Below are 72,089 nucleotides of genomic sequence, written 5' to 3' on the forward strand. Positions count from 1 at the left end.
GTCCGAGTCATCATGTGGTTGACATATCCCACAAGGACACTGATAACACCACACAGCCAAAACAAACACTGCTCATGGACACTATCCTGACTGAGCCCTGTCCACAGAGCTCCTCACAGACTGACTGTGATGTATCAAAACAGCTACAAGATTCAGCACCCAGGGATTACTTTCTGGAAAACAGCCAGGGAAGCCAGGACAACATATCACAGCCACCGGAAACACCAGAGACACAGCCCATCTCACCAGACACATTATCACTTTCTCCAGCATCTCCACTTCTGTGCTTCTCACAGAAAATGGAGGAATTGGTGTATGCTGGGACTAAACTCTCCCACTCATTTGCTGCAAGCCCGCAGATATCACAAAAAAAACGGCAGGCCCCAAAACCACCAAAGCCCTGTGGTCCCTGCTCCTGCAAGAGCTCTTCGACCACTGCCACAACACCAGGGCCCAAACCCTCTATCTGCTGAAGGTGAACCAAAAACAACTGATAGCAGCTCTCAGTGATATGTGTCGGGTCCCCGCTATAATAACAGCAACATTCACAAATGCCTACTGAACAAGCGGGAACCCAGTGTGCCTGTAGCTTTCTCTATTTCAGTTTTATCACGTGATAGAAAGTCTGAGGCCATCTCAAGCCGAAGGGCAAACTCATCTAATCTGCGGCCTATTATGCATCAAACTAAAATTGATGTAAAGACACAAAGCACAGCCATCAAGTTAGCATCTTTAAACATTCGCTCACTAAAAAATAAATCATTTCTAATCAATGACTTTATAACCACAAACAATCTGGATTTTATGTTTCTAAATGAAACATGGCTAGAAGACAGCTGCAATGCAACAGTCCTAAATGAAGCAGCCCCTCCCAACTTCACTTACATGAGTGTCTGCAGGACTGTTAGGAGAGGTGGGGGTGTAGCTGCTCTATTTAAAGATGTCTATCAATGCAAGTAAGTGTCATTTGGTCAGTACTTGTCTTTTGAATATCTAGGGATTGTGCTGAAAGGTGCTCCACACATTCTGTTTATTATTATTTACAGGTCTCCAAAATACTCTCACACACAAAGGTGGACACACTCTAGACTTAATCATCAGTAGGGGTCTAAACATTTCATCCATTGTTATTAAGGACATAGCACTATCTGATCATTTCTGTATTTTCTTTGAAATTTTGTTGTCTGCTACAACTGAATCTAGATCGGTCTCTGTCAGAAGGAGATGTATTAACGAGAACACAAGTGTACTATTTATGGAGGCTATATCTTTAACACCAAGCATTTCTGCAGACTCTGTTGATACTCTCCTTGATTCCTTTAACTCAAAAGTTAAGAATGTTATTGATGATATTGCTCCAATAATAATCAGTAAGAAAACAAACAGACAGAAATCAGTTTGGAGAAGATCAACAGCAGTTCAGACTATGAAAAGACAATGCAGAAAAGCAGAGCGGATGTGGCAGAAGACAAAACTTGAAATTCACTATAGCATCTACAAAGACAGCCTTCATGCTTTTAATGTGAAACTAGCCACAGCTAGACAGAATTTCTTCTCAAACCTTATAAACAGTAACTTAAATAACACTCGTACTCTTTTTGCCACTGTTGAGAGACTGACAAACCCCCCAAGTCAGATTCCCAGTGAAATGCTATCAGACAGCAAATGCAATGAGTTTGCATCCTTCTTTTCTGAGAATATCATCAATATCAGGAAGGCGATTAGCACACCCTCAAGTAATGCAGAGGTCAGACAGATTAGGCCACAATATAAAAAAGATACTATGTCGATTTTTGAAGCAATTGATAGCAAAATTCTGGAAGACATAGTGCAGCACCTAAAATCGTCAACCTGCTATCTTGACACACTTCCCACATCTTTTTTCAAAAATGTGTTTAACTGCTTAGAAGCAGATCTTTTAGAAGTGGTGAACGCCTCACTTCTTTCTGGGACATTTCCAAACTCCTTAAAAAATGCAGTTGTTAAGCCCCTCCTGAAAAAGAGCAATCTTGATAACACCATTTTGAGCAATTTTAGACCAATATCTAATCTTCCTTTTATAGGTAAAATTATAGAAAAGGTAGTTTTTAATCAGCTGAACAAATACTTACACTCAAATGGATACCTGGACAATTTTCAATCTGGTTTTCGACTGCATCACAGCACAGAGACAGCACTCATTAAGATAATAAATGATATTCGCTTAAATTGTGACTCTGGCAAAATATCGGTGCTGGTATTGCTAGATCTCAGTGCTGCGTTTGACACTGTCGATCATAACATACTACTAGAGAGACTGGAAAACTGGGTCGGGCTTTCTGGGATGGTACTCAAATGGTTCAGGTCATACTTAGAAGGGAGAGGTTATTATGTGAGTCTAGGAGAGCATAAGTCTAAGTGGACGTCCATGACATGCGGAGTCCCACAAGGGTCAATTCTTGCACCGCTCTTGTTTAGCCTGTATATGCTTCCCCTAAGTCAAATAATGAGAAAGAACCAAATTGCCTATCACATCTATGCTGATGATACCCAGATTTACCTAGCCTTATCTCCAAATGACTACAGCCCAATTGACTCCCTCTGCCAATGCATTGATGAAATTAATAGTTGGATGTGCCAGAACGTTCTTCAGTTAAACAAGGAAAAAACTGAAGTCATTGCATTTGGAAACAAAGATGAAGTGTTCAAGGTGAATGCATACCTTAACTCTAGGGGTCAAACAACTAAAAATCAAGTCAGGAATCTTGGTGTGATTCTGGAGACAGACCTTAGTTTCAATAGTCATGTCAAAGCAGTAACTAAATCAGCATACTATCATTTAAAAAACATTGCAAGAATTAGATCTTTTGTTTCCAGCCAGGACTTGGAGAAACTTGTTCATGCCTTCATCACCAGCAGGGTGGACTATTGTAATGGGCTCCTCACCGGCCTTCCCAAAAAGACCATTAGACAGCTGCAGCTCATCCAGAACACTGCTGCCAGGATTCTGACTAGAACCAGAAAATCTGAGCATATCACACCAGTCCTCAGGTCCTTACACTGGCTTCCAGTTACATTTAGGATTGATTTTAAAGTACTTTTACTCGTATATAAGTCACTAAATGACCTAGGACCGAAATATATTGCAGATATGCTCACTGAATATAAACCTAACAGAGCACTCAGATCATTAGGATCGAGTCAGTTCGAAATACCAAGGGTTCACACAAAACAAGGGGAGTCCTCCTTTAGTTACTATGCTGCCCGCAGTTGGAATCAGCTTCCAGAAGAGATCAGATGTGCTAAAACACTGGTCACATTTAAATCTAGACGTAAAACTCATCTGTTTAGCTGTGCATTTATTGAATGAGCACTGTGCAATGTCCGAACTGATTGCAATATATATTTTCACTGTTTTTTTTTTATTTAATTTTATGTAAAATCATTTTCTTACTGTTTTAAATTAATTTTAAATAAGAACAGTTTTAATAATTTTAAAAGTTTTAAAATTGCTTGTTTTATTCTTGTTATTATTTTTCTTCATTACTATTTTACTTTCTTTTATGTAAAGCACTTTGAATTACCATTGTGTACGAAATGTGCTATATAAATAAACTTGCCTTGCCTTGCCTTATCAAGACGATAGAGGGGATTTTGTTGGCCAACATGATACAGGGTATCAAAAGTGTCTGCCAGCACACGGTAGACAGTGGTTTTGACACTTCCAGTGTGCCCCACGAGCATTACTCCATGGCGGACCAGCACGGTCTCACAGAGTTGGATAACCTTGCTTATGGTGCTTGGGAAATGCTGAAGGGAACGCTAGCACAGGGATGAGTGAATAGTGGACTGCAGGACACTGTAGTCATGTTCTGGGATGGTGATGGGATGGAAAGAGGTCTGACATGATGCCACTTAGGGAAGAAAAAGAGGGAGCCAGGGATTCACATATATATATATATTAAATTAAATTAATGCATTTAGCAGACGCTTTTATACAAAGCAACTTACATTGCATTCAGGCCAACAATTGTTTCCTAACATGTGTTCCCTGGGATTCAACCTTGTGCTTGCTATGGCAATGCTCTACCATTTGAGCTACAGGAACACATATTTATGTACATACAGTATTTGGACTTGAACTGAATTTAACTGAATTAGCTCTTATAATATAAATTTTTCGATAGTAAAAACACCCGTCCAGATCTTTATAGCTAAATAAATGAATGATACTTTAAGAAATATGCATAAAAAAATGCATGCACACATGTGATGGCTAAAGTTATTTTACATAATGATGGCTCCCCCTCATGGTGGAGATCATAGATCATGTGAAATGACTACGTACACTACTTAGAAAAATGTAATACATACATACATACATACATACATATATATATATTACACACACATCTAAATGGGTATATTTCAGAGACATCAGGGTTATTATGGTTAACCACTTAAAAAAAAAAACAAAGCCATAAAAACATTTTTGTTATTTGAAATAAATGTGAACTAGATTAAAATGAAAAATATACTTTTTTATTTTAGTTAGTTGACAAGGTAACACTTCTCATTTTCATTTAGTTAATTTTGATGCAGTAAAACTGCTACAACTAAAATTGAATTTGAAATAGATTTTTGCAAAAACTGCATACCCCCCCCCCCAAAAAAAAAAGAATCTGTGCAATGTTTTCAATATTGATAATACAAATAAATGTGTCTTGAGCATCGAATGTAGTAGAATGGTTTCTGAGCAATCACCTGACACTGAAGAATTTGCATGACATGAATAAATTACATTGTTAAATATATTAAAATGGAAAGCAGCTGTTTCAGATATTTCACAGTAATACTGTTTTTACTGTATTTTTTATTAAAAATAAATGCAACCTTGGTATGCATAAAATACTTCTTCCAAAAACATTTAAAAAGCTGTATGTGTTGTAAACACAGGGAGTGCTCACCTGAAAAGCACTGCATCATCTTTGAGGAACTTGGGCAGGTTTGAGTCTCGCAGAGCTCTGATCAGCACAACATCCTCGCTCAAGTGAGGGCTTTCTCTTTTTAATGACCTGAACACACACACACATGTTAACTTAGCTCCACACAGACTTCTATTGTTTTCATATACCAATAGTTATACACTTTTTACCCTAAACCCACCCCAACCCTTAACTCTACACCTCAGAAAACATTCTGCATTTTTTATAATTTCAAAAAAATGTTGTTTCTTTTTTATACCAGTTATACAAATTTACACAGAATATGGATCTCACATTTACTCTCTATATTAAACACACTTGCCTACAGTTGTTCATATATTGTTGTCAATAGTTTAGTAGCCTAAATCACATTGATTTAAAGACAGACAATTTGGATCACTGAAGGACACGATGAAATAAAGAGACACTAAAGAAAATTTATGCTGCATATAAAACTTGAGAACTAATAAAATGTGCCAGTGACACACGCACACACTTGAGAAAATACAAATGAGGTCCAGATGTACAGCCACTGATCTGAGACCAGGGCTAATGAAGACTTTGCTGTTGGCCATGACAGTCGTGCCAGATTATGTGCTTAGAAAGGCTGTATTTTATTGGCCTTTGTGCCAACTGGCTTATTCCTGACAGTGACTGAGCATGTGCAAATCAACTCTCAATCAAAGACTGACTTGTTTATAAAACAAAGACAATAAAACACGTTTGAAAAAAAATGTGGCAAATGTTTAATGGCGATTAATCGCATCCAGAATAAAAGTTTTTGTTTACATACTGTATGTGTGAATACTGTTTATATTTAATTTGTATATGTAAGAACATACACATGCATGTATATATTAAATGTAAATATTTAAATGTATATATTTATGTGCATATAATTGATATTATATATAAATATATTTAATATATAAACATGGCATATGTTTCTGAAATATATGCATGCATGTGTGTGTATTTGTGTATACCTAATAAATATACACAGTGTACAAACATATATTATGTAAGCAAAAACTTTTATTTTGGATGCAATTAATCGCGATTAATCTTTTGACAGCACTAATAAAAATAAATAAATAAAACACCTAAATAAACACACCCCAAACCTGTGGGACTGTTTTATGTCATTTATACACTACCACTCAAAGGTTTGGCATCATCAACATTAAAAACAAAAATAACATTAATTTATTAATTCAGTAGGATGCATTTAATTGATTAAAAGTTAAAATAAAGACATTTTATAATGCTACAAAGGATTTTTATTTCAAATAAATGCAAAATATGAAGCAGCACAACTGTTTTCTATATTGATAATAATCAGAAATTATTCTTGAGCAGGAAATCATTTTTAAAGGATCATTTGACACTGAAGACTGGAGTAATGATGCTGAAAATTCAGCTTTGTCACCACAGGAATAAATACAATTTTAAATTACACTATTTTCAACTGTAATTGTATATCACAATATGAATACTGTTGTTTTTGACTGAATAAATACAGTCTTGGTGATACTTGTTTCAAAATATTTAAATGGTAGTGTATGTTAGACGGACAGAAATCATTAAGTAATGTGAAAATGTGTTTGTCCAGTAGAAACATAGCAGAGATCTGCCTTACTCAGCCATGTACAGCACAGATTGGACAGCTCTCAGGCTAAAGTCACAGTGATCCTGCTGAGAGAGCTGCTCACTGCAGAGCTTGTACATCTGAGTCATCTTTCTCACAAGAGTCTTACTAGACTCAAAGCCCTCAGAGTACAAGATCACCTTCAGGGAGAGAGAGAGGTTTTAAAGATAATGACATTGGAGAACTGCCAGATAAGACAAGCTAATATTGACTCATATTACTCTTCTTTCCAAACCACTTGTTGTTTATTGTGTATTGTTTGAGGAATACAGAGCACTTACCTAGTTCCCTAAAATTGTTTTGTTGCTGTAAAAGTGTTTGTTTGCATTGAACAAAAAAATATATTTTTTATATATTTTTTTGCATTATTTAATTTTAATATATATATATATATATATATATATATATATATATATATATATATATATATATATATATATATATATATATATATATATATATATATATATTGTTTCATTAAAATGTAGAGAATATAAATTCATTTTATTTATGTACCCCTGCCTTCGAAAATCGAACAAACAAACAAAAAAACACTGAGAATACAGAAACTAAAAAAACAGGAAAAATACTATTAACTGGATATAATGCATTATTTACTTTCTACCAAGTAACTTGTATTTTTGGCACTTTGTAGTTAATGGTTTTGGCACCTCTGCTCTAAATGAGCCAAATTATTCAATAATTCTGTATTTTGTTAGTATGCGTAAAAAGTAAAAAGTAGATTTTCCAAATAGCATATCACAGTAGTAGGACACCAGTTTCCACTGCATTGCATTTCCAGTGTTTTTCTATGTGCGTTAGCATGTACTAAACAGACATACAGTTGCATTTAATTCAATATTTACTTTCGGCCCTTCATTGTAAAAGGTTTGGGCACCTCTGCTCTACATGTCTACCTCTGCTCTGCTCTACTTCTAATTATTCAATCATTTCATAATTTCACACATTTTAAAATGAATTTTTACAACCAATCAATTATGGAAATTCACAAACTCGTAATCTCACAGATAGGACACCAGTTTCCTCTCAGTAACACACACACATGAACAAACAAAAGCATTTAATGAGTACACATCACATTAGATGAGCAGCGGCATCTCTGACCCCTCTACTTCTCACCTGGTGTGATTTATCATCATTACTGGGATCAGACCAGGTAGTTTAATCACACACCTCAGCGATAAGAGCGTAGTTGGGCACCATCATGGCTATGGGTCGGAAGAGGGCTTTCAGGTTGTCAGGGAGTTCAGTTCTGCCAGTGTAACAGGGGTTCATAGTAATGAAAGCAGCACACTTCATCACCAATTTTATCTCTCTCCCCTCAAACATGAACCGAGGTAGCTGCAGAACACAAACACAATCTAAACACATGCAGCTGCACATTTCCTGTATAACTGATGATAATGCATGTGTGTGTGTGTGTGTGTGTGTGTGTGTGTGCAATACCCTGGCTGCCTTGCTGTTTCTGATAGTGATGAGTTGTTGAGAGATGACTGACAGCGCCTCGACGTTGGTGAGATTGAACTCAACAAAGCAGCACCAGACTGAGCCAAACCACTGAGGAATGTCCCCATCATCTAAACACACAAGTGCAATTTAACACTTGCAGCAAACTGAATATTGAACCCTCTTAACATAAAATTACTTTACAACATAAAGGTAATGCATAAGAGGTAGGGACTGGTAACACAGAATGCATTTTTGCATTCCATTGTGCAGTATTTTCTTTTGTGTTTCCTTTTGCAGTGTCTCATGCATAACACAGTGTTCTGAAAACATGGCACTCAAGTTTGATAGATAGATATAAGATATATACTTTATTGTCAGATAATGCCTGAAATGCTTCTTGCATAACAGTGTTTCTTACACACTAAATCTTTTAGAATACTGACAAATCTGACCAATTCCACTGCCCTGTGCCTCAAATTTTTAAACACAAAAATGTGTCCTGCTTGAACCCCTTAAACCACCATGTGTAATTGTCTTTTGCACAATGATAAAGGATGATAAATCAACTACAGTGATAAATTAGTCAGGCTGATAAATCTGACTTTACAAGTTTATTTGTTTAAAGCCTCTTTCCCCCCAGAGGGGATTTATTTTTATTTTTTAATAGTTTCAAATGTACTATAACATGACTGAAAATTCCAATAAACTTCAAATATTTTGAAGTAAACTTTTCAGTACATATTTCATTATACAAGTGTGCATACCCCCCATGTACAGCTCCAAAGCAAACTCGTAGGAAAAGGAAGGATATGCAGAAGGCGCTATATAGTAAAATAATGTTCCGGTGATAGAATAAAAAATACAAACAGTTAACAATGACTATGAGTGTTTTAAGGCCTAGTCAGAATCTTTCTGACATATGACTCCTCCAGGAAACACTAAACACTGTTCTGTACAGAGAGCTCCATTGAGGCTCTGCTGCCCCCTAGTGACAGATACGATGAATTACATATATTTAAAATAAAAAAACAAAACACCAAATTCAAAGAAAGGAGACAATATAGACTCCGATCTTTCAGATGTTGTGCATCAGATAAGGCTTTGCAGGTCGCAGCAGCACTAATTATAAACATTATAGACATTTCTGCTTCATATGGCATTTTTAGTTAACAGTAGCCTATTTGTTTTGCAACAATATTTTATTAAAGTACAATGACATTGGCAGTGTCACATCAACTCTTTATGAATTAATGCTTTACAGAAGATGGGGCGGTTCAGTGGTGCCCAAACATACAAACGAAATATTGAAGCCATTAACTGATTTGTACATAATAAAGGAAAACTAAAAATCTAATGCAAAAAAAAAAAAAAAAGTCATATTATTCCTTTCTTAATATGAAATTAAATGGTCAGAATGTTCACTGAACACAAGAAGGGTCTAGATTTTATTTATTTATTTTTAATACAAAAATGAGTAAACAAATGGTAACAAAGGGAGCACATATTCACTTTTATCTAAGAGTTTTCCCTGAACAAACTCTTAATTTGCTGCTTATTAATAGTTAGTAAGATAGTTGGTAAGTTTAGGTTTTGGGTAGGATTAACATATACTAATACAGAATAAGGCATTAACACGAGCGTTATTATTACTTACAAAATGCAAGCAATGTGCATGCTAATAAGCATCAAGTTAATAGTGAGAAGTCCTTAAAATAAAGTGTTACCAAACAAAGTAGCCATAGGTACACTGACCCAATTCACCTTATCTCCTTCAGGCGACACCATGGTTAACATGTCATTAGTGTATTGTATTTTTTCACCGGTCTCGCCCTCTCCAGGGGTAAGCAGGATATTGCATCAAAACACTTTCTCAGATGAAGCTGCACAGCCTGAGGGTTCTGCGCCTGAGCAAAAATCTCCAACAGTTCATCATTAGACAAGAAGTAGAACCTGAGCCACCCTGAGAAGTGTGTGAAGTCAAGGCAAGGCCCGAGAAATATCAGCATTCTGATGAGGAACTGCTGTGAGTGTGTGTGTGTGTGTGTGTGTGTGTGTGTGTGTGCGTGCATAGGAAACTTGGAAAGATAACTCTTCTGGACTCAAGGTAAGCCTCCAGGCATTTCTGTATCCACTCCAGGAGTGCGTTATTATTTTGGAAAATATCCAGAAGCTCTGAGGAGACAGAGTAGAGGGCAACACTGATGAAAGTCATTTACAATTTGCATTATTGTATGCATTGTTGCATTTTACCTTCAGCTTTCATTTTTATGATGCACTAAATTCTTTTGGCACTAAACCTGAATTTTATTTTTAAATATAAATGTGCTCATCTAATGCAAAAATTTAATTGCTTATGTTTTATGTGCATTTCCTGAGTTACAAACTAGTAGACAGGTGAGCGAGAGTCCGTTGCCTTTCTATTTCTTTAAAGGTTTTTAAACTAAACTATGTTCTGTTGAATGTTAAACTCATCAACGAATCCTTTAGAAATCAATCACATGACAAGAAATGTTACCTGTATGATTTTTGAAGGATCATGTGACACTGAAAACTAATTGAAAATCCAGCTTGAAATCACAGAAATAAATTACAAAAAAAAAAAAAAAAACAGTTCATACAGTGAAATACAAGTAAAACTGATTGAAATTTGGAACAAAAAATTATTCACACTCACTGTATTTTTGATCAAATAAATGCAGCCTGGGTGAGTATAAAATCTTTTTTTTTTATTTTTTTTTATCATTTACCAACCCTAAACTTTTAATGGAAGTGTATTCCTGGTAGTGTACTTCTAATACTACACTATGTCATGGGGTTCATTTTTCCACAATGCAAAACAAGGAGACTGTTGAAGAGCAATGACACACTGGCCAACCTCACCAGATCATGCAAGATCATCCAAACAAATATATATATATATATATGACTATATATAAAATAAAAACCTATCCTATTTATATTGTGATCTTTATTCAGTAAATTTGCATAAATCTATATCAGCTATGCAAGTAAAAAATAAAGTGTAAAGCATTTCATCAACTGAAAACAAAGGCACAGATCATAAAGCAATCTCTTTAATCTTTTCAACAGCTGTAAGCATCACATAGAAAAGGAAGAATAAATAAAACGATCAAGATTTAAAGTAAAAGGTGACATGTGCTTTGCTGGACATCAGTAGCAACTTTTTTTTATTTGGCATTTATACCATTTTAAGCTTAATGCTAATAGCGTCAGTGACTAAGAATGGTGCACAAGACGAATCATTTACAAAACAAGCATGCAGATTAAATTAGTCTCAGCAGTGTTGGGGAGGAAATTACAAGATTGCGATGCTACAGAATATCATATGAGGCTAGAAAAACCTCTGAAATATAACAGGAAAATCTTCTAATTTAGAAAAAACATTCTTGTCCCTGACATACGAGACCACATTATTTCTGTCACTTTTAAAAATCATGATCTCACTGATGTACAACCCCCTTTTATACTTAAGAGCTCTGCATTCCTCCATTAGTTTGCTTTACTGCGTGTCTCTGGGATCCTGGCAAAGGTTCGAGGGCTAATATGGGCGATATAATCCGTCTGGAAGCGAGAATTCGGTGTGCGTCGCCTTTTCCTTTCACCTTGTGTGGTGAAGAACGCATCCTGGAAACGCATGCTGGACGCCGTGGACTGCAAAGCACACATATACAAGACAACACTCTTGAAGAAAAGCACAGAAGGTCAAGTATTTGCAGACTACAGATTTGCATTCAACCAACATAAAAATAATTCAAAATATGTAAATCAATCAAATCAAATATGTGCATCTCCTCATTTTTGTTCATCCAATTTTCAAGATTCAAAAAGTTGCACAATTCTTTTTTTAAAAGAGTCTTTTTGATTCGTAATTATTTAAGAGTGAATAAATGATGACAAGAGTTTTCATTTCTTGATGAATGAGCCTTTTAAAGAAAGTTCGGGAAGGGAGAACTCACCAGACGACCTTTGACCTTTTTGGGCAGGTCTTCATCCAGTGTGTAAATGTCCTCTCTCTTTGCCAACACTTGGGATCCATCTTCAAATTCCACCTCCAAACAAGAGCGCAGGACAAACCATGACTGATTATTAGGGTAGTACTTGAGAGATTATGATTATGAGTGTGTGTTTACCTGGTACATATATGAAGTGTTCGAGCCAAGGTACTTTGCTCCATAAAAAAGTCCATCGGGCCACTTCACCTGAACAGCTTCCCCCACTTCAGGAGGCCCAAGCTGGGCACAATCTCTGCTCTGCGAGGTAAAAAAAGAACAGATTGTTCTCAGATGTCCGAATGGCAGACTAAAAACATAGTGCTTATATACACCGAACTTTATGGAAATAAAAGGCTGACAACTTTGTAAGCATTTACTGTATTTTTGTATGACATTTTCATGCTTCAGTTTTCTTCAAACATGCCACTGGATATTCATTAGAAGAACTAATGGCTAGCAGTGATAGAAACACTCACCACAATGTCTTCAGGGAATGTATCGTTGCTGAATGAGCCATCATCGAACATAACCTCATAGAATGTGTGGGCCGTGACCTGGGTCACGCGTGAGCTGTAGTAACGAAGATTTTTGTGTTTGGAGATCACCGTCTGGCCCACTTCTAATTCACTTTTGCTAACTTTCGATTTCTGGGAGGAGACATGTTTTTTTTTGATGATAATGGGTTAATTGTTTTCTACATTTTCTCTCTCTGGGATTTTATGAATTGAAAAACAAAATTACACGCAATTCATATGGTCACTGACAGGCCAAAGTTTTCTGGTTTTATTAAAGTCAAAAAGTTGTGCTTACACTACTGTTCAAAAGTTTAGTTTTAAGTGACTGTGAAGACTTTCTATTCAGTAAATAATCCTGAAAAAATATATATAATTAATTGCAATTTCCACAAAAATATTATGTTTTAAACAAATGATTCCTGAGCAGCAAATCAGCATATTATAATGATTTTAAAACATATTCAAATAGAAAAGTTATTTTAAACTGCAATAATATTTCACTATATATATATATAGTATATAGTGTTCCTGTAGCTCAATTGGTAGAGCACTGCTTTATCAAGCGCAGGGTTGGGGGTTTGAATCCCTGGGAACACATGATAGATAAAAATTGATAGCCTGAATGCACTTTAAGTTGTTTTGGATAAAAGCGTCTGCTAAATGCATAAATATAGTAAGTAAATGCAACCTTGATGAGCATTAGATAATTCTTTCAGAAAACATTTACAAAGTCTTACCTACCTCAAACTTTTGACAGGTAGTGCAAGTAGTTAAGTATCATTCTTATAATTTAGGTCCGTATGTCACGTGACAAGACCATCATAAAACAGAAATGCATAGCAAAGTCAGAACCAATGTAGAATCCCATGACTGTAGTCTTTATCAAGGTTAGTAAGTGTCTTTATGAGACTTTTATGAGATGGCAAGGTTTTCAAATGTCAAATGGTATAACCCTGAAAAAAACTAAACAAATCAAAAACTATTTTAATAAACAAGACAAAAAAAACAAGTCTTTTTTTTTTTAAATATCTATTCATAGTGTATGATAAGGTTTTTTTTTTTCCTTTTTTTTTTTGATAGTTAAACACAACTTATTAAAATATACGCACAGCACTGGAGCTCCGTGACTGGTGCCTGTGACAGGTGATGAAAACCACATACGGCCAATCATCAGGCTCCATGGGAACTCCAGCTGCGTGTGCACAGGTGACATGAAAAGAGGTCGGGCAACGACCACATGAGCACTGAATACACGCGCCAGACAGCTTCTTTATCCTGTTCCGGCAATATATACACTTCTACAGAGAGAGAGAGAGAGAGAGAGAACGATAGAGTACACAGATGATAACACATAACAGAATGTCAAAAATTTGTCTAAACATTGAAACAGCAGTGTAAGAAACTTTCATTTTAGTTTTAGTACTTCACTGGTGTGCCAAAACACATAAAATTGGCCCACTAAAAACTTTTGCATTTTCTACTATCTACAAATGTGTGTGTGTGTGTGTGTGTTTATTACTGACCAGTTTATATCTCTGCACAGGTATGGCACTGATGTCAATAGGAGCTCTCTTCACCACATCAATGAACTTGACCTCAGGGAGACCCACAGCACACATCACATGGGCCCATCTATAATATATGAGCCACTCGCAGCATTCACTATTACTAAGAACACCAGCCTGAGCAAACTCTTTTTCGGTATTTGAAATACCGGAGAATGTCTATTAAAAAAACATACTCAGTTAGGAGATTACCTGTCATCAGAGGTTCTTTTTAATGCACCTCCCCTCAGGTTACACAAACAGCATCCCTGGTATATAACACACAAACAGACAGGCAAGCAGGAATGTAACTAGGCCATTAATAATGCTGATGCAGAAAACGGTGAATGTTTTAATTATCACGTACAGCTGCCAGGTCTGCGCTCACACATCGGTCACATGTCCACTCTGGGCCGACATCATGAGCAGCAACACCGTAGCAACCTGTCGACCAATCAAATCAAACGGTTACATTCTCTAATATGCCAAGTAGTTTTTTTTGTGTGTGTTTACTTAAGATATTCATTTTTAAATGTATCAAAAATTAATCAATTAGGCTTTCTAAAAGTTCAGAAATCATGTGATTAGTTGCAACTATTTTATTATATTAACAGCCCTTTTTTAAATTGATTTGTGACAATATTTATTGTAAAAAGCATGATACAAAAAAAAAAGAAAAAAAAAGAAATAGAAATGTTTCCCTTCCAGCTTATACATCTAACATGGTAAGTGAGCAGAAAGAGATTATCAGCTTTTCAGATAATACTATAATAACTTGTACTTAAGTACAATGGCAATTCAAAAGCCAATTATTTAAATTAGCAATTAATTTAGGTTAAAATCATAGTCAAACTACAAAAGAAGAAAAAGTAAATGAATGACCAATATTTTTGTCAGATAGTACAAATGGTTATTTATACAGGAATCTAATATTTTATAATTATTAAATGATTAATTATTAAATTACAGAATATTTATGTTTTGAATCATTTCTGTTCTTTTGAACTTTTAGAATTTTAAGAATCTTGAGAAAATAAATAAATATAAATATATATATACACGCATACAAACAAAAATAGAAAAAGACTCCTAAAAAAGGGGGTCCACTGCCAACCAATCCTCATTTTTTTATGTGTTATGTGCATCGTTGAGTGATCTCAGTGACGTACTGGCATGAACTTGAACACAGCAGCTATCGCAGGCCACAAGAGGACTGGATCCATCCTCCTCCAACAGTGTGTTCAAGGGACATGGGCCCTCCTGGTACGCAAAGCAGATTTCAGGGATCAGAGGTCGTGATCTAAAGCTCGTCTCCTGAGAACATGACCCCTGAGACTCTGTAGCAGCCCTCGTCAAGACATCATGCCTTCGCTCCTCTAAATTATCAGGCTGTGAGAGCAAAAACAAGAGTCTGAATTATGTGTGTCACAAAGCGCATATGCACAAATCAGTACATAGTATCACAGTACATACCTGACAGTATGGCAGGAAAAGGGTGCAGACAGCACAGTGTGGAGCGGTTTGAGCTGCAGTCATATTATACTCTCGTTCGTACTGAAGATGAGCTTTTCTGTGTTGCCACAGATGCACTAAAGGCTTTGCCCATTCCTCAGTTTCCGGGTCCTCTTCTTCAGTCGCACCTTCCTCTACAGTCTCTGAGACACACACACAAATAAATATTTACTCTAATGCTGTTATAACTTGACGTAGCTTCTTAAAAGTGCATGTGTGCACGGTTTGAGACACAAGTGCCAACGATGTCAGTCTGCATGTGTACATACTTCTTGTAATACCTATTCCTAACTGTAAAAATAAAAGCGGTTAAACATTCACCATCATCGCTGGCAGCCTGCTGTTTCACAGCACTTGGCACTGCTCTTGCTGTGGGCTTTCTGAGGGGGTGACGCCAGCTCTTCGTTGTCTTCTTAACAGTTTGCATTTGATACTGTGAGAGCAAAAATAAGAGAGACAAAGGGGCGGTCAGTGAGAGAGATGCACTTAATATAAAATACTGTTGCTACTTTTATTGCAATGCATTGCATGTGTGTGTATATATAGTATGTGAACATTTATTAATGCTTTAACGAGGTGTGAACAGCAAAATGAGTGCATGAATGCTCTGATTTATGTGTACAGAAATCTTCACCGGATTCGCAACAGGTGTGAGTTAATATACATTACCATTGAAAAGTTTGTGGTCAGTAAGCTTGAAAAAAAAAAATGTATTGATACTTTTATTCAGCAAGGATGCATTAAACTGATCAAGTCACAGTAAAGCCTCACATTGTTACAAAATAAATCGCATTTCAAACAAATGCTGTTCTGTTTGAACTTTCTATAGATTAAATATAAATAAACATATTGTAAATAATAAAATATAGATAAACAGTAAAACAATAAATATGAAAATCATATGAACAAAAAACCCATGTTTTTAAGCCCACCAGTTGTATATATGATTTGAGTTGCTTAAATCTTTTATACAAAATTTAATTTAAGTGTAGTTAAGCCTAGAAAAACAGAAAAACAAAACAAAAGGCCAATCAGAACACATTAGTTATTTAACATTCAGGTCAAATCTTTGACCATAGAGATTTTACCGCAGGCAAGAACATCCAGAATCAGATGATTAAAAATGGAAACCGAGTGATCTGCAAAATGTCTTGTCACCCCGGTCAAATGTTGATTATGTCGGAAGTTCAGAACTGTATAGAATAGGATGTACTGCTTGTCATGGTGAAGCACCAGAACTCACTGTACAGACTTCCCCAGGCTCCAGACCCGTCTCCACATACTCAGGGTCACTCGTGGCATTCTCCTCACTGGATTCACTGCTGCTGTCAGCACCTTTATCTCCTGATTCACACGAATCCGAGTCGCTCACAGACCCATCATGCTCTGACTTGGCACCTTCGTAATACTCCTGACCTTTGAACTCTTCCTCCTGAGGTTCCTGAGAGCCTGCCTGCTGACCGAGCACACACGCTTCAGCTGGTTCCAACTCCACGTTCTGCTGCCTCAGATCTGGGGGTGCGTTTGGATCCACGTCTGCACCTGAGCACTGCATAGGGATGGGCTCCAGGTTGGTCCAGGTTTGAGTGCATGAAGAAGAGTTTGGAGAGTCAGGGAACTTTTCTTGTTGGCACCCTGATTCGGACCACATGGTGTAAGGCAGCGATTCATGAGCATAGTCTGTGAGACTGCTTCCACCTGTGGTAAGACCCATTACCAGCTCGGGCTGCAGGCTCTCAATGAGCACCGCGGGATTCTGGGAGCTGAGGTTTTTCCAAATAGTGAAGGTTTTGGACTCCATGAAGGATGTTTGAGAGCTTGACTGCTCTTCGAGATTTCTTCCGACTGAGTTATCGGTCATTTCAGAGTCCCGAGTGTCTATTAAATCCATGTTTGCTATGGTAGAACATTGCAAGATACTATGATTGGTCATTTTAAACTGCGAAACGGACTCATTTGGAGTGTTTTGGTCTGTAGATGGGCATGTGTGTTCATGTCTGGACTCCTCTGGTGGCCCCCATTCCGGAACCAAGGAAGGACATGATGGTTTTGTTATAAAGCTGTCTGTGATTGTGTTTTGTGATTGGTTTACGCATTCTTGGGGTGCAACGAAGGGCCAGTCGTGACAAGCTGTTTCAGACCAAGTCGCCGCATCCTCTGTTATAACAGGAGGCGAGTGTGATTTTTCCAGATGGAGAACGGGTGCACTGTCGTTCGGATTGTGATTTGTAGTGTCGGGTCGGACGGCGAGAGTCAGCGAGGGCATTTCAGGTGCGAGGGATTGAGGATCGACTCTCTCTTCTGAGAGCTCGGGCATTAAAAGAGGCATCTCACAAAACTGAGTAGTCTGGATTTCAGGGTTCGTTCGGTTCTCTGAGGTTTCTGAATCCTGAGCCGAGTCTAGACGGATCGAGCTTTGCTCCTTGTAAAGTGCTGATGTGCCGCAATCGATGCTGCTTTCGGTGACTGCCTCTTCTGTTTCAATTTTAGCTTGTTGGGAATCAGCTTCCAAAAATAAAACCACATCACCAGTGGAGTTAGGTCTCGACCCATGTGTCACAGGAATAGAAGAAGCACTTGTTTCTGGGGCAGATTCACAGTTTGATGTTTGATAAGGGCTTTCAGTAGTTCTTTCTGAGTCCAGAGTCACATCCACAGTGACGTCACTCTCTGAGGTCGGTTCAGGTCCAGGCTGTGCGGTAGAGCTTGTGTTTGAGGATACTTGATCTTCATCGAAATCTGAAGACGTCTGGGAGCTTGAGTGACCTGGATCGGATGTGGCAGGGGTCGAGAGTCGCTCAGGGGAAGCATCTTTGACTTGTCTAGAGGAGTGGGCTAGCAAGTCATTCTCCACTCTTGTTACTTTAACAACACACATTTGTCGACATGGACCGGTGAGCCCTAATGAAACAAAACAAGAAACAATAAAACAGGCTTTCTGAGATATAAACACATTTAGGTTTTGCACATTCATTTCTGATTTTTAATGCTTATGCACCCCAAGGATATGTGACTAAAAATACAGTTAAACAGTAATACTGTGAAATATTATTGTGTTTTGCTATTTAACATAATTTAAAAAGTTATTTATTCTAGCGTTGGAAAAGCTTAATTTTCAGCAACCATAAATCATTGTAAAAAGTGGATTTTTTTCCTCTTGAAACGTATTATCAGTGATGAAAACATTTGCGCCGCTGCTTAATATTTTTTGGTGTGAACCATGATACTTTCAGGATTCTTTCAAAATGCATTTTAAATATAAATCTTTTGTAAAATTATAAATGTGTTTACGGTCACTCAATCAAATCAAATAAATCAATTTCTGCTTAATAATAGTTTTAATTTCCTTAAAAATATATTATACTGGCTATAACGGTAGTGTGCATTTTATTTTAATTTATGCATATAATTATTTTACTGACTGGCCAGACAAAAATGATATCAGAATTGAAATATATCAAGTGTTTATTTGCATTCAGCAAGAATCTAGTGCTTTGATGAACTAGGACTTATTTAAAACAAAATGCGGTCTGATATTGATATGGCTTAACATAAATGGTATCTGTCCTTAATGTGAGTGTGTTATCAAATTACAGATTACATTTGAGAATTGATGCCACATAAAATAAAAATGAAAATGCATTTACATGTATTTCTGAATCAGAAAACAAATACAAATGTTTATTTGCAGCAGTGCTTATGTGTGGAATGTATTGTGAGCTTACAAAAATAACACAGATACTAGCCTTTTAATTGGCCTGAGTTCTGCGATTCTTTCTGGTGTTTCACTGGATCTTCTTTATCCTTGTCTTTTGATGTTAAAGCTGCCCCTCTACTCCTCCGACTGCCCCCCTTCACTGGTGCAGTGTCCTCAGTCTTCAGTCGTTTGGAGGATCTGCGTGGATAATGGACACTGTAGACACAAAAAGATGAATCACACACTGTCCAAGATTGTGAATTAAGCCTGTCAGTAAACTATGGAAGCCTGTTCTGATATATAAAAAAAAAATCTTGCATTTGTGAGTTAACATCTCACAATTCTGAGAATTGTTATTAAAATCCAGTTCAGACAAAAGATGTTTTGCGAGCTTATATCTCACATTTATAATTAATCGTATCACATTTAATTAAGTCATAATGGTAAGTTTACATTCTCTTTTTACACAATTCTTAGAAACATTTAGAGAAAAATACAAGACTTCTGAGAAAAGAAAAAAAAATTCTGAATTGTGAGATGAGTCACAAATACCCTTTTTTATTTTTTTTTATTTACTGGCAGAAATGGGTTTCCACAGTAAACAGCATTTTTTCCTCCTAATGATCTCTTATAGCAATTGACAATTCACAATTTTTTTTTTTAATTAAAAATAAAACATTTATGCTTATAGAGAAGACATTTGGATATTTGGCATAGGGATGCGTCGGTACTAGTATCGGTACCGAACGGTACTCGGGCAAATTAAATTTGGAAGTGATCATCCTTATCCCCTTGAAGTGGGGACTTTGGAGTGAGTAGGGCATGTGCGTGCCATTAAGTAGTCGTTAGGAATGCACTTTGGAAAAGGAGCAATATAATTTCCTCATTATCTCCAGCTGGGATGTTCCCGTGACAGCAGATTCACTGATGGACATCGACATAAAAAACAATATACATTTAATGATATATATTTCAATAAACATTTATAACAGTAAAACAGTGACATCTGCTGACGGACACATGCTGCGCTGTCACGGGAACATCCCAGCTGAAGATGAGGAAATTATGTCGCTCCTTTTGCAAAGTGCATTCCTAATGACTACTTAATGGCACGCACATGCCCTACTCACTCCAAAGTCCCCACTTTAAGGGGATAAGGATGATCACTTCCAAATTTAATTTGCCCGGGTACCGTTTGGTACCGATACTAGTACTGGCGCATCCCTAATTTGGCATCACATGGCTCTCTATGTATCAAACTCTAATGTAAAGGTCTGATAAGTTTGAAGTATTTTGTAATATTTTGCTCAGATGCAGGCTACTTACATTACTGTGACAATAAAAATGTCTGTACCAGTGTTATTATAGTATTATTAACATGCTATTATAACTTTAATATATTTAATTAGCTTTTGTATAGCTTGCATTTAAATTTTCGCTTAAATTTTAGTAATTTTGTTGTGGTTTTGAAATTCTTTTAAATATTTCTATTTAGCATTATTTTAAGTTTTAGTAACTTCAAGGTACTATATTTCAGTTAGTTTCCAAGGCAATTAAAAACAAAAAAAAAATAGTTTTTAAGCTTTTTTTTATGTATATTTTATTTCAATTTTATTCCAATTAACAAATTTTTTTTTTATAGTTTTAGTAAACAATAACAACCTTGGTCAGTACTTCAAGTGGCGATAAGAGTCAGTCTCCAAACATCTGTCTCTGGCTGAACGGTCCCAAATAGACTTAAATGTCAAGATGCACAGCAAATTTCACTTCACACTGTTGCTCCTCCCTGACAGCAGCTGATCTAAAAGAGGAAATCGTCTTGTTAAAGCGTGCTAACACCTTGTGGTGGCGGGAGCTTTCCTGCGCCGCCTCTGAAGCCAGCTCTGCAGCTCTGGTGTGGTGCTCGGTGTGGCCAGGGTGTGATCCAATGGACATGAGTCTTTTCCTTGTGTCCAGGCCTGATAGCGATCCGGCTGGAATCGTCTGACAAACGGATCCATGGAGATCTTCACCATGTCCTTGCTGCATGTACACTGCAAGAGGACAGATTTCACACACACACAAAAAAAAACTGTGTCAAATGTTCACCAGCTGTAGTTGACGGAGACGTGAAGGCGCCAGATTTACAGCTTAATACCTGCGTAGCAACTTTTCCATAATCGATCCACCGGATGCTTGCGAAATTGGTGGATTCGGCACAGTTGAAGCCGTGGTTGAAGCCAGCGTGGTAACCATACGGAAATGTGATCATAAACTCCCCCGCTTCCTGCGTTATCTGTAATAATATATATCAGTTTATTGTAAATATACATACAAGAGAACTGAGACCTCACAGCACTATACTCAAAACTTGAAGAGTTTAGTAAATTGATTTATTGAAGTCTGTGGATTGCCTTGTCAAATGGTATGCTGTATTTCTTCAGTACAGAGGGGGATATCAGTGTCATCTTGTGTCTTAGGAAGGCCTCGCAGCTTTTAAAGCTGTTAGGAAAGAAACCTAAAGACAAAGACACATTTAACACACCCAGTACAACACAAAGGAAAAATTGATATGTAGATTAACTAGATATATTTAGGGTGACCATATGCCCTATCTTTCCCGGACATGTTCTGGACTATATTTTTAAGTTGTCCAAAATGTTTTTTTAAATTGCGTAATTTTTTTTAATTGCCCCAAAATTGAATTTTTACATGCCCTCGCTCCAAAATAAAGAGTGTATGTATTGTCATCCTAGATATACTGGATACAAGCATGCAAAAAATATATATAAAAAAAGATTTAATTTTAAGAAGTAAAAAATACTGCAAATTCCTTTAATATTCTACTGTAAGTTTTTACCTATAGCAAGACGCTCCAATCTCTTCCCATGTTCTGGAGGGATGGCATACCTGTAAAATTGGTATATTTATTCATTTATTTTTTTAAATGGCATAAAAATTCCAGGTCCTCTGAGGTAGATCTATGCATACTAAAGATATACAGGAAATCACAGCAAACCCTACCAGGATTTGGGCTCCCCAAAGTGCAGGTAATTAATGCTGTAGAGGTCCATGTCCTCCGTGTGCCAGGAGAAGCTGGTCTTCCACATTCCAAAGTACAGATAGGGTGTGTTTACGCCCTGAATGGACACTCCACAATCCTCCTCAATCACATCCAAGATTGAGTTCAAGTGCCCGATGTTCCACTCTTCAATGTCCTGAAATAAGAGGCAAACATGATCTTATGGTCACGATCTTAAGACAGAGCCGTGCTCCGCCTGCATCCTCACCTCATCATAGAGCGTGCCGCTCACATCAGCACCATAGATGGGCGAGACGAAGGTCAGATTCTTCCAGTACTTCCTCTCCAGATCTTCATAGTTCAGGTAGCGAGGTGTGCAGTACCTGAGTAGGTAAATCACACATCTCCAGATGGCCTTAACGAATATAGGTCAATCCATCATTCAAAGGAATCTTAATACAGCGTGCAATAGAAGTCTAGAATGTAACATGTTAACAAATATCTTGTCCTTTATGCACTGCTTTGATTTCTGGGTAATATGAAATAATAACCTAGACTGTAGGTTATGGCGGAGTACTGTAAAAAGAAGAACAGGATATATACTGCATGCACACACTGCGTTTAAATGCCATTAGAGTAGATTAAAAGCCTGCTACTTTGAACCCAGATATCTGCACTTCTGTATGTCGTCACTTACATGTCACTGTTGGCCAGTCTGCGGAAGTCTTGCACAGTAAGCGGTTTCTTCTGGATGTTGTACTGGGTGAAGAGTCCTGATTGGCCAGCGACCATCTGCTGAATAGGAGCTTGGATGATGAAATCGTCAATGTCATCGTAATTACGCCGTGGCTTCCAGTCCTTAGGTGGAATGACCTGTAGAAACAATTAAAGTCTGTTTTAAGCCACTCTCTCATTGCATTTGCACTATATAGTCTACAACTGGCATACAAAGTTAGAGGACTAAATATTATTTTTACATTTTATATATTAGACTTGTGAGCTTATGAATTTATATTGTTCTCACTGACTGAACACAAAAACAAGCATCCAATAGACTCATATTTAGATTTTAGACTTTTATTATTGTATGTACAACATACACTTTTCCTACCAATCACATGCATGAACGTATGCATACAGATATACCAACCTTGGCCAGTCCTGCACGATGAGCTCCCTGAGACTCCATATAAACCAGGTACTGGTTGAAGTCTTTAAACTCCTCCATGGTAGGTCTGAAGGTCATGATCTTACAGGCAGGGTTAGCCGTGGCACTTGACCCAATGCCTGCCATCCTGACCTCTCCCTCCTGTAGAGCACACCTTGTGCAATCAGACCATAATGATTAACACAACTTTCTCTTCCATGCATTTGACTGACAGTCTAGCTATTGTGATTGTTTTTGATTTGAATATACAGTCCACTAGGATTTGACCAGTGTGCTCACTAACACTCAAGTGCGTTTATTTATACCATCTACAATTCTAAAAAAAACTCGCCTTGATACATATTTGTAAAATAAATGGCCCCTTTTGTATCGTAATTCACAACGCACGCACAATGCATTGAGTATGAATGTGTTATATACAAACGTCTCGTTGCATGAGTTTTCAACGCAGGCCCTCTCCCATAATCTGCTGATAAAACAACGATACACAAACATAAAATCCGAACTAGATATAACTGAAAAATGTATATATATAGTGTAAACTCCCTTCGTTATTTGCATCTTTCATATTATACTGTTTACTCTACTCGGATAGGTTTATTTACAGTTAGCTCATTAGCTGCTAGGGTGACTATATTAAATGTTCACTTCTAGTTTCGTTGTCAAAGTTCTTCTCTGAGTTCATAATAGCAAGATGAAGCTGTTGGCGTGCGCACAACACGCTTTTTTTCTCTGTCATATGTGTTGATTAGACATACCTCAGTGTAGTGTGATCGTGGGCACGCAGTCCAGTCCGGTCCAGTCCCTTTAAAAGCCCAGCTGTTCTACTTCATGACAGCTCTCTGCTCTCACACGATTTCAGTTCTACTTCTCTTCATCTCGCTCTGGGCTTGAAGAGAGCACAGCGCCATCTGGTGGACTGTATGATATACAAAGGCATGCAAGAAACAATGCGGTACAATACAGTACAACTTTATAAATCGCATGCAGCACAGGAATATTCAAGATTGTTTGTCTCAAAATAAATACATAAATACAAAAGAAACTATTTTTTTGCTCACTATTATTATTTATTTTTATTTTTTTTGTATAGCGCTTTATACAATACTGGTCGTGTCAAAGCAGCTTCATAAGGTATCAAACAGGAAAATATTTTCTCAGTGATGCTAGAAGACAATGACAGAGCCATTGAGTCAGTTCATTGATGATTTAGTTATGTCATCATCCAGTTCAGCTCTATTTCAATAGCGTCTGTGCAATGTGTCAAGCGTCCCCAACTAAGCAAGCCAAATGAAACAATGGCAAGGAACCAAAACTCTCTCCATCTGTGACAGAAATTGAGAAGAAGAAAAAAAAACTTGGGAGAAACCAGGCTCAGTCAGGGGCCAAACGAAACCAGCGTGGTGTGGTTTATTTCCAGGCTGCAACACAGGTCAGATTGTGCAGAGGACTCGTCTGGTTCCCGTGGTCTTGTGATGATGGTTGTTTACGTGGTTATGAGGCCCTCGCAAGATATAAATGCCTGGTATAAATTGACTAAATAATATGTTTTGTTTAAATACGTTCACTGTCCTTTCACAAACTAAATTGGTTTTATAAAAACATTACAGACCATTATTTCTTACTGCATATTTCTCAAACAGGTCCAAACACTTGGAAAGATAAGTTTTTGTAGCTTTGCGATTATTATTTAATTAATGCAAACATACCAAAAAAAGGCATGATATTAAATTAGTGTGATAGGCTTACTATGCATTGTATTATAGGCCTAAAATGCAACACCTAGTTTTAAACATTAGGCTCTGTCTCTCCATCCACCAAGGGATCCTTGACCTGCAAAAAAGTTGAAGACCCCTGACATAAAGTTTTGTTTTGAACTGACTGTCACTCAAGGTCATAAGCACATTAGAATATCAAATATTTTGACTATTCATGACAAGGCAATGATAGTTTGGATTGTAAAATGTCATGTGGTGTGACTACTCAAAACGTATAATGATATAAATGAATTCATTATTCATGGTATTTGTAATACGTTTTAACTTGAAAAAAATATACATTTTTGAAACTTTTTGATTATGTGTAACTGATTAAGATGTGTAAAATGTTATTAATTTCTGTTTGATGGCTTGACCACATGGCATTTTTGTTATTATATAATGTATGCAAACATACCAAAAAAGGCAGATATCTTCTTCTTCCCTTTTTACTGTGATATATATATATACATAGGCCTACATACATATATATATATATATATATATATAAATTGCATGTGCTACTCATCATCATGTTCATAATGTAGTATGTCACTTTAATGTCTCATAATATTAATAATACTTTTTTAAATAATACACAATTTAAACCAATCACATAAATGAAACATACTTATATCATTATTTTTATTTTTGTCAATTGATACTGTACTTTGACAATAATGTCAAACAACGTGTGTAAAAGAGCAGTGCTTATAAACCTTCAAGCAGTGGAAATATGCGTGCATTTCTGGTGTTTATTGACGCTTTGGCAGCAGAGAGAGAGAGAGAGAGAGAGAGAGAGAGAGAGAGAGAGAGAGAGAGAGAGAGAGAGAGAGAGAGAGAGTCGGACTGATCAGACGCTGAAAGCAGATTAAACGGTTAAAGTGTCTCTGTGAAACTCCCGTCGGACTAAACCGCCTTCACTTTATTTATTTACCTTCCCAATGACTCTTCTGTCGTCGCAAGGCGATGGATAGTCCATGAAAATGTTACTCTTCGTGTGAGGTGAGTGATATAGAGCATGCAAATGTTGTTCATTAACGCTATGAAGGTGAAGGCGCGTCTCTGACGGGACGAGGTGAATTTGACAGATTAAAGGGAACTGAGTCAGTGTCACTACGCTTTATCAGTTTTTCACAGATGTAGTTTAGATTGCAATCAGGTGATAGATAGTGGATATTCATTAGACAGAGCCACAACTGAACAAAAATATGTTTTTATTATTATTATTATTTTATTTTTTTTAATAAGCTGTTTTGTAGACGCTCATTTCATGGCTAATGTCTGTAAAAAAAAAAAAAAACTGTTAAAACTGTAATAATAGCGCTTCTCTATGATAGAGAGACTCTACCCACAGGCAGTCTTATTATATTATCTTCTTACAGCATTTCAGGGAATGCCAGATAACCTTGTTTATGTGAGTGAGAGATTAATTCATTGTTTCCTTTAAGAGATGGAGCTTCTACAAAAATGCATATTAATATAAAGCCATTCATTAGTAAGCTCAAAAGGTTCACGGTTCATTTAGTGTAGCCTGGATGATTCATAAGGGAAGTTGGGTATTAGTGCATTTAGTACAAATATGGCTATTGTGCAAGATCCGCAGCACTTTTTCTTAAAATTCATACATTTGATTGATTCAGGTGCAAACATTACAAAACATGCCAGTTTTTATAATAATTAGTATATGTAGTAAAAACCAAAGGGGCAGACATCAGGCAGGCTTCGGAAAGGGCCATAATTCATTTATGCTGTTATTTTTAGGAGCAGCTGAATACTGTGAATTCTTGATGCCTTGTATTCGTAAACTTATCAAAACAAGAAGGTGCTCATATATCTGCCCCGTTTAAAACCTGATAATCTAGTGATGATATGCTCAATACGACTAAAAAATTGTTACAAGCACTAATGCTTTAAACATGTGACTGTGCTCTTGCATGCCTTACACGATAACACAGACAGTTTTATCATAGCACATCTAGCTTTCAGGCATGGAGCAGCATTTTACAAGCTGCTAACAGCTGAAATTGGGCAATTTGTGGCAATATTCATTTAAGTGGCTTTTGGAGAGGGAGATCTCCAACAGGAACAGATCTGATTATGCTCTCTATATGAGAGGTAGTGAAGCCCCCAGGGCAAATGACAGCTCCAATTACAGACACATAAATTCAGCACATGCATTTGTACATTAAAAAAAGTAGGCTACACATATATCCAAAAAAAGTAATATGGCATTAAATTGCTGTGGAGAGGTAGAGACTGAGCATTCAATAATATACATACATATATTTAGCATGTTTTTATTCAGTACTGATTTCATGAACTCATGCATGCAGACATATGCAACCATTAAATAAGTCTAACTAAAATTGTCAAGTAAGTCATATATACACACTACCATTGCGTTTTTTAATTTTTTTAAAAAGAAATGAATACTTTTATGCAGCAAGGATGTATTAAATTAATCAAAAGTGACAGTGAAGACAAACATTTTTTTACAGAATATTTATATTTCAAATTGATGCTCTTTTGAACTTTCATTAAAGAATCCTGAAAATCATCACAGTTTCCTCAAAAATATTAAGCAGTGCATATGAGCATATCAGTTTGGTTTCTGAACGATCATGTGACACTGAAGATCGGAGAAGATTTTCTGCTTAAAATTCAGGTTTAATATCACAAGAATAAATTACATTTTAAAATTAGCTAAAACAGATAATGGTATACTGTAATAATATTTCACAATCTTACTGTTTTTTTTCTATCATTTTGATCAAATTTAAAAGTGTATTCATTTGTATATATATGTGACCAATTAAAGGAAAAACCAGTATGTTGAGAAACCATGTGATGCCAGAGCAACAAAGTCTGAAAGATGAAACACCATTCTTGCAAAAGATATTCCCTCCTTTAGTGTTTTGATGATGGTGGTAGAGATTGCTGTCTAAGACGTCAGCCTATAGGCCACGCTTTAAACGCAACATTTAAACATTATATATGCTCTGTCTCTTCATCCACCAAGGGGTCCTTGACCTGCAAAAAGGTTGAAGACCCCTGACATAAAGTTTAGTCAGGCCGTTATGCTGATGTCAATATAGTGATCTGACTGTCTGTCAAGGTCAGTAAGCATCTTAGTATATCAAATAATTTGACTATTTATGACAAGGCAATGTTAGTTTGGATCGTAAAATGTCATGTGGTGTGACTACTAAAAACCATAAAGATATTAATTAATTCATGGTATTTGTAATAAATATGTTTTACCTTGAAAAAATATTTTTGTCATTAAATTGAATTTAAAACAAAAAACAAAACTATGGAACCAGCATGAATAAAAAGAATGTGCTTTTATAAAAACTTGGCACATTTAAACTGGATTAGAAGCTTTCCTTTCATTTAGTGTTAACACACTTTTATTTTTATTAAATTATATTTATTTCCTGTTTTATGCCACACCTCTCTCCTCATGCCATGCAGACTCCTAAGCCACAATCAAAAGAATAAATCATGCAATGCACATATAATCATAATAAATGTATTTATTTAGCATCTCATTGTTCAACCTCACTGTCTTCCTAGCTTTCTCTCTTTCATTCTTTTCCCTTCCTTCTATATATCTCTTTCTAATTTCCTCAACCCTCTTCCATTCATCCTTTATCTATAACCCCCCCACCTCCATTCAGCTGCCTCTGAAGATCAAGCTGCTCTGCCACTCTTTCACTGTCTTTCTGTTTTGTTGTGCTTGTGTGTGTGTGTGTGTGTGTGTGTGTGTGTGAGTGAGTGGTGAGGCAGCATTATCTAGATGCATTATTAAAGTCTGTGCACTCTGTGGTACTCTTTCACACTCTGTAAGTCTGAAAGAAGAGTTTAAGGGCAATGATAGGATTACCGAAGTGTTTAAGGAGAGCTCGAAGGATGCATGCAGTGCTGGGAACTCCATAAATATACATCTACTCATACAACAGCGAAAAAAACCATCAAAAGCAGCCATTCAAGAGCGTTATCAAATTGAATGATTTACTCTTTTTCATTCATTCATTGTCCAACTGTACTCTCATTGTTCAATGTCTTTTTCTATAGGGCTTTTGTTTTGCATTCTTAAAAGATTTCGCTTGATTAAAAGAGAAAAACACAAAAGTAACAAAAATGAAGTAATGTCACTGAAAGACTCTGAAAGACCAGGCAGGCTGTGGTTATGAAGGAAAATAGCACTGAGAGAAGGAAAAACTAAGGAAAGCAGAGAACAAGCGGGTGAGAGGGTTTTAGCACTGTGTTCATTAATTATTCAACAGCTGGGAGCTGAAAATGTTCAGAGGGGACTCCGACAAGCCTGATGGTTCTGTCTTTCTTTCTCTCTCTTAATCTCCATCTCAGACTTCCATTGTCATTTTATCAGTGTTGAGGAAGCTACTTTGTAACTGTTTATTTATAAGCTTCCCATAACTCAAAATAGATATATAATTATATTTGAAAAAGAATAACATTATAAGATTTAAGGCTATTCAAGAGTGGAAACTCTTTTTTAAATATAAGATAATATTATTTATTTCTACAAACAATATAAATCATATTGCACTAAATAGATATTTTAAATTGAAAATTAAAGTGAAGTGACATTCAGCCAAGTATGGTGACCCATACTCAGAATTCGTGCTCTGCATTTAACCCATCCAAAATGCACACACACAGAGCAGTGAACACACACACCCGGAGCAGTGGGCAGCCATTTATGCTGCGGCGCCCGGGGAGCAGTTGGGGGTTCGATGCCTTGCTCAAGGGCACCTAAGTCGTGGTATTGAAGGTGGAGAGAGAACTGTACATGCACTCCCCCCACCCACAATTCCTGCCGGCCCGGGACTCGAACTCACAACCTTTCGATTGGGAGTCCGACTCTCTAACCATTAGGCCACGACTTCCCTTCAATTGATCATGACTTCCCTTCAAATTGAATTTCAACCACTGAATTAATGGAAGCAAATTTGGAAAGTGAAATAAAATGGACTGGAAATTTGCGTGTCGAATATTATACATCAAATTTTTAAACAGTGAATTCTGGAAGGTGAATATGAATTATTGAATTTAGTTTTCTTTTCTTAGTTTTCATTTCACCATGCTTTTTTGTTTCAAAGACATATGGCATTATTTTACTTCCATGATCTAACCATATATTTAGGTTGATTTATTGCAGGAGTGTCAAACTCAATTCCTGGAGGGTTTTTTTTTGTTTCAACCCTGCTGCAACACACATACCATGTAGTTTTCAAATAAGTCTGAAAGACTTGATTAGTTGGATCAGGTGTGTTTAATTAGGATTTAATCTAAACTCTACAGGGCTCCGGCCCTCCAGGAATTGAGTTTGACACCTTTGCTTTAATTTCTAAATAACAGCGTGAGATAAAATATCTCAGGTGTAACCATAGACCGTATATAAACATGGACGTAGTGGCTGTGACGTCACCCGTAGGTTTCTGAAGAGCATTTTTGAAGCCTAAAGTAGGTGCAAAGTAGGCAAAGAGGTGGGACTTGGGTGGAGCTGAGGAACAGGAATGAATGTTTAAAAAACATCAGATAACATTATATGTGTCACTTCGACAGAACGGAGGACCCTTTGGAGTTTCATCATGGCAGCATGTCTTGATGCAGAGGACCATTGGATCAAGAAGAAAATAAAGCGCCTACACTCTCTGGAATTCATTATAGGTGAAACAAGACTTCTGAATCTTTCTCTTTGCTCACATTAACCTGCAAAAGTCCAGGTCCAAAACATCCACATAGATGCAGTGCAAATGGATTGGACAAAAACCTCAAAATTCTTCACACTGCATATAGTTTTTCTGAGCTAGCAAATAAAATAAAGGAGTTTATTTAATGTTTAGCTGAGTGAGTGCGGAATCTAAAAGTCCTTTAGATTGATGAGTAGACTCAAATGATCAAATGAATGCAATGAAGAATTGGTGATACAGTCCACAGAAAAGTTCTTCACTGAGAGTATTGAAACATACAGTATCATCTGATTCTAAGGTAAGTGTGTTTGTGTGTTTCTGTATACTGTTCTATCCATATTGTTGTATGTTTACATGTGTGTAAATGGCTCAGTGATCGGCTCAGTGTGTGACGCAGTAACTCTTTGTCCAAGCCTTTACATGCCTAATCCAATTAGAACACTTCTCAGGCCGTCTGCCTGTAACATTCTGTGTATGTAGACTCTAAAAAACGTAAGTAAAAAAAAACAGGGTCAACTGTGCTAATTGTAGGAATTTTCTGTATTAATTTTTGAATTCACAGGAATTTTCACCAAATCAACACATTGTATTGTGTTGTATTTTAGGGCTGAAGGAAACTTAACGCAGGGCTTGCAAAATCGCTAGCCCAACATCTCAGGGCTATTTTGTTTTACGTCCAAAATGCATCACCGCCAAGTTGCAATCATCTTGAATAGTGAAATAAAATCCCTTGCTTGATTCTCATTGTTCACTTGCTAGTAAGGGTGAAACGGATCGTATAATCATTTGCACGTGTTTCTAAGTCTTGCCAATTGAAACATTCAAGCGCTTTAAGTCGGTTAAGTCATATGTGAAGTGAACAATCATATGCGTGTCATATATTAGATCCGTGCATTAGATCTTAAAGGGACAGCAGCCTATATACCTGCTGCTGCCTGTGTCATTAATGTTAATCAAACAACAAAATACAATAGGCTTGTAACTTACACACAACTTAGACACAACCCCTTATTTTTTTTTCTTATATTGTAGGGTTATAGCATAGTTTAGACTGCTGAAAGATCTACTACTGGTTAGGATCCTATAACTGATAGACTGAGTGTACGATTTTAAGCTATTTAGCATTGCTCAGTGCTAACGTAACATAGTAATCTTAATCTGTCCTGACTGGTCCACTACCTGTAATCCTCCCATGTGAATGAATTGTAGACTATTCTTTTAAGTAGTTCATCCTAGCCATTAGCGTTAGCTGCCAATGCTAATGATGGAGTACAGCCATTATCTCTCAGAGAGCAAGCATGAGCAGACCTTTTTTTATGATGGAACATGGGCGTGAGGGGGAATTAAACCCCACTCTACAGGCCACTAATCTTGTAGAGAGAGAGAGAGAGAGGGAGGGAGGGAGGGAGAGCAGTAAACTGAAATGTCTCATTGTAAAATTCATTGACTATGCACCCCTTTCCCAAATCTATAACACTGATTTAATTCCTGGATCCATTTTAGTGATCTAGCAGTTCACAGACTCCTAAATGTAATTGAATAATTCTGTCTTTAGTATATAATATAATCTTAAGGTCTTCACTGGCTCCTGATTTTGCTGTGAAAAAAGGCCATACTTCCATTATAACCCTATTGATTAAGACGGTGCTGAAACATATATGATGAATAAAATATATTAAATAGTGCTGAAAATGTAATGAGATTTGTATAGGGAGACTTCTACAATATTTGGTGCCTAATCCTTTTGAAGACGGAACGGTGTTGTTGGGGGATGTGTTATCCTTAAGTATAAGCTTTAAAGAGAGATTTAGAAAGAGGGATCTATGGATGGATACCTGCAACGCCTTTGTGCTTAAAAAAAGAAATAGAGAGCTGTTTTTTTTTTAGTGAACAACATGGTTAGGCAGAATAGCTGCTAATATGTTATTATCATTTATTATTAAAATTATCAATATTTAATCAGGCAAAAATAATGCAATAACTTGAATAGTTAATTATAACAGAAAGTGATTTATAGAGTGGAAAAAAGGCAGGTGCACAATGATCAAGAGGTGTTTTTCCTTATCCATAATGCAAACTGCCTGAGGTACAAACTGTTCTGGAAACTCTTCAGAGAGCACGTTGTTGTTTTTGCTATTGGGATCCTTCTTTTGTGCATTTGATGCTAAGGTAACATAATTGTTATGGTTGGAAATTATGGGTTAGTTATTTTAAAAAGTAAAGACCAGTAGGGAAATAAAATAATTTTCAAGTATATCTTAACCATTGTTACAGTCCATTTCCTATTATTATCTGTATTATCTAATAATTAATTTTTGCAAAAAAAGTTGGCATGCATTTAAACCTTTTGTTCACTGTAAAACATTTAAAAAAAATTAATGCATGTAATGTTCTTGGTCAGTTTGGCTCAGCCCTTATTGAGTTGTTGTAGTTTTTTGAAAATGCATGGGAAGATGTTTATATATAAACCGGGTTGGTGGAAAAAGTAGGTGGTTACTCCTGTGCAGTAAAAATGACTGGAGAGTAGTGCAGTTTAACAGCTTTGATGTGCTGTATGCAGTATTGATAACATTGTTGACAGCAGTAAAATAAATGGAAAGTGAGATCCTAATCCTGTGTAATCTGAGAACATAATGTGATCATGAGTCATGATCTCCTGGGATCTCTCTCTTTTTTGTCACAGTATATTATTTTTATCTTTTTCTTTGTTGGTTCTTCTCGTTGTTGACCACGAGGCTCCAGATTGTCTCTCACATTCCCTGGTGGGACATATTTGATATTGAAGCACAATAAACTTCAACCCTACATAAAAAGCAATTCTGCAACAGCACCACAATATGCAGAAACTACAATATAAAGGAAGACCACATTTCATACGACAGTACAGAGAAGAGTGGTTGACTACACATTACCAGTATATTGCTGTACACCATTTTGCTTGCCACAGCTATTACCATTACAAATGTATGCAGTATGATGTATACAGGACTGTAAACAGCATAAATATTGTACAGCTATATATATATATATATATTAATTGAAACTGAACAGTATTACCTGTGCAAATTTTCATTTTTGGGTGAACTATCCCTTTAATGGTTACATGACATGAGGTAAACAAATATTTTATATTTTGGTAACACTTTCCTATTTGTAATATATTTTCACACAGTACAAGTTGCAGCCTGACATGGTTTTCCTCCCCTTTTTGATTGATTGATAGAATCAGCCCTGATCATGAGCTGTTTTTTAACAATCAGCCAATGGCCGATTATTGCTTTAATCAGCCGATACGATTATTGGCTGATACATTACATGGCCGATGCATCCCTAATTACTACCTTTCTTCCATTACAATAAATAGTGCCCCAATGGTGACCTTTCACCCTGTGTGTAGCTAAATGGAGGAGCGGGACCGCAGTCGCTCACCATCTCGCAGGACCAGCAGAGTAGAGCAGGTGGTGGGACGCTGGCTTCGGCGCTCCAGAGAGTCCATCAGCCGGTACCATTTATATAAATCTAAGAATGACTGTGTGAATGAGTACATTTGCTTTCGTGTTTAACAGGATCACCCCCCCCCCCCTCTCTCTCTCTGTCTCTCTGTCTGTACACAGAGAGCGTGTGCTAGAAGATGGGCAAGTTGCCGACAATGGCTCCCAGGAGCAGAGGAGCTGTCCAATTAGAGTCACCGTTAAGATCCCTCTTGACCCCACCCTTAACTCCCATGGCTTTACAGTCTCAACACACACTCCACCGCAGGTGCTGGACGTGACAGAAGGTACATTACACACCATCATCTCTAAAAATGCATGCATCAGCTCAAATGAATTCGAAGAATCGTCTTTTACAGTGTAGTAAGGTTCTTCCACAATCAATTATTAATTAAATATTATATTAATTTTATTATAGTATTTACTGTGGATTGTAAAGTCTGCACTCCTCTGAGCCTTCTTGGCATCCTTTTTATCATCCTAACATGGAATGAAAGCACTGAAGTTAAGCATTATATCTCAGCCAGGTGGCTTTGGTAACTGTAGGACTTCCAAATTAGCTATGAATAACACTCACAGGGGTAACAGCCAGGAGACCTTTGGCCATGCATTATCCCACTATGAAATCTCCAGGCTAGCTTGTTGGTGGGAAAATGTGCACTTTATGAACTTATTCAAATGTTATTGTAATATAAAGACAATGACCAGGTCTGTTGAGGCATTTGATCTGAGGCAACACTCTAAACAAGGTGAATAAAGCCCTGCTGAGGTTGTTACATTTTGAAGTTAGATTCTGAATATACAGCACACAAGCCCTTCATGGAAATCGATAAAACAGCTAGCGTGCATTAGCTACCCAAACACGCTTCCATTACTACAAAAAGGATACTGCTGTAATATATTTATTGCTCAAATAAACTCGAGTCAAATTGTATTATATCTTCTAGAAAATTTCATATTAAAGGTACAGTTACGTAAAAATCATTTATTTTCAATTTAAAATATTTTATGATGTATTCTGCAGATGAATCAATTAGTGTACTTTTTATGGCGTATCCATTATATAGAAGAGTTTTACATTCATTTACTAAGATCAAAAGTTGTATCTGCTAACGTTAGTTAATGCACTGTGAACTAACATGAATATTAACATAAGTAATATTAATAAAAGTTCATAAATGCTGTAAAATATATCGCTCATAGTTAGTTGATGTCAGTTCATGTATTAACTAATGTTAAGGTCAAGGTCAAATTTATTTCTATAGCACCTTAAAACAACATGAATGTTGACCAAAGTGCTTCACAATCTCAACACAGATGCACATACAGTTAAAACATAGCATATCAAATACTTCAAACCAAAAACACATAAAAGATAAAAATAAAAATAGGGACAAAAGCCTAGTAACGACACAAAAAAGTGCAAATTACATGATCATTTCAAAAATGCATACAGCTTTTAGACGCATTTTAATATGCTTGTGCAAAAAGGTACGTTTTAATCGATGTTTTAAACACTTTTAATGTAGGGGAAGCTCTAATTGATAGTGGAAGTGTATTCCATAGTTTTGGAGCGTAAACTGAGAAAGACCTATCACCCTTTGTTTTCAGACGGGTTTTTGGAACGTTTAATAATAACTTAGATGACGATCTAAGTGATCTCTGAGGAGAATATGAACTTAGAAGTTCAGATAAATAACTAGGGGCGAGTCCATTTAGAGCTTTAAACACATAAGTGAAAACTTTAAAATCAATTCTGTGTTTAACAGGGAGCCAATGAAGAGAGGCCTGGATAGGTGCAATAGGTGTTAAGAGATGAGACCTTATTTTAAAGTGTTTAATAGTGCAAAGAAATCTGATTTAGTCATACAGATGTTTTTTTTTTAATGTTGACTGAGCATACGTTTGATGATTGAAATGTGACCCAGCAGCTATTTGCATGTATTGCCTGCATGTAGAGCAACATGTTGGCTGACTCGTTTGGCACATAGAGCTTCATCTACAGGAAACTCTACTCTTGGAATGGCTAAAGCCATCTGGTTACCCAACAGCCAGTAATTAGGACAACATTAACACTTTTTCACAAGCATTCTTATAAAACAGCATAACTATTTCAAATCAGGTTGGCAATTGAATTCTAAACCTTGTACAAATGATTGACAGAAATACAGTATCATGATATGTTTGTCTGTTTTTAATAGGTGGCCCTGCTGATGGAAAGCTTGTCCCTGGTGACCAGCTTTTTAAAATTAACAATGTTGCTGTTGATGATCTATCTACAGAGCAGGCTGGTGACATCATCAGGTATGTGAGCGTTTATGTGAAACTATAAAATGAGCTAAATCCAGCTGCCCAGGTGTCCAGTTTCTCATGCGGCCAAATTTATTATAAATGTATATCTTCAGAACATATGCTATGACATCTGGTCACTCTAGCTGCATTTGTGCCAGTGATTCTGCCATACTCTTTTTCAGAGAATGTCAGAACACCATAATACTGACTGTCCTGAGAAATACTGTGGTAAGTGTATGTGTGCACAGTTAGATAGTCAGTCTCTCTCTCTCTCTCTCTCTCTCTCTCTCTCTCTCTGTTGTGTCTGAATGAGGCATGGCAGAGGGATGTGGTATTGTGCTGCATTATGGCAGAAGGAAGAAATGATGACCAAAAGTTTTTTAATAATAATCAGGCCCAGAGGAAATCTGCACACAGAGCTCAGCAGAAATCTCCCTAAATGTCTGCTGATTTTAAAGTGCCTGTGAATTTTGTCTAATTTGATTATGCTTTCAGCTTCCAGTAACCCTATTAAACACATTTTACACTAAATCCATCCATTTAGCAGAATTCTGTAGATTTCCTTCAATTGCCTTGTATAAAAACAACATAAAGATGCATGTGCAAGATCTCAGTCTGGGGTCTGGAGAAGCATGGTGCCTCCCTGTTTGCAAATCTTACTTTATTTCTCAATGACAGGCATGCCACAGTCAATGCAGAGACATCTGTCAATGCCAGTGCAATTTTGCAATGAATGTTTGTTGAAGGAGTATGTCACTGAAGGTCAAACATGTCCATAATTGTACTGTTTGTCATTATGGATGTGCTATAGGGGCCAAAGTCGTCCTTCATAACTCCAGAGAAGAGAGCCAAGCTGAAGTCAAACCCAGTTAAAGTGAGGTTTGCAGAGGAGGTGGTGGTCAATGGTCATTCACAGGTTTGGGACATTTATGTTCATTCATGCTGTTAATAATGGATTATTCAAATGTGCTTACTAACAAAAATGATTGATAAATAAAATGAAAGACCGAATATGAACAAAAGATGAAGAACAATAGAGAGGCATTGATAGGGTCTTGGGCAAACCTCAGTCAATGATTTATCAGTAATTTATTAAATATTACATTTACTGTTAATCAAAATCTTTGTATAGCTGTGCTGACATGGTGTATAGCAGCAATATATACAGGTGGGGGATTTATCATAAGTTATATTTATGATAGAGCACCTTCATAAATATTACTTCATAATACAGTCCACCTAAAAGTAAAAATATAATTATTTCATCATTATTTTGAATTAACTGTTTCTTTAGGTGGATTGCTGTGAGGATGTTAATTTTCCCTGACTTGATATGTTTTTAATTAACATCTAATTAAACAAACCCATTATCAAGCACACCACAGAACTAAAGCAGTGATAAAACTGTTTATCTTTTTTGTATGCAGCTTTCAGAGGGCTTAATCTTTTTAATATGATAATGAGACGGATAAAATTAGATTAACCAGAATTATTTTAACACTTTATTGAAACAGCCAGTTGTTTGATTAATATAGTATGTGCGCTATGACTACCATGTATTTTACATATATTATTATATTTGTATATAATAATGATTATATTGATTTTGGATCCTATATTGACCTCTGACCTCCAGGGTAACTCTCTGCTGTTCCTGCCAAATGTTCTGAAGGTCTATCTGGAGAATGGCCAAACGAAAGCTTTTAAATTTGAATCTAAAACCACTGTCAAGGTACTGTAATCATATTTATTCACTATAGTCTTATATGTTTATTTTTCAGTCTGCATTTATTATATTGCCTGTTTTATAATGTTCCCTCCACAGGCAAAAAAAAAAAAGTAGATTTGTAAAGCCATGTTTTATACACTTATATGTTATATACACTTCCATTTAAATGTTTGGGGTCACTAAAATTAAATTAATATTTTTTTATTCAGCAGGGACGCATTACATTGATCAAAAGTGACAGTACAGGCCTTTATAATGTTACAATGCTGTTCTTTTGAACTTAATATTTCTGAAGGATCATGTGAGACTAGAGTAATGGCCACAGAAAAGGTCTTTTTGGTATCACAATAATAAACTACATTTAAAAAATACCATCGCTGTACAATGGTACCGTCATAATGGAGCTCTTCTTAGCTTTAACAGGTGTTGTGCATTACAGTTCTCTATATAATTTCACATGCTTCGTGTTTTCTCTTATGAAATGTGTTTTCCATCAGGACATAGTGATGACTCTGAAGGAGAAACTCTCCATCAGCCGTATTGAACACTTCTCTCTGGTGCTGGAACAACAATACAGCACCAGCAAACTGTTTCTCCTGCATGAGGAAGAGATTATTCAAAAGGTACAGAAGGTTTCAAAAGGTTTGACAGAAAAAACAAATCCATACAGGTTTGAAACACCTTGAGGATGATTATAAATAAAAGAATCTTCACTTTGCATGAAAATGTTCCTTTAACAACTTTAGTTCCTTCTTTCTACACTCATCTGTAATTGTTTACTGGCTCACATACAGTATTTCTATCTAATACTCTTTACGTGTGGCAGGTGGTGGAAAAGAAGGAGACTCACGACTACAGATGTCTGTTCCGTGTCTGCTTTCTACCTAGAGACTTTACAATCATGCTCAAAGAAGATCCTGTGGCCTTTGAGTATCTATACTTACAGGTGCATGCTTGTGTCTGTGTTTAACAGGCATATATTTTAAAGTAATATCACCACTGATTGATGTTAGATTGTTTCTGAAGGAATAGTTTACCCCAGAAATTTGTTGTGGCTGAATATTTCCTCACCCTCAGGCCATCTGAGATGTTTCTTCATCGGAAAGGACCTATACACAAAAATCCTAGTCACAGTAACAGACAATTATTAGTCCGATAGAAAATAGACTCGTATTTTGACCAGAAGTGATGGTTGTGTAAAGAAAGTAAGTGTTTTGTAAAAAATAAAAAATAAATCCATCAAGTCACTTTAATGTTAACTGATATTTGATCCTTTTTGGGTGAACTATTCCTTTAATGTAAAATACAGTCCTTTTTTTGTGAAGTATGTTTATTTGCATACTTTTGTATACCGGTTTGTCCTCAAATGTGAGCTAATTGTAACAAAGCCTCAATTTGGAAAAATTTATTCATGAATAAAGCAAAGATTGTTTTGGGGGTTAGCAAATAGTCATAATTATCTGTATAATAAAACAATAGAAGTATATAATATGTCCCCATCTAAACATCTGAATAAGTGTGTGTGTGTGTGTGTGTGTGTAGAGTGTAAGTGATGTATTGCAGGAAAGGTTTGCAGTGGAGATGAAATGTAATACAGCTCTCAGACTGGCTGCTCTACATGTTCAGGAAAAACTAGCCAGCAGTGGACAATCCCTTAAAACACCACTCAAGGCCATCATGTGAGCACACACACACACACACACACGCACACACACTGTGCGGTAAGTGTCCATACTATTTCCACTAACATAAGAAAGCTTGCTGTTGCATTTTTTTTGTTATTATTCTTAGTAATTGCAATGCTATTGAAAAGTTTAAGGTCGGTAAGCTTTTTATTTAAAGAAATAAATATGCATTCATAGGTATATGAATAAGTAGTATTTGATGAAAATATATGGGATTTCCTTTCCATCAAAATGCATATGAAAGTTTATTAAGTTGGACAAAGTTGGATTTTTTTTTTCATCAGTTATGTACATTAGGGATTTTTTTTTAAATCTTATTTAGTTTTATATGTTCGTATTTTACATTTTGTTACCATATTTTTTTGGTAAAAATTTGGCAACCCCAGCTTTCTTTTTGTACACAAATTCCACAATTTATTTTTTATTTTTTAAAGTGTATTGTATGTACTAAAGAGTACTAATACTTAATTGATACTTCGGCCAACAAATAAACAGTTAAATAGGGATCTGATGAAATTAAATTAGAGTCAATATTTTCAATAATTCAATGCCAATAATTCATTGCTATCTTCATACCTATTTTGGCATTAGCATATACATTTCAGTCCCACTGTACTGCACAACCCTGAAGTGTGTGTGACACTATTCTGTTCTGTACTATTTCTGTCTGAAGGAAGGAGTGGGGTATTGAAAGCTTTGTGTCCCACACCTTACTGCGAAACATGAGAGAGAAGGACTTGAAGAAAGCCATCAGTTACCACATGAAAAAGATTCTGTCTCAGGAGCCCAAACAAAAGGTGTGTGCATAAATGATTTACAAGAACGTAAATCATGCACATAATATAAAGTAAACTGTAAAATTAAAAACCTGTGGCAGTATGTGCCAGTGATGGTTTTAAATTGTTTTGATATATGCCATATTACTGAATGATACTAAATCTAGGTTCAGATGATGGATTTTACTCTGAAAAAATAGCATGGTTCATGAAAAAAATCTGTAGTGTTGCCATTTTATTTTATTTTAAGTACTGTATGAAACATATTTACATTATTTTCAATGTGTTTTCATAGGTGATCTCAGTGGATCAAGCTAGACTGAACTACATGAATGAGATGTCTGAAGTCAAGTCCTATGGAGGAAAGGCTTTTAGTGCCACTATGATGGTAAGAGACGCACTCTGAGTCTTAACAGCCACTTTCAAACATGAAACCCATTAAACTGCAGTAAAAGTTTGACAGTAAATGTACTCCACCTGCATTTACACATGCATTGGCATACAACTTTCATCTGTATACTCACACTCACACATCAGCACTGAAAATGGCATTTAAGATGTTAGAGAGTTAAGTCATTTCTTTCAAAAACACTTTCTCACTGACCCCAAACTGTTTGAACAGTAGTGTATTTTTTCCATGTTTTAGTGACTGTATACATGTGAGGAAATATTTATTAAATTTTCACTAAACATTAAGAAAGCATAGACAATTAATAAATTGTGTTAGATATTTACTGTGGAATAATAGGTAGAATGCTATAAAATATTATATAAAATGCTATAAAAACACACTTTTACTAGAAAACAATGGCACTAAAATGCTGTTAGAATTTTCATAAACTAATTCTATCTGACACTTCAAAGACCATTCTTGCAATTTCAAACAAATGTTGCAATTTCACATAAATAATTCTACATAAATGTAAATGTAGATGGCTTTAATGTGAGATGTGAAATGTAGTGGATCAATGTTTGTTTCCATACAAATGTTCGTAACAACCCTTTTGGTTTATCCCCCATCCTTCCTTCCATTTTTTGCTGCTGTCCATTCTTTCATACATCACAGTCTTTATCACATATCTTTCTTTCACTCTCCCGGTTTCTCTCTTTCTCTCTCTCTCTCTCTCTCTCTCTCTCTCTCTCTCTCGGTTTAACTAGCTGCAGGACAGGGAGTCAGTGGTGAGTTTGTTGGTGGGAGCTCAGTATGGGGTCAGTCAAGTGATCAACCACAAGCTGAGCATCATGACCACCCTAACTGAATTTAGCTCTATTACCAGAGTGGAAATATTACCTGAGTCTGACAGAGTTAGTCTGGTCAAGATCTACTTGCAGGATATAAAGGTATATATTACAGTACATAATCATACATCTACATATGTGTACAATTCTTTCATTGCTTTCTTTTTTTAATATTGGCACACTTTTCCTGTCTTCAGCCAATAACCTTGCTGATGGAGTCAGTGGCAGCTAAAGATTTATTGTGTCTAGTTGCTGGATACTGTAGGCTTCTTGTGGACCCCCAGATCAGTGTGTTCCCCTGGTCAAATAATTCAAAGAGCCACCGAATATCAGCAGAGGAAGGTACTGAATTATTGAATTCTTTGGTCTGGCAAATCAATTTTGAATTCTGTAAATCCTATTGAAGCAAGAGAAAACATTGCTGCTCTGGTTTAAACAAAAGAAATCTTCATGCTTCAACCAGAATCTAAAAAGCTACACTTCCACTCCACACTGCTCTCATACTCAAGTTGTAACAATGTTCTAAAAATCGCAAGTTGTGATATTAGGTTACATTGAATTTTTAACAGTGGAAACTGTTTGCATCTTATCAGTGCTTATAAAATTATAAGGTATATGACATTTGTCATTACTGTGAAAAAAATGATTGTGACAAACACAATCAGATCATCAAGTATCAGCAGAGGAAGGGATCGTCTGTTACTGTATGTCTAAGGAACTGTAAAAAAATGTGACCACTGTTTGCATGTTGTCAAAGAAAATTTACTGTATCTTAATTTTGTCTGTGCTTCTGCCATTGTGTACAGGTTATGTGTCACACTGTGGCAGTGACTCTGACGACTCAGACACAGACGTGGATGCTCTCCTTGCTCATGTTGCTAGCACTGCCAAAAGCAACAACACAGCAGATAAACCCAATGATAAGCTACCAGAAGAAGCCGAAAAAGCACAAAGCTACATGGAAAAAGATGAAGAGGTGGAGAAGGAAGGAGGCAAAAAAGAGGAAGTGGTTGAGAAGAAGGAAAGGGAGGAGGACAAAGAAACCAGCCATCAGTCTATAAATGGTAATAATGGAAAGACAGTAGAAATAGACGATGAGAGTGTGGGCACAGAAAAGGAAGACAAAGGGCAAGAGAAAAACCCTGAACAACAACAGTGGGTCATCGTTGTCGATGACCCATCATCTGAAGCATCCGATTCATACCAAACTGAGTCACAGTTCATGACCAGCATGTCGAGTGACTCTATAGATGCCCTAGAGGAGGACGACCTTATGACCTACTTTTCAACCAGACGCCCATGCCATTTACCAGTGAAAAATTCTTACTCCTGTGAAGATCGCTATTCACCGTCATTGTCTCCACGGCATCCGTGCAGCAAAGATTCTCACTCCCAAAGTGACCTGTGCTCTACTGATTCCCATTGTGAACCTGATATAGACCAATTCTTTTGCTCTCCTGCACTCTCAGATATTGCTGAATGTCTACCTAGTCCCCCTGCAGCCAGTGAAGAGGAGGATTGTGAGGAGTTGGGAATAGAGGATGAGAAATATGAAAAGGAGTCACCTGGAAAATGTCCTGAAAGCACCCCACCTCCACCTGTGGACTATGTGTTCACATTTGAACAAGGAGACACTAGACACTATTACAATATCTGCACCAATGTTACCCCAGACAGTGCCCGGATCCTTCCACAACCCCTATCTCCTTCAGGTCCCATGGAAACACAACCAGATCAGGAAAGAGGGGAAGCAAATCACACAGAAACAGTGCCAATATTTCAACCCCCACCAGGGTTTGGAGACAGCAGTTCAGATGACGAGTTCTTTGACGCTCAGGAAAGATTCACACCAGCTGAAAAACCCTGCTCAACTTCCTTAACTAGAGGTATGACATGGGGGAAATTCCCCATGAAATGTTCTCAAAATATTTCTATAACATGTTGTAGAAGTTAAAGAATTGAGTAAATCATATGAAAAATAGTCATGTGGAGTTTTGTTAACAAATACTCACCAAATGTATTTGCTGATATTTCTCTTTTATAGAAAATTCAGAAGAGTCAAGCACCATACAAGTACATAAGCACCCAAGCCGGAGGGAGAAGAAACAAAAGGAGCAAGATAAAATGGTTACACAAGTTGAATTGTCAAATTTCAACAAAAGATCCAAAAAGCGTCGCTCATTCATGGAAACAAGTTACACATCCCTGGTATCATTCCCAGAACAGGATCATTTAGAAAACAGTTATGGAAATAGCATCCCAAACTATTCAATTAACCAAGGTGCTGGCCGAATGACGTGTTTTGAAGGCGGATGCTCAGATCAAGGTCCATGTCCAACAGTCTCATCCCTCACTGATTCTGAAGGAGAACCAGCTCAACTGGAATCCAAACCCATCAAACCGTCCAAAGTCAATGGATCAGGACCACATAATCCCACTGTTACACAAGTGGGATCACACACAAACAAATCATATCAGCGCAAACAGCAACTTATAGAGATGGAACCAGATTCCATGGAGTTCAAATCAGTCAATGAACTAATGTCTACTGCATCGCCAGCTATAGTAGCAGTACGCTCCCCCATAAACCTACAGGATAAAGTAAGCACCAGTAACCATAGCAGAGATGATCAAGAAGAGGGTGCAGTGGGAGGTCTAGTTGAGAGACTGTTTGGAGACCACCTGTTCTTTGATATGTCTAAAGGACAGTGTGATAGCAGTGTTTTAATTGGTCAAAGAGATGATAAGGTAACCAAACAAAAGGAAGAGTTTTTCCAAGGCAGTTCAGTGACTCAAAAGAGCAGCTCACTGCCAAGACTAGGCCAGATATCCCCATCAAGTTTATCCTACTTCCATGTCCCGAGTATATCATACACCACAAGCCCTGATGTAGACAGAGACAACAGTTTTGTACATCTAAAATTTGGGATGGGAAAGCACTCAGTGGAACCAGCAGAGAGGACCAGGAGTCAGAGTATGTCTGGATCCCTTGGTAGTGGTCCATCAAGGCACTTATTTTCCCAGCGAGTCAGAGGACCAGAATCTGAAGAAACTGACAATAATTGTGACACGTCACTCCAAGATTTGTCTTCTGGTGTTCTGTCTTATAACCCAGCCCAAAGGTTCCTTCTTACACCCTGTTCGTCCAGCATCCTTGGGCGACTCTCTTCCTCAACATTGCGGGGAAAGATCCAGAACCTTCCCCTCTACTTATCACGTTCCCAGGAAATGCTAAATGGCAGTTCTAATGGCAACGGCAATGTTAAACCTGTGAGAAGACTTTCAGAAACACAACTACAAAAATATGAAGTTGAACTAGCAAAAGAGGCAACTGAGGATGTGACGTTGAATGAAGGTTCTCCTGAAGTTACAGAGGTAAAAGTGGTTACCATAGTATCTGAAGAGGTCACTGAGGTCATTGAGGAGGTAAGAGAGGTCAGCCACATTGGCCTCAAAGCATGTGGACAGCTGAAAACCAAAACTAAACCTAAAGAGTTTTCTGAAATCTGCTCCAGGGCAGACAACTCTCTCCAATTCAGCCCCTCATCCGTAGTGGTTACAACACAGAACTTAAATGGACCCTGGGGCGTGGTAACGTCTAGTGGGTTACAAGAATGTAGCCATCCACCCTCAAGCACAACACCCCATAACTTTAACTCTAGCTGTGGGGTTTTCGCAAACTGCCAGTCCAAACCTACCATAGCCCAGCCAAAATCATTGCTCAGCCCAAATCAACATGAGAAGCCAGACCTTAGTTGCAGCTCAGTACTGGCTATGGGGTGTGACAGTGTAATGGAAGGTGCTCAGACACATTTAGAGGTCTGCAATACAGTATACACAAACTGTTTCAGTGGAGTTCTTGACAGCGCCAGCTTTGACGATGAACTCACTGTATATGAGTTTTCCCGCAGAACGAGCCAGGGTGAAACGGGGGATGCTGTGCAGACATCTGTCCCCCTTTGCTCCCTCTCTCCATCACCTGCATCTTTCTCTCCTTCTTCTCCATTGCCCTCATTTCCACCTCTAGTACTGCCTGCATCTTCCTCTACAGAGCTCAGTCCCCTTCTGTCTCCATTGGATGCTCCTGACTGCTTCATTTCGCACCCTCATGAAGATATCATCACTTCGCTGCTGACTCGTCAATATCCCCTACCACCAACAGGATTCCTTTCTTTGCAAAGGGATGTGGATACCCTCTTAAATGTTCTTGCTGGCGCTATGAAAAACCAAGATGGGGTCCACAAGCACCCCAGGGATGCCTGTGTGGCTCACTTTTCAGAGAACAAAAGACGATTACATGCAGAGGCTCGGAGGCTTTTAGCTGGATGCCAACGCGTAGTCAGAGTTGGGCAAACGCCAGAGGAAACACTTCAATCATTGTCTGAAAGCTTCTGCTCACTAGTACAGCTGACAAGTGTGTGTATATGTTTCTCTAACTGCCAGCGATGCAGGGAGCGCCATGGCCAAGCACTTACAGGACTAGCAAGTGTTGCAAAAACGTATCTGGACTTTGCTCGGGCAGCAGAGCTAGTGGGAAGTGCTAGCGAAAGAAAGACTTGTCATGATCTCAGTATTAAACTTCTGGCTCGCCAGTGCACTGCACTAACCACCTCAGTCTTCTGCCTTACCCAGCTCTTTCGCACTCTCACTGCCCTTTAGTGATGTCAAAAGTACCGATGTCTGTACTGAAATGTAAAAAATTTGATGATATCAGGTTTCCCGCTAGCATTTTGAGCACCGTTGTGTGGATTCTCAAACAGGTTTGATTGGCCATTGTGTTCACATGCTCAACAGATATGTCTGTGATTGGCTACAGTTATCATTACCTCACGCTCTCCATCGAACGCTTACACAGATACACACAGGAGCGTTTGAAAGCCATGTCTGTCAGCGGATCCCTAATATATCTGCTCAAAGATGGATCCACTGATAGACATGGCTTTCAAATGCTCCCATGTGTCTCTGTGTAAGCGCTCGCTAAAGACCATGTTAGCAGGAAATGCTGGTATTGTCACATTCTTAAATTTCAGTTCCAACTGGAACCGACATTGTTACTTTTGACAACACTACTGCCCTTTGCCCATTCAACAGTTACATTGAGTATTTTCTTTTCCCCACAAAAATGGTGAGAAACCTTTCAGAATAACTCAGATAGACCTGGGGCATGTTCCATAAAACAAACCAAATAAACCAGGCTTATTTCAGTTAGTCAAACTTATTTTGAACCTAACTGAAATAAGCCTGGCTTATTTGGAAAACTTGTTTTATGGAACAGCCCCCTGTTGTGGTAAAGAACATCAACACTGAGGCAGTGTCCAAGCCATACCAGTAATAAGCGTGCACTATACACTCACACATATACATGCACTGAAACATAAAACCTGCCATTTTGATTAGCCTAAAATGAGAACTGTACTGAGACCAGAATTTCTAAACAGTTTTACAGTATTTATAGGTTGGGTGTAAGTTTAAGTTTATAATTGAAGAATAAGTTTAGTATTGAATGTAATTCTAAACCATAACTGTATTTGTTCTATGGTTGTCAGTAATTTATTCTGCTTCATGAGGAAAGCATAGATAGGGATTTTGCATAATGTATCTTCCAACATTCTCTGCTTCCTTTCTCATATTTGCTATCTTTTGCTTGTTTTCTTACTACCAGTGTTATGCACATACAGTATATTATCTTCTCTCTGCTATACCTATTGTCTATTAGGGAATGCTATATAAAAAAAAACCTTTCTGCAGTAATCACCTGGGTTATAAATGTTTACTAAATACAAACCTCTTTTACTTGAGTTGCCAGTAATGTTATTATGTGTTCCTTTTGAAGAATATACCACAGCCTATGGATGAATGATTTTGCAGTGAATGCAAATTCATTCAAAAGATTTTACATTGACTTTTGCATATTCTTTACAGTTATGACTTCAGGAATTGGGGTTTATTTAGATAATTAGATTGTTTTGTGGGACATTTTTTGCTACCATAGATTTATTTTTCACTGATAATTTATCACCTTTTTAAGAATATAATTTTCCAGAATTCACAAAACACTGCTCACATAATCATACAACACTTATATAAAAATGCATAATATATGAAAATGTTTCAAAGGCAACATGGAAAATTACAAATCTGAGTTTGACAAAATATCAAATTACTAAATTAACTGCAAGTAATTTACCTACCAGTAATTTTCTGAATATTAAAAAGCTGCCATCCACTCTCTTCCTATAAGGCATGCTGTGTAAGCCATAGACATACTGTATCCTTGGAAATACCGTAGAAGTAGAAATAGTAAAAAGGAATGCATGATTGAAAGAATTACCAGTGAGTGAATGAATGATTCCAGCAATGAAAACTGGCTTTGTAATGCAGAAATCACCCAATTAAAATGACATCTAAATGACTGGAGAATGTATGTTTTATTAAATAGACTTTGCACCATTAGTGCCAACACATTTTAAATCCTCTATTGCATCAACTCTGCCTACTTCGCTAACAGTCAGATTGTTGTTGCTTTTATGTTGCTGACTGATATGGGACAATGTATTTACCACTGACATCTAGTAGCACGGGTGCTGCACAAAAAAAGGTGGCAGATGAACACAGAAGCATGAAGGTGCAGGGTTTAAATTAGGAGGAGTAAATGATTGAAGAAGTCCTGCATTCTAACTGGCCAAGAGAAGAAATTTTCACCAAAAGTTGCATTTTATGACTTTATAGGGTGCATTTTCATTTCCTAATGCAGACTTAAACATGGCAGCCCCTATGAGGAACCTCTTACAAATGAGGACAATCAAAAACAACGAAAGAGCAATGATATATAAGTGCTATAACAAGTCTCAGTTAGCTTAAACGCAGTACACAAAGGGCTTTTAAATAATATAATAAATAAACAAAAAACAGATAGAATAGAAAAAGAATAGCGAAAGCTAGGTATAGAGGTCTTTTTTATAATTGTATAATAAATGAAAAGAAAATAGAATACAAAAAGATTAGAAAAATACAAAAAGATTTTTTTAAAGAATAGAATTAAAATAGTGAGTGCTAAAGTTAGAGGGTCAGATAAAAAAGGAAAAAAGTTAATAAATAATAAAATGAATTAAATAAAAAAAAATATTATCAAAATTAAAAATTGTAGTGAGCTTAAGCTCTGGTAAGTCAGGTAACTTATTATTAGAGCTCCTTGTTCACATATTTATTTACTTGTGCTTATTTGTGTGTGTGTGTGTGTGTGTGTGTGTGTGTGCGTGTGTGCGTGCGTGCGTGCGTGCGTGCGTGTATGTATGTATATATATATATATATATATATATATATATATATATATATATATATATATATATATATATATATATATATATATAGACTCCTTGTTCCGGTATTTATTTATATATATATAATTTATTATTGCTGGCTCAGTGAATAATTTTCCAAAGCTTTAATTGTTTCGAAGCTTTGAAAAGGTTCGTTAGATCACTACCTTCCACTAACGCAGAAAGACTTTTATCTTAACCGGAAACAGGAACTCTTCTGACGTAGCAAGTGGGAAATTCAAATTCAAAAACATGTTCGTATGAAAGATACTTTGGCAGTTTTAATTTTATATCACATTATAAACATATGTTATTTCGAGTAGCAGAGTAAACTGTTGCCCTTTTTAAAATAACATCAAAGTTTTTATTTATTGTTTTGAACTCGCTTCTATCGGCGTTTTTAAAGTGAATCGTTGGAGCACAGCTGGTGAGTTTGTTGTTCAACATTTTGGTCAAAAGTCTTTGTTATGACTGCTTTTATTACAGTTAATTTATTAACATGTGTTAGTGTGACGCGTGTATATTTGGAAAATTAAACCTTTTTGGAAAATTCTGATGCATCCAGTACTTTTTACAGTTAGTAATGTGAGCTGCTTTCCACATTAGAAACCAGTCGAGAGCATAAAAAAAGAGATTTTCTAAAGTTAGTGATCCCGCATTGACAGAGTGGAAAGTAAATAAAAAAGCTACTCTTTGTGGTTCTACCTTCTGTTCTGTGTTTTTGTTGCAATGGCCTTAAATGTTTAAAGAGTAACTAAAAAAAATGCTGTTTTAATTTAGATGTAAGTTTCCTCAGCATGCCTGTTGACAGCACTTCTGAACTTCTCAAGCACTATGAGGTTTATGAAACCATTGGCTCAGGTAACGTTCATTAATGATGCTTTTATATAATGCTTTAGAGGTGCATACAAGAAAAAGAACATGCATTTAGTTTTATTTCCATTCTAACCCATAGGTGGTTTTGCCAAAGTCAAACTTGGTAGACACATACTGACAGGAGAGAAAGTGGCCATCAAAATATTGGAAAAGAAAGACCTAGGGGTAAGAGTTTCTCCTTTTAATTTTACATTTGCATAAACCTTTTGATGATAAAGATTAAATATGGAGATATTGTTTAATTTGCTTCAGATTTAGATGGAATACCTTGTTGGCGTGCTGAAAATGAAAATAAATGTGTGTTACCTGTTTCTAGGATGATCTGCCCCGAGTTAAGACAGAGATTGAGGCTATGAAGAACCTCAGTCATCAACACGTGTGTCGTCTCTACCATGTCATCGAGACATCAAGCAAGATCTACATGGTGCTCGAGGTATATTTCCTTGAAAGTGATTCTGATGCTTAATGAAAGTGCATTACGCTTCGTATGTTTATATGCATGTATCGTGCCGCTCTCTCAGTACTGTCCTGGAGGAGAACTGTTTGATTACATCATTGCCAAAGACCGGTTATCAGAGGAAGAGACCCGAGTGTTTTTCCGTCAGATCATCTCTGCGTTGGCCTATGTTCATAGCCAAGGTTATGCACACAGAGACCTCAAACCGGTGAGTTGGTTAAAAAAAAAGAGCATTACAATTTTAAGTAGTTTAACCATACGGTGGCATGCAAAAGTTTGGGAACCCCTTGCAGAATCTGTGAAAATGTGAATAATTTTAACAAAATAAGAGAGATCATACTAAATGCATGTTATTTTTTATTTAGTACTGTCCTGAGTAAGATATTGTACATAAAATATGTTTACATTTAGTCCACAACACAAAAAATTGCTGAAATTATTAAAATAACCCCATTCAAAAGTTTGGGAACCCTTGGTTCTTAATACTGTGTTTTGTTACCTGATGAACCACGACTGTCTTTCTGTTTGTGATGGTTGTGCATGAGTCCCTTGTTTGTTCTGAACAGTTAAACTGAGAACTGTTCTTCAGAAAAATATTTAAGGCAGATTCTTTAGTTTTCCAGCATCTTTGCATATTTGAACCCTTTCCAGCAGTGACTGTATGATTTTGAGGTACATCTTTTCATGTGGGGTGACTAAATGATGACAGTATTTCATTTAGGGGCGAATTATTACGTTAAATGTATTCTTAACACGACTGTTTCTTACTGACCTTAGGAAAACCTGCTGATCGATGAAGATCATAACCTAAAACTCATTGACTTTGGCCTTTGTGCCAAACCAAAGGTGTGTATCCATCTATTATATCAAGTCAAGCATGTGTTTATATGGCACTTATACAATACAGATTGTTTCAAAGCAGTATGACAGTAAACTGGAATAATAACCGTGTTAATGTTGCAAACTCAATTATGAAACGACTTCATTTGAAAGCAGCATGAAGCAGCTTGTTGTTTTAAATGATATGTCCACATGTCTCAATGCTTTTTAATAAATATTGGCATTTTAAAACTTGTGAATTGTTCGTTGATTAGGGCGGTTTGGGTTTGGAGTTGCTGACCTGTTGTGGCAGTCCAGCATACGCGGCTCCAGAGCTCATTCAGGGCAAGGCTTACATCGGCTCTGAGGTCAGTCTGCTGTATGTGTTTCATGTCCTACATAACAAATTAAGCATGTGTGTTACTCATGGCACTTGTGTTTCAGGCTGATGTGTGGAGTATGGGTGTGTTGCTTTACGCTCTACTTTGTGGTTTTCTACCCTTTGATGATGACAATTGTATGGTCCTCTACAGAAAAATTAGTGTGAGTTAATTGGTGTTCCACCACTTTACTCATCCATGCACTTTTACTAGGTTACTAAAATAAATGTATAGCACGTGATCTCATATTGTGCAATATTGGCTTGTGTTTTGACAGAGAGGCAAATATAGCAACCCGCACTGGCTTTCACCTGCTAGCATTCTGCTTCTAAACCAGATGATGCAGGTACTGTGCATGGTTTATGTGTCTGTTTGATGTTTTTAAGTACGTTTAGCTAGTTTATTCTCTTCTCCTGCAGGTGCACCCAAAGAGGCGTTTGACTGTGGAACAGTTGCTTGATCACTCTTGGGTTATGATGGGATACAGCACACCAGTGGAGTGGCACAGTAAACATCCTGTAAGATCAGCTCTATTAAAACATCTATGCCTCCCAGATCCAGTTAGTCAAGTCTAGCCAGTATTGTTTTTGTTAGACATTTTTTGGGGCATTAAAGCTGTTGTTATTCCTGTTGATTTTTTATATGACCTTAATGTGTTTGTGTTAAATGCTGGATTCAATATTAGAGTCCTCTTGATCAGGGCATTTATTGATCAGCTGTGTTTATTGATGGATACTCAAATTTTAAATAACACAGCTATTAGATGTAGAGAATACAGTATGTGCATCATCTGTAATTGTATGTTTCGGAGACCCTAGCTGTATAATTTCCTGTGTATGTTTGTTCTTTTCAGTTGGGTCATATAGATGAAGACTGTATCACTGAAATGGCAGTGGCTTTAAAACAATCCAGGCATCGCACAACCCAACTTGTGTCAGAGGTACTGAGTGATTTCCCGGATTTGAAATGAATATTATATTAGTTAATATTGTGATTACAATTTAAAATCGATTTTAATAGTTATTTTAAAAAATTAATTTATTCCTGTGATCAAAGCTGAATTTTCAGCATCATCAAGTCTTCAGTGTCACATGATCCTTCAGAAATCATTCTGATATGCTGATTTGGTGTTTAAGAAACATTTCCGGTTATTTTACAAAACATTTCAAGATTTAAAAGTTCAAAAGAACAATTTTTGAACGATTTCAAAATTTGTACTTTTGATCACTTTAATGTGTCCTTGCTAAATAAATTAATCCCTTTAAAAAAAACTAACTCGAAACAATTGAACTATAATTTACATACAGTTTTAGTAATAATTGATGCACACGAAGCAAACAGTTGTGAATTGTCTCATTTTTGCTTCTGATTAGATAATACTATTTATTTATTTTGTAAAAAAAAATATATAAAATGATTATTGACTTGGCAAGTTTATTTATATAGCACATTTCGTACACAATGGTAATTCAAAGTGCTTTACATAAAAGAATAAAAAAAATAAAACAAGCAATTTTAAAACTTTGAAAATGATTTACAAATTGACTTATTTAAAATTAATTTAAAACAGTTAGAAATAGAAAATGAACAGTGAATACGTAAAATACAGTGCAATCAGTTCGGACATCGCACATTGCTCATTCAATAAATGCACAGCTAAACAGATGAGTTTTGAGTCAAGATTTAAATGTGTATAACCTTTATAAAAACCACTTATGATTCAAACTATAGCTGTGAGAGAGATAATTTCAAGACTGTTTGGCGATTTATTTAAAAATGAGGTGTTGAAATTCATTGAATTTTATGGAATAACTCCTTAATTAGATAGATAACCACTTCAAAGAAAGAATAATATAAATTATTAGCCATGACCACTAGATGTCAGTAGATGCCAGTGCATAAACAAAAGTGTTCTCCATCATTCACTCAGAAGAGAAATCTTTACTCTCTGTGTGTGTGTGTTTCTTCAGTGGAAGTATGATCAAATGACTGCCACCTACCTTTTACTGCTGGCTAAAAAGCGACAAGGCCGTCCTGTGCGTCTGAGAGCAGAATGCCCCGTGATTGACCCCTTGTGCTCTCCTCTACAGGACATACAAGTGAGTTAAGTATCCACACATTTAGGAGCATTATGAATGCACGATTGCCAGCTCGTGCTACATTTATTAATTAAAAATATTACTGTAGTCATGTTTTGCCTGCTGTGCAAATGCTTATGTAGCTGAAGCTGTTGACAGGAGGAGTATGATTTTGTGCTTGTGTCTCAGCTGAAGAAGAGTCTACGCTTTAGTGAGGATGATGATGGTGTTCACCCAGTGGTGCTCGGCTCTATGGTCTTCCCTCTTGATTGCTACGATGACGAGAATTCCTGGACCCCTCTCACGCCCAAGAACACACACACCACAAACACTCCACACATGGTGATCCCTTGTTCTCTTTATTTCTCTGCTCTTCCCTCTTGTCCAATACAGCCACAGTCTTTTTTTCCTGCATTTAGCTTCCTTTTTATTTCTCCACACTCTTCTTTTCTCTTACTTCCTCTTTCTTGTTTTGTGCAGAACACAAGTTGGTCTTTCTTAATTACTGCACAGAACTGGATAGTGTTTGGTTAGTTTATAAATGCATTACTGGTAATGTATAAAGTTGGAATAATTAGGATAAAAAAAATATTTTTTTTTTTAAAGGAAGTGTCTTATGCTCAGCAATGCCACATTTATTCCAGTATTAGTGTCACATGATTCTTCAGAAATCATTTTAATTTGTTGATGCTTAGTGTTAGTATGGATGTTGTTAAGAAAACCATAATATACTGCAATTTAAAAGTTTAGGCTCGTTTATTTATTTAATATTGTTTAAAGAAATTAATACTTTTATTCAGCAAAGACACAAGAAATTGTTTAAAAGTGACAGACACTACATTTATAATGTTACAAAAGAATTCTATTTCATATAAAAGCTGTTCTTTTCAACTTTATATTCATCAAATAATGTGTCATGGTTTTCACAAAAAAAAATATTAAGCAGCAAAAACTTTTCAACATGGATAATCGTAAGAATCATTATTAATATTTGAGCACCAATAATATTCGATACCTAATCAACAAATCAGTATATCATAATGATTTCTGAAGATCATGTGACAATGAAGACTGGAGTAATGATGCTGTGCATCAAAAGATTAAATAATGATATTTCATAATAATATCGTGCAATCAAATTAATACAGCCTTGGTGAGCAGGAGAATTATTTCAATCAAAAAATGATTCCCTTTTTGACTGGAAGTGAATGTATATTTAGGGAAGTTTATGAACTTTCAAGAAGCCCAAATCCATAAGTAACATTTTATGGCAACATTAAACTTATTTCAACACATTTAACTTCAATAATGTGATGCATTTAAAAAATAAAACCAAATGTTTAGCAGGAGATAATGTTGGGCAATTTTACAATCAAATCATAGTTAATGCAGCAGCCCAGAAAGCACTTGATTTACTAATTGTTGTGAAACGTTTGTCGTCTTCAGAAGTTCACCTCTGAAACATCAGAAAAGCGGCGGAATGAAGTGTGTTACTCCCCCATCATAGAGCAAGGGCGACCCCGTCAACAGAAGCCCGAGAGGCGTGAGAGGACCAGAGAAAATAAAGAGAACCTCATTGTGACGGGCACAGATGGAGATGTTTTTGCTCTGCCTGCTCCCCGAACTCCGATGAGCAGCAGAAAGACCAAATCCAACAGAAATGTGGCGACAACACCCAACAACAACATCACTAGCACCAGCAGCAGCGCAAACAGAGGTGAGCTAGATAATGAATCAGTTAAACATCATAGATATGCTTTGTTGAACTGTTTATTGTATATGTCTTATTAATTTGGTTTCTGTGTCAATTTACATATGCCGTATTTTTGGAAATGTTCTTATATGGTGGCCTCAAAAGCTACGGGTCAGTAAAGATTAGATATTTATGTGTTTATTTACTTTGAAAGAAATACATACATTTATTTAGTGGATGGATGCATTAAATTGATCAAATTGTGACCGTTAAGATGTTTACAGAATGGGGGGTAGATTGGAGTAAAACAAAATTGCCATCACAGGAATACATTATGCTTTAAAATTTAATGAAAATAGGAAATACTTATTTGCAATCAATTGTATTATGAAATTTGACCATTTTTATTTTTACATTTTGTGATCAAATAAATGAAAGAGTCATCTTGTGAAAAATACATCTTTCAAAAACATTAAAAAAAGAAAACTGATCCCAAAATGTTTATACGGTAGTGTATTTAGACATCTAACCCACACCTAATGTAGGGCATTGCATTCACAAAATATAAAACCAAGTGCCATCTGCAAACAATTTTTAACTGAAATACAGTTTTTCTCAAGTTCACACAGGTGTGTTAGCAGAGTAACCAAACAAAGTTAATCGCAAAAACTACAAACATGTTCCACTAACATCTGACAATTAGAAAGCACCCAGAAATGGAAAAATGTGCTTACAATTTTTACAACTTGCTTTAATAATAGTATTATATAATCATCAAACAGTTGATCCATTTTTAACATTATATTGGAATTATTAACTCCTAGGAGCTGGTATTTTTTATGATTATTATTTATTTAATTGAAGGAAATGACTGCTGAAAGCTGAACAAAAGCATTGATAGTGATTTCTAGTGGTTCTGGAGATAAGGTGTAATCAAGGCTCTCACTTTTGACTTCACTTCATTTACACACTGATGCACTCGTTTTCTGCAAACTGGATATTTGAAGTCTTTCAGCCCTGTACTGCAGATGCTTAAATGGCATATCTGGAGTTTAAAGGACTATAGCTAAAAAGAGGTTTTTGTGTGTGTTCCTACATTTTCATCTAGCATCTATAGTTTGATTCAGCTGACCAAATTCTGAGTATGTGTCTCTATATGGGCACGGTGCGTCTGGGGAGAAGTCTTCATGTCCCAAAATCCACTGTGTCCACCTCGTTACTGTCACACACCATCTCCTGCACTGCAACAGACAGGTGCACACTGGGGACGGAGTGTGTGTGTGTGTGTGTGTGTGTGTGTGTGTGTGTGTGTGCGCGCTAGTGTGCAAGACAACTCCCGAAGCACATACTGACAGGTGTACGCGTCTATGTTCCCAGTATCGCTTCGGCAGCATGTAGTGACACATGTTTATCCTGTGTGTGTGTGTGTGTGTGTGTGTGCGTGCAGGAGCGTCCAGTACCACTAAAGAAGTGTCCCGCAGGAGAGAGATGGACCGACAGCAGAGCGGCCAACAAGGAGAACTGGATATACTGGCTTTCAGCCCTGAGAGAAGGTAGAGAACTTTCTGTATTTTGAGAGGAAGTTGAGGACTGTGGGATTTAAAGGTGAGTGTGTAATCCTGTTCCATGAGCAAAAGTGTTTTTTGTTTGTTTGTTTTAATTAATTTATATATATCATTGACACTATACCTTTAAGGTTTTTTGTTTATTTTTTTCACTGAGGTCAACTTAACTTTTTTGGAACAATGAGACTCAAATATAAATAAGCAAAAAAAAATAAATAAATAAATATATATATATATATATATATATAAAATTTAAGAGATTTTTAAATATTTTTATGTTTCCACCAGTTATTATTTTAAACAGTTATTGTTCACCAGTTATTATCTTAAACAGTGTAAAAGTCTTTACTGTCACTTCAGTCAATTGTCCTTGCTAAACAAAGTGTAATGTTTCTTAAAAATCATCTCATTAAAGCTAACTTTTGAACAACAGTGTAATTTATTTAAATTTTTCATGTCCCTTTTGACCCTCAATTTTGCCATTTTTTGCTTGATCTGTATGACCTGATATAAAAAAAAAAAATTGCATTTGAAATGAGATGCAGCACTTGCTGCACTTACTCTTGCAGATTGCTGTTGAGTCATTTAGGATTTAAACTAACCCTATTATTCTGTAATATGATCTTGGCAAAGCCTGTGTCTTACTGTGATAGATTTGCAGTTATACAAATGTGCTATTATATTCTAAACTGAATTTCTCACGTGTCCAGGTCTCGATCTCTGGACCTGGCTGGCTGTCAGGTGGACAGTGGGCAGAAGCGGAAGGGAGGTAAAGTGTTTGGCAGTCTGGAGAGAGGCCTGGATAAAGTCATTACAATGCTCACACCCAGCAAAAAGAGAGGACCTCGAGATGGACCACGCAAAATTAAGGTATCATTAGTCTTGTTTTTACATTTGCGCTTAGTCTTTAAGAGTGTATTGTTTGTCTGTTGTTCTCTTGAATTGCCTAAAAGTGCTTGTTTTTCCATATTCCAATTATTTTTAATTATGATTTGGCATGTTTATCGCTCAGTTGCAACCAGACACATTCTTAAATAAACTTTCTGAAGGGATAGGTTATTTATTTGCATGAATGTATGGATGATGGCTCTTTCATGGAATGTAAAAAGTAATTAAGGTAGTTGCTCTCAACCTTCTTGACTCCAAGGTCTGAAATTTTCCTCAACAATATTTGAAGACCCCGTGAAGTTTTCATGATTTTCTCGATAAGTGGATATATATATATATCTTCTTTTTTTTTTGACACCCAAGTTCTAAAAATATTTTAGAGCTTGGCATAATTAGAAAAATGTATATTCCTTATATAAATTCCATATATATTATACGATTTTATTTATTTATGTGATTTTTCCACTCTAGAAATCTCAGTTTTTTTTATCACTTCCTCATATATGCAGGTTCTCAAGACGGTAGGAAGCCAATTTTCATCTAAGAAAACAAGTAGTTGTTGAGTGGTTAAATTATAAAAATATCTTGATGCTGAGTTGTCCCCACTTTTTTTGTGCTTAAAGCCCTGGTTCATAACCACTGCCTGAAACCACCAAAAAAAAAAAGAGAGATAGACCGAGTTAGACCAAACAACTTGTGTGCTCTGTTTGAGGAACAGACTTTTTTTTTTTCTTTTTTTTGGTTTAACTTTCACTTTAAAGGACATTTCACCCCTAAAAATGAAAATTCTGTCATCATTTACTCACTCTCAATTTGTTCCAAATCTGTTTGTTTCTCTTTCTTTTGGAGAACACAAAAGAACATATTGTGAAGAATATGGGTTACCTAACAGTTGCTGGACCCCTTTGACTTCCATACAGTAGTATATATTTTTGTAACTATGCCTTTAACATTTGCTTCACGTGTTCATATTTCTTTTTCATTTCAGGCAGTCTCCATAATGCACATGTAGATGTTTTTCAGTGACTACATATATAAAAAAAAACTCTTTCTGTGTTTTGTAGGCTCAATATAACGTGACACTCACCAGTCAGACTAATGCTGACCAAGTTCTCAATCAGATTCTCACCATTTTACCAGAGAAGAATGTGGACTTTGTTCAGAAGGGGTAAGTTAAACTCTCACATTAAGTGTTTTCTGAAATGGGAATTCAAATTTTATTTAAATGTTTTTCTGCTAAACCAATGGTTCTCAACCCAACTCAGCAGGATGACAAGTATTGATATATTAAAATCAAAATCGAAATGCTAAAAATCTTTTAAACATCTTATAGCTGATATTTATATTCTAGAATACAGAACATAATTTGAAGGGGGTGCCTTTCAAATGTTGTTTTGGAAAACGGGGACTTCAGAAAGGTTGTAAACAATAACTTGTTAATTTTAGTAAAATCGTTATATGGTATAATAAGGTCCTCTTTTTCTGTTAGCTATACTCTGAAGTGCCACACACAGTCAGACTTTGGAAAGTTGACCATGCAGTTCAAGCTGGAGGTGTGTATCCTGCAGAAGCCCGAGGTGGTCGTGATCCGTCGACAGCGGCTCAAAGGTGACGCCTGGGTCTATAAACACCTGGTAGAGGACATCCTGTCCAGCTCCAGCATCTGATGTCACTCTTGAGGCAGACGAAGCGACATCACCTCTTACCTACCTGAGTTAAATGAGGTAGATGGAGTCTGTTTGATGTCCATTACAGAAAAACCTCCACTTCTACTTTATATTTCATATGACCATGTCCATTATTCTTTGGCATGTGCAGGAAGTGATACAGTATTATTCCGTCATGTTCTGCCCTTGATAGAAATGCAAATATTTTTGTCACTTTATACTATACGTCCTTCTAATTTAGCAATAAGCAGTACTCGTATAGCATTATGCCAGCAATTGCATCTTATTCGTCATTTGTTTTTATGTTTGTCTTTATGATATAGTGTCAATGTCAAGTTTTTCTATTTTTTTTAATCTGTTACCCTTTTCAAAATGTTTGTCATTTTGTTCATGTTTCTATTTGTGAGCGTGTCAGTCTGACTCGTAAATAAATCTTTTTAACATCTATGTTTCAATGTATCAATGACTGGTGTATTTCAAAATAATATACAGATTATTATCCCTACCATTGTCCTAGTCAACTGCACAAAGCAATATAAAAAACAAAATCATAGCTCATATGAAATATTGGATATTTTAAATAAAAGCAAAATGGAATGTTGGTAATGTTACTTGTGACAAATTCAAAATTAACTTGCCATATTGCAGAGCTATTTATCTTTTTTCTCTGTTTGAAATGAAGTAAATGTAAATCCTATAATGAGCAGTTACTGATAAGTCCATCTTTTAACCCGTCTTTTTGCTTTATCCTGAATAATCACTACTGTAAGTCTAATCTAGAGGTCGGGACTGATTTTGCGGGAAACTGCACACACGTCATATCTATAAACAAAAGTAGCTCCTGTGTGTGGCTAGTGTAGGACTATCTGAAGTTAGTTGTGACAACAAGCGACAAATATTGACTCTGAACCACACGAAACGGTAAACCTAAGGGGAAATGGTTGTAAAAATATCAAAAGATATGCCAAAAAGACCACAGTCTACAAGCCAAAAGAGAAGTCGTGCGAACTAAAACCAGATTCATCATTGGAGTCTTTGGTTTTTATGAGATCTACGAGCTTTGAATTTAATACCAAAGCTTCCTTACTCGACGTTTAAAATATTTCATATAACTAATTGTAACTTTAACAGTAGCGTGAGTCCATTATATAGCGTTAGCTGAATTGTGTAATTTCATTATGGACTGTTGCAGTGCGGTGCTGGACTATTTTCTATGATACATATATTCTACTGGATCACCAAATTAACATTTCACTTGTCTAATTAGTCAACTTTTTAGTGTCCCTTTCTATGCTAACTGGTTATCTTGAACCTGTTTTGGTCTCATTTAATTTACCGAAATGACCAATGTAACATCTTTTCATAATTTCAACAAATATTTTCAGGCAAGGAGCTAAATTTATCCGTGCAGGAGAGCTGAAGCTCAACCATAAAAATGTTCTTTTTCAAGGTTCGTGCAGTTTTATATCTTAAAGGATTAGTTCTCTTTTGGAAGATTTGGAAGATACATTTCCTGATAATTTACTCACCTCCATGTCATCCAAGATCTTAATGTCTTTCTTTCTTCAGTCACAAAGAAATTACGGTTATTGAGTAAAACATTCCAGGATTTTTCTCCATATAATGGACTTCAATGAGGACCAATGGGCTGAAGGTTCAAATTGCAGTTTTAGTGTAGCTTCAAAGGACTCTACACGATCCCACCCAAGGAATAAGGGTCTTATCTATTGAAACTATCTGTTACCTGGCAAAAATCCTGGAATGTTTTCCTCAAAAACCTTAATTTCTTTGTGACTGAAAATAGATAGACATGAACATCTCGGACGACATGGGGGTGAGTAAATTATCAGGAAATTGTTATTGTGTAAGTGAACTGATCCAAGAAAAATCCTCCCTTTCGTCTGTCAAACTGTCTCTTTTATGAAGTTTAACCTAAGCCCTTCGGTAGCCTATACATGTCTTGATCTATGATGATTTTCATTTAAAGAAAGATCAAAAAGATCATTTAAATGAGAAAACCCTAAAGAGAGTTCTAACACATGCCTTCAGGTCTTTTCCAGCATTACTCTCACTTACACACCATTGAGAAGTTAAACGTAATGAGCTGAACATGTGTTTGTCCCGTCCTCTGCTTGTCTTTGTGTGTTTTCTTGGGTCAGCGAAGCCAGTGATGTTTCTCTTCATTACGAATCTGACAGATTTAGAAAAGCGCCTGCACTGTGACAGCTCACTTTCCAATTACCTCCTTCAGTTTTAACAAATTTTGCTTTTCACTGATGACTCTTGCAGTCAGATGCCTGTTCGTTAGGGTACTTTGTATTCCAGAGATGTGGGCTTCCATCACACACACACACAGACCCGGAGCTAATGGGCATGTACAGTAGATGACGGCGTGTGAGGTCTCCGATGGGAAAAATTACTTTATGTGTTGTTTTATTAACGGGCGAGTGGTTCCAGTGGTTGAAGAACAAATGAAGAGTTTGATTCTCATGCCAAAATGTCATTTCAGCCTGAGGAAACTATTGGCAAATATGCCAGCAGTGCAGGACAATGGCATGCTCTTTGTCTATTTAAAAAACAGCTGTTAGAGCAAGATTTAAGATTAGTTAAACAAACAGACTAAGAGATATTAACAACAGGCAAAGGCTGTAGCTTCTAACAGCAAATCGATGAATACATGAACAAATAGTTGTCACACATCTATGACACCTTTTCTATCACATTGAATTTAGAAGTAGGATACCCTTTTAAAATAAAGTACACTTTAGCATACTTGTAAAAAGAGTTACTCATTACAGAAATTATATAAATAAAAAAATACAGTACACTTAAGTGTGAATTGAATGCAATGTTTTCAGGCACTTGTGTTAGTTTCAATTTGTTTGAATTGTTTTTTTTTTTATACATTACATTTGACTTAAATTAAAGTGCATCCTAATGTTTCATTTCAAGTGTACTTTTGAAAGCATGCCAAAAAAGACTAAAACATTTCCGAGTACTTTAAAGGTTTAATTTGACATAATTACAAAGAGCACTCAAAAAGAAAAAGTGTACTTTTGTGTTAGAAAAAGTCAAGAAATAGTACTTTTTTAAAGCCTATTTCATTTTTTTAATTCTACTTTTAAGATTTAATGTACACTACTAATGCACATTTAATACAGTTAAGAGCATTTCTTTTTCACAATCTAGACGCTTTTCTATAGTGAGTTTTCTTGGTGTTTAGGAATAATAAGAGTGGAAAAGTTTGTCAATCCTTGTATAGCGCCAGCATCATGAAATGTTATTTTTAACAAGATCCCAAGATTATCATTTCAGTCCATCCTCTAAATAAAATGGAAAATCGCTTTTATTGATTGATTCTGTCTTCATGTTGTTCCAAACCTGTATGACTCTCAGAGATTATTTATTAAATATCTGACTTGGTGAAAATGTCAGTATATAGTAGGCCCGTACATTTCAATGCTAAATAAAAAACCCAGTTGTGTCAGTGATTGCCCTTTTCATGTTGATGCATGGTAAACTTTTCTACCACCTACTGGACTGGAGTATGAAGTGCTGGAAAGCGCACCGGAGAGTGGACATTTTGACTAACATTATATAAGATAAAAAAAAATTCATTATAATAATACAGGATATAACCAGGAAATGTGATGACCATGAAAATTACAACAAAACTCTTTTTACTTGTTGCACAGAATATTTGTGAAAAGAGAAATTACCAATGTGTACTTGGGTGGGTGCTATGCAGAGAGAGAGAGAGAGAGAGTGTGTGTGTGTGTGTGTGTGTGTGTGTGTGTGTGTCAGTGTATCATAAAGATCTATTACATTGAAACTGCTCATTATCATGTAGACTGGACTGAAGCTGAGAATTAAAAACCCTAACTGTGCTGTAATCCTCTCACTCTCTCCCTCCTGGTCACTGACTCCCATTCTCACCCTCTCTTTTCTGTCCGTTTTGTCTGATCACTTTCTCTGGACTGTCTATCTTTAATTTTACCATCCACATTCATCTCCTCCATCTCTTCTTGGTATGTTTTCCATTTCTCTCATCTTTCTCGTTGTCTCTTAATTTCTCCTCTTTATATCTATACATTTCTCGCTCTAGCCATTGAATGACTCCTCAGCCATTTTCACTCTTTCATTATCTGTCTGGCCCCATCCCTAATCTTCACTCTTCTCTCTCCATCTGTTCTTCTTATGTACTCTCCAGGTCTTCATCTCACTCAGTCTTGATGTATTTGTTTAGTGGCTGTAATCTTCAGGTGATTGCGATAGTTCTCTCTGTGCATACTATGATGGTAAAACATGTTACAATGTAATGATGCTAGAGTAAAAACCAACAGAGAAAAAAATATATATATAATAATTTGGAGGATAGTATTTACACATTCTCATGTTTGTGTTAATATATATTCTGGCATTTATATTATAAAAAAAATGTTTGAATCTCCTATTAAATAAAATTACTATACAATAATATGTATTGCGAATTTATATTCCTTTCACAGTTTTTTTATAACCATAAATGTATGGAATTAAAAGATTTTACAAGTGTATTCATCCTTTTGTTTTAACATAGTGGGGAATCTTTTTGAATGGGTTAAAAAGGACGGATCTTTTAATCCTCTCCAATTCTTTGGGTGATATTCTTTCTGTTTATTTCTTTTCTGTCTGTCTCTCTCTATCACACGCGTGCAGACACACACACACACACACTTCTCTCCTTGTCAGTAACATTAGAGCTTAAACCGACAAGGTTAAAGTCCTAAGACCTCTTTCAGAGCTGTGTGTGTTTGTGTCTGCCTTTGAGTTACAGAACACTACTCACACACACACACACTCACACAGTCTCCGCTTGTAAGCAGGAAACACACAGACCAAAACAACAAAAGCCAGAGGAAATTGAAAAGTATCAAGGGAAAATCCTCTATTCACAGTGCACAAGATGCTCACAAGATGCTCAGGTGTCCAGTCTGTGTGTTTGTGTGGCTTTTAGCTTTACTTTGGGGAAATTGTTCGGAGAGGTTTGCTCAGTCTGACAAAACCTCCCTCTTGGACATTTGAAAGTAAAAGTAAAAACTTATTTATTAAATGTTTTATTTAATATTTCATTTACTTAGCTAAAAATGCAAGGAAAAAAATACAAACGGGACCACGATTCCCTGGTGGTCCCAATGTGGTGCTAGTGCTAGAAAGCTCAATTAATTAAAAAAAATTTTGTTTGTTTTTTTTTTCTACATTTTCAGAATTTTATGTACTACTGCCATTTTTGTTTTGTTTTACCTTCCAAAGGCTGGTAACAATAAAACATTTATTGTGTCAATAAAAAATATGTAAATGTAATGTTTTTTTTTCCAGGTTTATATATCCAAAATTACCCAAACAGTGTGCAGATATAATGCCAATTTGCTTTAGCTTCAGCGCAGTTTAAATAAACAACATAAACTCACAATACTTAATGATCACACTGTGATGTCCCTCCAAAAAAATGCGTTGTTTTCTAAATTACCTTACTGGCTTAATTATGTAATTAAGAATGTTGCATGAAAAAAAATATGATTGTCTTTATATTTTTGGTGTGGAATCACCTGTAGTTCATCAGATTTTAGCAGTCCTTGGCATCAAGAAGTTTGAACATCCTGCTGTAGTGACTGTATGGTATTTTGGCAGAAACTGTGGTTGCTGTGTTGTATGAGATTTGTCAGTATGGGGTATATCTGTCTTTAGAAACCCCGAAAGTGAGTATAGACTAAAATAATATGGCTCTTGCCTGCATAGCTTACTTGTGTTTGGGATTCTTTCTCTCTCGCTGTCACTCTCGCTCATTCTCCTCAGTCTCTCTTCCTCTCTCTGTCTCTAATTTGGTCTAGGATGAGTTTCTTTCGACAGGTCCATTCATCATGGACGAGACCAGAAGGACAAACCCTCTGGGAGAGACGGAGAGAGAGAGAGAGAGCAAGGAGGGGGGTCAGACAGCTGGATGAGAGGGTCTTGTACCTGTCAGCTTACTTCTCTCCTCTTTTTTCCCCTTTCTTTTTTTCCAACTCGTCATGAGTGTCAGTTTTACAGGCATAGGAAAAGACGAGGAAATTGTACAACTCACTGGTGCATTAGTTAGACGATTAGATCAACATTTGTTTTAACCTTTTGATGTGGACACAAATGTTCGCAAAACTTTTACTCTAATGTGCATTTTTTAAATAAGCACTCGATGGCCACTCGTGTAAGTAATGTCTTATTAAACCACAATATGTGTGTCCCTTGATATCCCATCAGCAAATGATGATGATGGAATCCATCTACATTTTTCACTTCTTAGAGACACATGGACACTGGAGATACTTGCTTTATGTCTGTTTTTGCACACTTTTTGTAAGTAGAAGTAGAATTTTAGTTCGAAGTGGAAACCAGGTTGAGTTCAAATCTCAATGTTTGCTTAATGTCTGCATCAGACACTGGACAGACATTGAATTTTGAATGGAAATTAAAAAAAAATTGGGTTGGTGTCGAAACTAAACATTGGCTTAACATTGACATCCAATACTGGAGAGACATTGAATTTGGTTGGAAATGAAAGTCAGGTTGGTATCAAAACTCAAATGTTGGCTTAATATCAGCATCCAACATTGGACAGACATTGACCAATTAACTTAGAACCAATAAAGTATTGTAGAAATGTCAGCTGTCATTAGTATTCTACATCAAATTGATGTTGGCGTTGGACACTGTCCTGACACTGAATTATAAATATAAAAATGTATAGGAGAACTTGAATCACTCAGTGAAGAAGCTCTGCAGTTCTGACAGCCAGTGAGCCGTTTCTTGACTCTTGAATGCATGAGTTTTATACAGGGTACCACCATGAAAAATATAAATCTGTGATGCTATTGTTGTCAAATATATTTTTTAAAGGTAACACTGACAAATAGTTTTAAGTATTTAAGTCTTTTACTATTCATGTAGATGGTATTTTACTTTTCTGCCAGTCTTTTCAGGAGGAGAAATCACAATACAAATATGGTCAGCCACATACTTTAATCAGTAAAGTGTGCTATATGTAGATATTACCTATACTTGCATGACTGGAAATAGTTGCCTGGGGCATTTTAAATATTTAATAGTATAAAGGTAATTATGGAATTAATTATTTTAATCACTTATTTTTTAATCATTCGAACACTGTATGACTAGTTTTCTGACCACAAATGTGTGTTGTTGTTTCTTTGTTTGTTTGTTTTTGTTTTTTTTTAGAAATGAAGATTTTTTTTTTTGTTTGTTTTACTTATTTATTTAGTTATTTTAATTAATTATTTATTTTTGCAGATGTAGAAACAGGCTTCCATAAGCTACAGTGCATTCAAGTTATGCTTCTTTTTTTTTATCAGCACATGCACTCCCTGGGAATCAAACGCACAACCTTGATGTTGCAAACAGGTTAAAGAAACACCATAATTTGCCCTCGTCCAAAATCTAATTTCTAATTTACCAGAGAATTTGTTTATCATACAGTTGCAGAATGTATGGAAAGACCTTTAATTATGGCTAGCTTCTTGAGCAATATAAACAGTTTTAAATAAGAGCTAATACTTCTCTAAACTAATTACTGTAGAAAGTTAACTTTGCTGAAAATGGCTTTTCACCTTTTATTCTACCCTAAGGCTCACTCATGAATGAATACTCTTTGTAATCAAGTGCCTCTGATTCTTTAAGTGTGTTTGTGTGTTGGCTTGTGTATGTGGGAGAGAGAACATGTCCTCGTGTAAGCGTGTGTGTATGTCTATGTTTGTTCCTGCAAGTGTCTTCACCTGCACGTCAGCTCCTCTGTCTTTATAAGACTCTTGCAATTGCCTTACCAGCAGTCCAGCACCCTCCATTTCCTCTCACACACAAGTAGCTGCTCTGTGAGTGACGTTAATTTGCATGGCTTCTTGGCACTCTAATGGCTATCTCTCCCCCTCACGCTCTTCTCACAGAGCAAGAGCAAATAAAATAGACAGGGGAAAATAAAAATGTCATGCTTATTCATTTAATCAGGTTTGAAGGAGCTAGTCTAATAAAGGGAAAGAAAATTTGTCCAACACAGATGATTCATTTTAGTCTGTTGACTAAAGTTCCATTCTGAATCAAGTTTACCTTCATGTTGGTGCATGCTCTCAATTACAGTTTCCTGTGTCTTTAGGCTTGTGTGGGGTGGATGTAATTTAAGAATGTGGACATAGCATCCATATATGGTTCCCCCTCCACATTTACTAAAGCATGACGAGCACTTTAAATGCACATGTCATTTGATGTCATGATTTACTGCGTAATGAAAATTTTAACCGTTCCTGAAAAAGCTGTATACTGAAATAACAGTTTTAGCAGAATTATACAACAGTTCCAGTTGTCGAATTGTGTCATTCCAAATATGCTTGTAAACAGTCCAACATATTCAGATCTTTTACTGTTTTTACTGCTGGTGCATTTTAGGGACTATACAGGTCTCATCATTATGTCAGTATGGAGCAACATGTGATTGAGTCATTGAATCATTTCCTCAACCTTTTCAATTAAAACACTGATTCATTCAGAAACAAAGTATCACTACTGTGGCGTGATCCGCTTTTGCTTTGTTCAAAAGTATTTTAGTTTACAGAGCACATAACTGGCTAAAAATGTTATGAACAATATTAATTCCTTGTTTATTGAGTTGTTGTGTGAACATAATATCACAAGCACCCAAAATGTTCAAGCTTCAAAAAGTATATAAAGCCATCATAAAAGTGATCCATATCAATGAACCGGTTTAATAAACGTTTAGTTAAGGCACATATAAACATTGATCAGTGCATATAGAGCTATTAAAAAACTAATTTCTTGAATTCCAGCTTTAGTTTACTATATTTGCTACACTCTATAAAATATACCTTATTTACTTTATAAAATATTTTTGTCTTAATGAGCTTGTGTTGACCAATTGTAATCCATTTGTTATTTATACAGCCTGATTGGCGACACCATTCCTTGCTGGAGAGCAGTGTTCACAATACAACATTGCTTAACTACATTGATTTGGTAAATGCCCATTATATTTTAAGTAATCCCTGAGTGAATATCTGTAAGAAATCATAAAAGTTTTGTTGGCTCAGTTTGAAGAAGCAATGTGGGAGATATGTATAAGGTTTTGTGTAATTTCCAGATGATAATGAGCTTTTGAAAGTGCCGCTAGAAGAGGGTGATCCACTGTAGACACCAACGTACACACCTGAGGGACTCCTCTGCTTTGAAGTGCTCATTCATCATGTTATCTGGCTGAAACTCAAGCTCTGCAGAAATCACAGTTTGCCACTGTGCTTCTAATCTGGGAATGCACCCAAGTGCCAACATGGCAAACTAGGTATTCGGGCAGTGAACCAAGACCGTTACTGAATGTGTGTGTGAGACATGGTGAACTGGCACTTGACCAAATCCCAGCTGGAGCTGAGTGTGTATCCAGCTGGGCTGAAGCTGTTTTCCATGTGTGTGTGTGTTGCTGTTGTATCGCAGCTTGTGGTCCATTATCCCCCCATGTTAAAGGCTAAGTTCACTTTCAGAATAAAAACCTTCTTATATATATATATATTCCCTCTGTGTTAAATGACCATATAAATATGGTAGGACCATTTTGATGAAAGTCAAGCTTTTTTGATCAATACTAATACAACATGTGAACTTAAAAAATTACTTTTATTCTGATGAACCAATAAAATTATGGCCAATATTTACAAATAATTACTTTTCACATAACACAATAGGTTAATTGATAATTCACAAACAACATTCACTCATATGCACATACTCAGAGTAGCCTACGACCCTGTTTCAAGGATTAGGAGGAATGCCAGACAATTGAATAATCCTGAACAACAGTAAAACAAACAAACAGAAATCATCAGCATAATAAAAAATAATTATATAACAATAACAATAGAATTCCATTAGAAAATCCATATCAAATCACATTTATTTCCAGCTTGTGGACAGATTTTAATCATATGAAGAAATAAGTCACGAAGAACCAAAAAGATTGAAAACAAGCGGCATGATATCTTTGGCAAATTTTGTTCCGCAGTAAATACATTCAAATATTTAGACAACACACGACACGTAGAGAAAAACACCAAGATTTTTTACTACTAGAAAATTCAATAAAAAACACACACATTTCTTAAAGAAGCAGTTCATTAATTTACTCGTTGCAAATATCTATTGCCTTCCTCTTTCTGTCATGTTGGTTATTTCATAAGTAGAATATTTTTGTAATGATCACTACAGTATACTTTGCTACAGATGTGTTATTGGTCAGACTTTTTCCTTTGAATTGAACTGATTGCTGTTATTAAATTCGTCAAAATGTTTCAAACTTTCTTAAAATCTTTCATCTTTACTTCAAAAACCGTGTAAAAAATACTTATGAACCCCTTGGAAAAGAAACTACAGAAGGAGCCTTCGATTGTACACAGAAGGCCACTATAAGGTGATAACCAAGTCCTCTGTTTTTTTAAAAAGCCTGCTTTTCCTGTTGGGAAACCTGTAATTTTCATGTGGACACATAGCAATTTTAGAATCAGTAGAATACCAAATATTCCTGTTCTCAAATTGTGAACCTAATTTAGCTCATTTGGAAAATGAAGTCAAATCGCATTGTACTCACCTATACTAATTTTTTGATTTGAAGTGAGGAAAACAGTGGGATGCTGTCAACAAATTGAGGGTTGTTTAGTGGATGAATGCGTTTCATTTATGACGCACAGCCTTCACTGACACACAGCTTTCAGTTTGGAATATACTTTAATTATGGAGTCATTACGAAACCATATTTAGGGAGTAAACTACTTTGTTTCAAAGTACAATTTGAAGCCAGGTACTTATTTTGCCCCTTTTTTTTACGAATGAGAGTGAATGAGGAAACATAGGGCTAATTAAATGAACTTGTCTGAACTTGTTTTATGCAAGCTATTTATAACTTAAAATGTGCAATTAAACAAAATTTATGTTTTAATCACATAACCTTAATCTTCTCAAAGGTGATTAACATCCAACTTGTAGATTTTCTAATCTGGATGGCATTTGGAGGAAGAGATTAGGAAGATAGAGTTCAGTGGTGGTGGGGAAGGAAATAAGAAATTGAAGTAAGAGGGGATGGGAAAAGAGAAAGAGATTTTGCTGGTGCAGCAGGTTTTGATCATGTCAATGAAGAGGTGTATTTTGTGTCTCTCTTTACTTTAATCCAACAGGAATACCCAGAACCTCGGTTAAACAAAACGTTTGGGTGCATTTTGTGTTTATTGAATCACATTATATCTGCTATAAGTGTAATTACTTCTCACGTTCTTCTATTTTGGTGGGGACCGGTGGTAGCAGTAGGCTACAATATTGTATATATAGGTCAGTGTTTTATATTTGATAGTCGTATCTAATTTGATGTTAAATTGATTTAAATGGATTTCATATTTCACTTGTAGTTTATTTACTGAGTTTTAATAAGATTGTAAAATTAGCATGTAAAAAACGCTTGTAAAAATTATTGGAAGTGGCATCGGCATCAAGCTGGGATCTCATTACGAAATGCATGCAAATTTGCTATTTAGCGACTCATTCTGGATGACTTGGTAGAAAAATAAAGGCACTGTCCTTGATTTCAGCTGGTGTACTTCAGGTTAATAATGCCTCTGACTTAAAGTTTTAAAGGTAAAGTTCACCAGTAGTCATTAGTGGTGAACGGCATCAAGGGTTTCTTTAGAGTTGCATAACGTGCAACTTTTGATCTTCAAACAAATGTAATCCTATTACTACTTTACAGTCCAGAGCAACAACATAAAACATAAAAACTATCAACTTCTCTCTCTCTCTCTCTCTCTCTCTCTCTCTCTATATATATATATATATATATACAACCCGAATTCCGGAAAAGTTGGGACGTTTTTTAAATTTTAATAAAATGAAAACTAAAAGACTTTCAAATCACATGAGCCAATATTTTATTCACAATAGAACATAGATAACATAGCAAATGTTTAAACTGAGAAAGTTTACAATTTTATGCACAAAATGAGCTCATTTCAATTTTGATTTCTGCAACAGGTCTCAAAATAGTTGGGACG

General features: G+C 36.3%; 3 protein-coding genes across 9 annotated transcripts; 2 read left to right on the forward strand and 1 right to left on the reverse strand.

Annotated features, from left to right (window-relative positions):
* Positions 1–11,140: 11,140 nt before the first annotated feature.
* Positions 11,141–24,420, reverse strand: LOC132142195 (lysine-specific demethylase 4C-like). Of its 4 annotated transcripts, XM_059551857.1 has the most exons (23): positions 24,291–24,420; positions 23,515–23,673; positions 23,062–23,237; positions 22,633–22,747; positions 22,367–22,560; positions 22,203–22,252; positions 21,757–21,860; positions 21,501–21,638; positions 21,203–21,396; positions 19,413–19,579; positions 16,910–18,567; positions 15,988–16,099; positions 15,628–15,809; positions 15,324–15,543; positions 14,522–14,598; positions 14,368–14,423; positions 14,134–14,242; positions 13,720–13,908; positions 12,906–12,965; positions 12,572–12,742; positions 12,234–12,353; positions 12,060–12,152; positions 11,141–11,754 (listed from the first exon to the last, which is right to left on the reverse strand). In XM_059551857.1, exons 2-23 carry the CDS (start codon positions 23,656–23,658, stop codon positions 11,593–11,595), a joined length of 4,491 nt encoding a protein of 1,496 aa, XP_059407840.1. In that variant the 5' UTR covers positions 23,659–23,673; positions 24,291–24,420; the 3' UTR covers positions 11,141–11,592. The 4 variants fall into 4 exon arrangements, with proteins under 4 accessions (XP_059407840.1, XP_059407841.1, XP_059407842.1 ...); XM_059551858.1 differs by lacking the exon at positions 12,906–12,965; XM_059551859.1 differs by lacking the exons at positions 12,906–12,965; positions 13,720–13,908.
* Positions 24,421–26,138: 1,718 nt separating this feature from the next.
* LOC132142196 (FERM and PDZ domain-containing protein 1-like) lies at positions 26,139–47,207 on the forward strand. Of its 4 annotated transcripts, none has more exons than XM_059551861.1 (17): positions 26,139–26,294; positions 30,885–30,989; positions 34,377–34,514; positions 34,627–34,790; positions 36,705–36,807; positions 36,978–37,023; positions 37,607–37,711; positions 38,432–38,527; positions 39,022–39,147; positions 39,351–39,470; positions 40,067–40,203; positions 40,883–41,006; positions 41,281–41,373; positions 42,144–42,326; positions 42,422–42,566; positions 43,031–44,110; positions 44,269–47,207. In XM_059551861.1, the coding sequence occupies exons 3-17, from the start codon at positions 34,414–34,416 to the stop codon at positions 46,881–46,883; spliced, it is 5,238 nt and encodes a 1,745-aa protein (XP_059407844.1). In that variant the 5' UTR covers positions 26,139–26,294; positions 30,885–30,989; positions 34,377–34,413; the 3' UTR covers positions 46,884–47,207. The 4 variants fall into 4 exon arrangements, with proteins under 4 accessions (XP_059407844.1, XP_059407846.1, XP_059407845.1 ...); XM_059551863.1 differs by having other exon boundaries at positions 34,410–34,514; XM_059551862.1 differs by lacking the exon at positions 26,139–26,294 and adding an exon at positions 30,651–30,782.
* Positions 47,208–49,722: 2,515 nt separating this feature from the next.
* LOC132142197 (maternal embryonic leucine zipper kinase-like) lies at positions 49,723–60,414 on the forward strand. The gene is made up of 18 exons (XM_059551866.1): positions 49,723–49,971; positions 50,325–50,405; positions 50,500–50,585; positions 50,737–50,853; positions 50,942–51,085; positions 51,655–51,723; positions 51,972–52,064; positions 52,141–52,239; positions 52,354–52,422; positions 52,496–52,594; positions 52,930–53,016; positions 54,047–54,175; positions 54,344–54,496; positions 55,601–55,871; positions 57,295–57,400; positions 58,123–58,282; positions 59,365–59,468; positions 59,790–60,414. Exons 2-18 carry the CDS (start codon positions 50,342–50,344, stop codon positions 59,965–59,967), a joined length of 2,028 nt encoding a protein of 675 aa, XP_059407849.1. The 5' UTR covers positions 49,723–49,971; positions 50,325–50,341; the 3' UTR covers positions 59,968–60,414.
* Positions 60,415–72,089: the final 11,675 nt, after the last annotated feature.

This window comes from Carassius carassius, chromosome 6 (assembly GCF_963082965.1).
Source record: "Carassius carassius chromosome 6, fCarCar2.1, whole genome shotgun sequence".
Classification (NCBI taxonomy): domain Eukaryota; kingdom Metazoa; phylum Chordata; class Actinopteri; order Cypriniformes; family Cyprinidae; genus Carassius; species Carassius carassius.

Coding starts and splice junctions, on each gene's coding strand:
- LOC132142195 (XM_059551857.1), bottom strand. CDS start 23,658: ATGGCAGGCATTGGGTCAAGTGCCACGGCTAACCCTGCCTGTAAGATC. Junction 12,743..12,905: donor CTAAACTTTTGAACAGTAGT/GTAAGCACAACT, acceptor GTCTCCTCCCAG/AAATCGAAAGTTAGCAAAAG. Junction 12,354..12,571: donor CATTCCCTGAAGACATTGTG/GTGAGTGTTTCT, acceptor TTTACCTCGCAG/AGCAGAGATTGTGCCCAGCT.
- LOC132142196 (XM_059551861.1), top strand. CDS start 34,414: ATGGAGGAGCGGGACCGCAGTCGCTCACCATCTCGCAGGACCAGCAGA. Junction 40,204..40,882: donor ACACCACTCAAGGCCATCAT/GTGAGCACACAC, acceptor TTCTGTCTGAAG/GAAGGAGTGGGGTATTGAAA. Junction 42,567..43,030: donor CCGAATATCAGCAGAGGAAG/GTACTGAATTAT, acceptor CATTGTGTACAG/GTTATGTGTCACACTGTGGC.
- LOC132142197 (XM_059551866.1), top strand. CDS start 50,342: ATGCCTGTTGACAGCACTTCTGAACTTCTCAAGCACTATGAGGTTTAT. Junction 52,240..52,353: donor TCCTCTACAGAAAAATTAGT/GTGAGTTAATTG, acceptor GTGTTTTGACAG/AGAGGCAAATATAGCAACCC. Junction 52,423..52,495: donor TTCTAAACCAGATGATGCAG/GTACTGTGCATG, acceptor CTTCTCCTGCAG/GTGCACCCAAAGAGGCGTTT.